General features: G+C 43.1%; 5 protein-coding genes across 6 annotated transcripts in view; 2 read left to right on the plus strand and 3 right to left on the minus strand.

Annotated features, from left to right (window-relative positions):
* Positions 1-427: 427 nt before the first annotated feature.
* Positions 428-15,023, minus strand: sh3bgrl (SH3 domain binding glutamate-rich protein like). The gene is made up of 4 exons (XM_039813559.1): positions 14,763-15,023; positions 6,815-7,000; positions 1,703-1,783; positions 428-1,308 (listed from the first exon to the last, which is right to left on the minus strand). Exons 1-4 carry the CDS (start codon positions 14,805-14,807, stop codon positions 1,273-1,275), a joined length of 348 nt encoding a protein of 115 aa, XP_039669493.1. The 5' UTR covers positions 14,808-15,023; the 3' UTR covers positions 428-1,272.
* Positions 15,024-15,937: 914 nt separating this feature from the next.
* Positions 15,938-19,359, plus strand: LOC120566884 (non-histone chromosomal protein HMG-14A-like). The gene is made up of 6 exons (XM_039813560.1): positions 15,938-16,094; positions 17,053-17,088; positions 17,261-17,290; positions 18,106-18,153; positions 18,254-18,373; positions 18,478-19,359. Exons 1-6 carry the CDS (start codon positions 16,080-16,082, stop codon positions 18,523-18,525), a joined length of 297 nt encoding a protein of 98 aa, XP_039669494.1. The 5' UTR covers positions 15,938-16,079; the 3' UTR covers positions 18,526-19,359.
* A 20,883-nt stretch (positions 19,360-40,242) lies between these two features.
* Positions 40,243-47,849, minus strand: LOC120567016 (nascent polypeptide-associated complex subunit alpha, muscle-specific form). Of its 2 annotated transcripts, none has more exons than XM_039813790.1 (3): positions 47,513-47,849; positions 44,502-44,816; positions 40,243-44,101 (listed from the first exon to the last, which is right to left on the minus strand). In XM_039813790.1, exons 1-3 carry the CDS (start codon positions 47,525-47,527, stop codon positions 40,673-40,675), a joined length of 3,759 nt encoding a protein of 1,252 aa, XP_039669724.1. In that variant the 5' UTR covers positions 47,528-47,849; the 3' UTR covers positions 40,243-40,672. The 2 variants fall into 2 exon arrangements, with proteins under 2 accessions (XP_039669724.1, XP_039669725.1); XM_039813791.1 differs by lacking the exon at positions 47,513-47,849 and adding an exon at positions 46,204-46,395.
* Positions 47,850-49,562: 1,713 nt separating this feature from the next.
* Positions 49,563-55,316, plus strand: LOC120567018 (charged multivesicular body protein 1b-like). Its single transcript, XM_039813792.1, has 8 exons — positions 49,563-49,717; positions 50,056-50,153; positions 50,608-50,754; positions 52,049-52,117; positions 52,206-52,313; positions 52,437-52,480; positions 53,293-53,365; positions 54,564-55,316. Exons 1-8 carry the CDS (start codon positions 49,702-49,704, stop codon positions 54,609-54,611), a joined length of 603 nt encoding a protein of 200 aa, XP_039669726.1. The 5' UTR covers positions 49,563-49,701; the 3' UTR covers positions 54,612-55,316.
* Positions 55,317-66,381: 11,065 nt separating this feature from the next.
* Positions 66,382-71,177, minus strand: part of tbx22 (T-box transcription factor 22) — a 7,963-nt gene continuing 3,167 nt past the window's right edge. Inside the window, exons 5-8 of the mRNA XM_039813895.1 lie at positions 69,705-69,869; positions 67,889-67,953; positions 67,517-67,602; positions 66,382-67,411 (exon numbers count right to left, since the gene is read on the minus strand). Of these exons, the coding sequence (XP_039669829.1) occupies positions 66,870-67,411; positions 67,517-67,602; positions 67,889-67,953; positions 69,705-69,869 (858 nt within the window). The 3' untranslated portion in view covers positions 66,382-66,869. The remainder of the gene's footprint in view (positions 67,412-67,516; positions 67,603-67,888; positions 67,954-69,704; positions 69,870-71,177) is intronic.

A 71,177-nucleotide genomic window follows, 5' to 3' on the forward strand; every position in this document is an offset into this window, starting at 1 on the left:
GTTACTACAGCTGTAACATAATGTAGTGAAGTAAAAAGTAAAATATTTGCCTCTGAAACATGGTAGAGTAGAAAAAACAAATGACATAATGTGGAAATACTCAAGAAAAGTACAAAGACCGGAACACACAGAGAAGCACTTTGAGTGGGTGGGTTAAATTCTGTGGAATATCTGCAGAATGTTGCATATCAGTAACTCAATAACCTGATGACGTCTTCAAAACAAATCCTACATACTTTTCCACAACGCTTATACGTTTAAAACAATGAGATCACCCAGTCCAAATGCCTGCTTATCACAGCACACTAAGTCAAGCTAATGATGAGTCATGTTCTGTATACTTAAAATCATTTATCAGACATAAAAAGAAGGCAGAATTCATTTCATGTTTGTTTGACTTTTTGAAATGACAACCACCAAGGAGTACTGAGAGTCAGGCTTGCAGTTTTATTTGCAGTTTTATTTTAATTTTTTGATGTAAGACGGGGATTACCAACATTACATTGTGAAACAGGATGCTTATAGTGAAACCAAACAGCGATCCAACTCCCCTATAAACAAAAACAGCAAATAATTAAAAAAAAAAACACTCAATTTTACGTCCCTCTATGTTTGCAGACTTGTAATTTTGGCATGTGTTATCATTTTTAACATGTATCATCTCGTAGAAAAAAGTTTGTCAAACTACTAACACAGCATTAAGACAATATATAAGAACATGGAGAACAGGATTGTAATGGATTACTTTTAGAGAAGGTGCTGCAGGTTTGGCCATGACGTGATTGGCAGGAGCACAACATGTTTCCAGGATTCAACAGATCTCTTCTAATAAACCTGTCGAGTGAAATGAGTTTCATGAATGATGTTCTGTTGGCCAAACGATTAATCTGTGTTACAATTTTTCAAAGTGCTTACATTTTGTTGGGTCTGATGATGTGTTCTCAATAAAAAAAAAAAGAAAAAAGGAAGCTACACGTTCACGCTAATGGTTGATTGACATGTCATTAAGCCAATAGGCTTAGCAGACTGAGGTTAATGGGAGGAGGCAGAGCGGTTTGTAGATAACCATAATGCTCTGCTTTAGCACCTCCTTTCACTACAGCTGACAAGGCACAGCTGAACATAGAGTAATAGAAAAAAAAACATACTCAAAAACATCCACATATTTAATAGCCAAGTGAAATGTTGCTTTTTTTAATATCCTGGCTTAGTTCCAGGTCTGTCCGGGTCCAGATCTGGATTTAGGTCTCAGGTAGAAACGGTGTTAAGATGCTACTGCTGTGCTTTCTTCGCTAGAGCCTCGGCTTCCTGCAGAGAGACAGAGGGGGAGAAAGGAGGAAGAGAGGGAGAGTGTGTTAAATTAAAATGGAGGATATTGGTTTATATATTCCCTGCCACAGCACAGAGGAAAACCCCTCTGTTTCTATGGTAACTGGCACACCTCCCTGCAGTTCCTGTTGTAGCACAGAGGAGGCGCCAGTGTGCAGGAGGGAGAGGAAGAGGAGGAGAGGCCTGCTCGTGTGTGAGGATAACATGAACAGATGTATTATTATGTAAATGGTGTGTTTTCTGTACGGAAATCACACTGTGAGGAGAAATATATTCTTAGGCACATAAGCCGGTGTTACAGGAAATATGGCCGTAGGAATGCAGTTCAAAGAAAGGACACATGTCCGTGTGTTTTTGTCGTTTGTGTGCTTACCTTTGAGCCCGGGGGAGCAGTCAAACCCAGAAATGCATACACTGCGTTGTCCTCTCTGGCATCGAAGAAGGCCTCATAGTTCTGAGAGAGAGAGAGAGAGAGAGAGAGAGAGAGAGAGAGAGAGAGAGAGAGAGAGAACTTGAGATGCAGATCAATGGGAGGATCAACTCCAAACCTGAGGAATGATGATGTGAAACAGGCTTTGGATCAGTGCCTGAGGGCGACTGAGAAAGAGGAAGACACAGAGAGAACTTTGCTCGATTATGGAGAAAAAAAAAATCATAGACACGATTATTTTGGTCAATACTGAAATCACGATTACTTAACACGATTATTTATTGTCTTTTGAAAAGATGTTGCAATTATTGAACTTAAAAAGCAGTAAAACAGTTAAACACATCCACAGTGAAACTCCTTGAACTGTGAAATTTCCCTTAAAGTGCTCATATTATGCTTTTTGGCTTTTCCCCTTTCCTTTATTGTGTTATGTATCTTTTTTGTGCACGTTATAGGTTTACAAAGTGAAAAAGCCCAAAGTCCCCCCCCAAAGGGACTTACCATCTCCAACAGAAAACCCTGTTCACCAACTGCTCCAAACAGCTCTATTGTAGTCCAGCCTTTACTTCAGAGACAGACGTGGTCACTTTGTAACACACGTTATAATGCTCGCCTAGCTGCTAGCGTGGCACGCCATCATACTCTGCTTCTGACTGGTTAGTAGTCCTTACCTAGGTACTGTCAGGGCACGCCCTCATACTCTGCTTCTGACTGGCTAGTAGTCCTTACCTAGGTACTGTCAGGGCACGCCCTCATACTCTGCTTCTGACTGGCTAGTAGTCCTTACCTAGCTACTGTCAGGGCACGCCCTCATACTCTGCTTCTGACTGGTTAGTAGTCCTTACCTAGGTACTGTCAGGGCACGCCCTCATACTCTGCTTCTGACTGGCTAGTAGTCCTTACCTAGGTACTGTCGGGCACGCCCCCTATACTCTGCTTCTGACTGGCTAGTAGTCCTTACCTAGGTACTGTCAGGGCACGCCCTCATACTCTGCTTCTGACTGGCTAGTAGTCCTTACCTAGGTACTGTCAGGGCACACCCTCATACTCTGCTTCTGACTGGCTAGTAGTCCTTACCTAGCTACTGAGCATGTGCGACTCCCAACAAAGATGGAACAGAAGTGAGATGTCTCACTCTGTAGCTAAAACAGAAAGCTCAACACACAGGGTGAAAAGAGGAGCTGCAGCAACAACAAAAATATGGTGTTTTTTGAAAATTAAACCATATAAACCTATCCTGATATAATCTGTAAATACAATTATGAACCTGAAAATGAGCATAATATGAGCACTTTAATACTTAATACTGTCATTTGAACATTTGTTTTTAAATTCAGTAATAAGAGTTTACTTGCAAAATGTAATGTGAAAAATAATCATTTATTTCCAATCAATCTTAAAAAACAATCGATGAATTGCACAGGCCTAGATGCAGATCGATGGGAGGATCAACTCCAAACCTGAGGAATGATGATGTGAAACTGGCTTTAGATCAGCGCCCGAGGGCGACAGTCATGGTCGGGGTTGTGTTATTTGTCCAAGGAAAGGCCTCGGTAGTTGATCCGATAGGACTCGATTGTCTTTGCGAATGTAACCCACAGCAAACAAGCACACACATTCAGTCACTCATTGACTGTTCAGTCGCCTGCAGTCTCTCTCATTACAGATCCCTCACTTCTTCTCATTCCTTTGTTTTCACTCCTTTTGCTCCCACACACACATACCGCTACGCACACAAACAGATTTTTATAACAGGGGCCGCACAGCTGCAAGTGTACTAGGAAATGCTGTCCTCTTTGTCTGTGACATTCAATACAGCCTGTCCCGCATGTGCAACTTCATGTTCACTGCACAGCAAGACTAAAGGCTTTAGGCCGTGTGTCCATCTAATGGGAGTACACAGGGGCGATTCTAGGACCAGACTTTTAGGGGGGCTTAGCCCCCCCCTAATGAGAATGTGACACGGATACAGTGCCTTGCCTTTAAATTTTCTCTCATTTCATTAATTCCATATCAACTGTTCAGTTCTGTGAATTTTATCTCCACATGTGATGTTTAAAGGAGTTTGACATTTTGAGGAATACACTTATTCCCCTTTTACCAAGAGTGAGATGAGAATATAACTTATATCCGTTAAATATGAAGCCTTAGCAAGGTGACAGTTAACTACTAAATTACCCAGCAGGAAACAGCTAGCCTGGTTCTGTCCACAGTTAAAGCAATCTGCCTATCAGCACCTCTAACCCTCACTAATTAATACTTTATATCATGTATGTTTAATCTGTTCAACAACCAAAGTGAAAAAAACATTGCTGAAGTTTCAGTTTATCGAAGGGTTATGTGCATACAACTTTTGTCGATTTTTTTTAATTCTGAGTTTTTACAGATTTTGTGGGCTTTAGGCAGATTTTGTTAACTTTGAACAGAGCCAAGCTAGCCGTTTCCCTCCGTTTCCAGTCATTATGCTAAGCTAAGCTCACCAGCATTTGGCTCCAGCTTCATATTTAAAAAGGTACTAAGCGATGTCACGCGCTTTTTAGGCTACAACATGTTTTGTCACATACAGCAAACATCTCCTCACTGGTTGAGCCAGCAGCAGCGTTAGCACATAGGCTAATTCCACAATGGGCAGGGTGGGAAATTAACTTTTTTGCCCACTAGCCAAAGTGGCTGGTGGATGCCCAATTTTACCAGCCACTTAAATTTTTTACCAGCCACTTTTTCCGTAATTCAAATTTATAAAAGAAAGTGCACTATTATACTTTTAATTGCTTTATTAAATTACTTATTAATACATATTTTATTAATATAAATGTATTTATTATGTGTCAGTAGCTTGTTGATCTTTACATTGTTAGTTAATTTCCTATCCTGGCCTGAGACACACATTCATACGGTTTGATAAAGGACTTATTGGACTTAAACTTATCATTGATCTTACAATAACAAGTGTAGGTGTCCTCAATTTAGGTCATCCTGTGTATGTGTGTGTGTGTGTGTGTGTGTGTGTGTGTGTGTGTGTGTGTCTCGTCAGTCGCGGGGTAGAACTGAGCAGCAGAGAGCCGACAGGATTAAAACGGCAGCAGCTCCTTAAACATCGTTACATTGACGTTAAAATGTCTACAGGTTGGCAGGACGGTCTGAAATGTTTTGAACGGTCTTTCGCTGTACGTTTGTCAATGCGCCACTTGTTCGAGAAGTACCTCCTCTTTTTCTTTACTTCGCTCTCAACAGTTTGTACAGCCATAGCTACTGCTGACTCCGCGGCGGGCCTCTTAACACCGGGGATATGTCGCCACATTTTTTTAACAGATAATTTTCCTTTCGTCTGTACCTCACGGTGTCACGGACTCACAGACTAGCCATAGAATATACACGGACTAGCGCTGAAAACTAGCTACTCGACTATGCGTGGTCAAAGCCCCGGCTGTGAACGGTTTCATTTCCTGTAAGTTCTTCACAATAAAGGTCCTCCGTTATGTTGGTATTTGAATGTTTTTATTATGAAGCAGCAAAATCTGGACATTTTGGGGATTCATTAGCAGTAACGTAACGCGGCTCCTATAAGCATTGTTCATTGTTACTTAATAACAGCATTCTTTGACAAAAACTGTCCAATCCGTTACAAGGAATGTTTTACAATCCACCTGCCACTGTGGCTGGTAAACAAGGCAAAGTCACTCGCCACTTTGAAAAAATACCCGCCATTGGCGGGTGGCGGGTGCTAATTTCCCACCCTGACAATGGCCGTTCATGACTCAACCAACTCCTTCTTGTCTGTTATTGGCTGGAACACTGTTTGTTATGGTTCGTTGTGCAGGTTGGCCCAGTTTGTTTTTGTTGGCGTTTGTGGAGCCTGGGCTGTCTACAGAGACCGCGTTTTCTTACAGTGTGTTCAGGGGACAGGCAGCTAGCAGATAGTGAGGAGATGTTTGCTGTATGTGACAAAAAATGTTGTAGCCTAAAAAATGCGTGACATCGTTTAAAGAGCACCTTTAATGGACAAATATTAAGAGTGGTACTGATCTTCAAATCTAATTCTCGGCTCCTCATAACTCCCTTATGCCAATAGTTGAACTATTCCTTTAATTGCGGTTATGAAGCCTTCTGCCATGATAAATGTATGGTAGATCAATTCTAAATCTTTAATTTGATTTAATATTATTGCAAATATAAGGAAGACATTTTATGTCCACTTGGGGCAGCAGAACAAGCTAATGTCGACATATTATCTATTATATTTGCTGAGAAGCCCCATGGTGAGGAGCAGAGGGTAACAACGGTGCTTTTCAGGTGTTGCGCTAATCACTCCGCCCAAGTAGCAGAAGTAGCAGTGCTTCGCCTTCTGAGAATATAGTTCCCAGTATGTATACGGTTAGAAGATGGCTGTGTGTCATGTGACCTTGTTATTTGTACACACTGTGACTATACAAATTATAACATGTAAATAGGAACATGTTGGCATTATTTTGTCTTCTTATTGGGAGCAGTAGGCTAGATGGAGCCGGTTACCTCCAGGATCTGTGCTAAGCTAGGCTAGTGGTGGGTGCGTCAGACAGAGTTAGGACACTCACGGAGATGAGAAGGGTATGTATGGACTTATCTAACTCTGGGGGATACGGTGAATAAGACCAAGTCACAATAAGTCGGCATGTTCCTTTAAGCTGCTAAATTCTCCACTCTGTTCACAAAGTCTAGCTAGTCACACACTCTAGCGCCAAGCAGGGAGTGTACCGTGGGTTTATCTAATTTTTTTGGCGAAAACAACACTGATAAAGTAAAGCTGAAGGCCATAAAACCAAAACAACGAGCTGGGTGATAATTCTCGGTGGGGTGACATCTTTCACATTACACATAGTAATTTCATTTACTGTTAATATAAAAATATTGATTAGTACAGCTTTAAACATATTCGGTCTAAAAACATCAGAATCAGCATTCAAACCCCACCATACACGATTTGTGTGTACTGAGGAGATGAGTATGTGACCTATCAGAGTAGTACTGTAATCATGCGCCAATAATTCCGAGCATCTGTGTGCATGTGTGTCTCACCCCGCAATATTTGCTTTCGTTGAATATCTGTGGGGGGAGAGGGTTCCCCGTGGCCGGCCTGGACTCCTCCGGAACATTCTCTCTCATCCACTTCCTGTTATCCTCGTTGGCTGCGATGTCACGCTCCTCATATTCGATCTTATTGGCCGCCAGGAAGCCCATCACATCCTGCTGCTGCTTTTTAATCTGGGGGACATGAGGGAGGATGGCAGAGGGGAAGTTGTCAGTTAGACGTGCGTTAACTTTCAGCCATATGAGGAAACATAAGGGCCTCGGTTCACCATACTGTCATCAGTCTGCTGCAAAAATAAGGACACTTCTTCTCTGAGAAATTACACTACGGAGATGGCCGGCTGCTCTGTTACTAAGAAACCACTCGTTTGCTGACAAGTGAGGAAGTGATATAAGACTACTGAAGAGGGTGAACTTGGGCAAGGCCAAGCAGGGACGGATTGTGTTTTATCTGCATGAAAAACGCCAGATAGTGAGGATGACGGAAACTCCCATCATCATTCTCACTTCATTGTTTAAAAACGGAACCATAGTTGCATATTTTTAATTTGATAAATTGTCAAAGCCTATCATTTTTACAAAATAAAGGAGAGGAAATTGCCCACAAAGAAAGAAAAGGCTGTGCTGTTGCACCATATTTAACACTTGTCTGGTTTGTGACACTTTTAAAACACTCCATCCTGCTCGATGCAAAACCACAAGCTTGTTATCTCTGACAGGATGCAAATAACCAACACTACGACCCAACAGGAAGTACGCAATGTGTCAAGAATGACACGGTGACGGGCCCTCATCTCATTCAAAATGTACTATCAGGTGCGTCCTTTAAGTTGCTCTGCCACAGAGTAACCCAAATACAGTCACACACAGCAAAGTACTTAAGAAGCTATAGAACGGACAGAAACGTGTGCTTGTCTGGATGTGTTGTTCCTGCTTCTGCCTCTATCTATATGGATGTGTGTGTGTGTGTGATTTAGTATATGAAATTGTGGTCCAATGAGGTCTCAGTGGGTGTGTGTGTGAGAGGGAGGATGGCCCTACAAGGCTAGACGGAAACAGGAGCTCCTCTGGGACTCGAGAGGAGGTAACTGGTCAAACACGAGCCAAATAAGGCCTGCTACGAGGAGACGCACACACATACAGCCTCAGCTGCGCACACACACCCACACACACCCACACACACACACACACACACACACACACACACACACACACACACACACACACACACACACACACACACACACACACACACACACACACAATCAAAACAAAGCACAACAAGGTTGTGTGGACGATAATTAATTTATTGTCTTCCTGTGAGCCCAGACACCTACATGAGGGCTCCTCCCAGCTTTATGGCATGCAGAAGAGACAGGTGGATTAGTTATTATGCAGCCATCTGCTGAAACAACAGTGAGCTATGGAAATGAGGGAACTGACAATGCTGGCAGATTAGCCGTGGTGCAGTTTGAAATCATTTAATGGCAGTCGCACTCCAGAGACCAAAGTCCTAAAACCAGCTCTTTGCCCACCTGCTCTGGAAACAGGCAACGGAGTGGAACACCATGAGCTCAGACTCGCTTTAACTCCCTGTCTGTAAACACAGACAATCCTCCCTCTGATGGAAGAATCTGCACAGTCTGCTCTTTCTCCATTTTTGACTTACATAGTACACATTCAGCTGGTACTCGTACCCAAAACAGCAATAACTTTATCCTAAATTGCTAAAATGACAAGTTGAGCACAACGATCCACTTTCTCCTCTTTTCTCCTTTCTTTTGGTGCACTCTGGACTTTACCCAAGTAGCCTGCATTGTACTGTTGCCAAGCAAAATTAATTTGTAGGCCACACTGGCCTCATGCCATCTGCCCCTACCTCTAATTGCACAGTGAGAGTTCCCAGCTCTGCACCCTTTAGCCCTTTGTATTGCTCTCGGGGGTCTTTAGTGGAGCTCCTGGTAATATTAGTATAAAAGAAAACAGGCTGCCTCTGCCTTTGGGTGTGGTGATAAACAACCACTCTTCTCCTGTTGCCCTATATTACTCATTATCTCTGGAACGCTGGAAATGAGTCCTCAGTCATTCTAGGAGATAGTGAGAGAGATGATCCGGCAGGGCCTTTAGGCCTCAGGTCTTGATGTCCTTAATCCAGGCTTTCTCTTACAATACCTAAATAGTTTGCCTTGGTATGCAAATTTAAACTGACATTGAGTATAACAAAATGCAAAAGCAGGAGAGACGTCTCTGTGTTGTTTGTTTTGTCCACGCATGGATCAGGCAGTAACTCTTCTGTGTTTTTAGCCCTGTGGCTCTGTGGATGGCAGTAGCCTACTGGTCCATCAGTCCACCACTTTGGTCCAGACTGAAATATCTTTCAACGACTAGATGGCCATGTCATTTAGAACAGACATGCATGGTCCACAGGTGATGAATGCTACTGGGTTTTGGTGTTTCCCTGGCATTTCCTCTAGCATCATCATGAGGTTGACATTTTTGTTTCTTTAGTGAAATATTAACTATTGGATGGGGATACTATAAGATTGTGTACAGACATTCATTTTCCCCAAAGGAGGAATCTTTGAGATCCCCTGACTGTTTCTATAATGTCACCAGTAGGTCAAAGAGTTGAATTATACTGTGAAATATCTCAACATCTACCGTCCAAGATGGACTTGTGTTAACGTTGGTGAACCCCAGACTACTCTAGCGCCGTCATCAGATCGAATTTGAATGTGTCCAATACTTTGGTTTATGACATTCCCATCAGCCTCGGCTGAACTTTGGGTTGAGAGCTAATAATTAGCAAATGTTAGCATGCTAAAATGCAGAGCTGATCAATCCCTGAAAACAGGTCAGAACTGAGGCATTAACAGCTGCCAGACAAAGCCAGGCCAGGCATTGACTGGATGCACTGTATCCACAACACGGGCTGGGATCAATACGGTGGACACTGATTCAATCAGTTATGTCGACTCGAGGCTGGGGTCAATTCATGTGCAATTTACTCATGTAAAAGAAAAAGACACTGGCATTTTTGTCAAACATTCTGTATAGACTAAATTACCAGTCCAATGGATCGGGAGTCCAACATTTGAATGCAGGAAAATCCAGTCTGGACTAAAGCAAACATGGAATCCACCCCAGCTCTGTTGTGTTTGTTTGGGATAAAGTTTTTGTCTTGATTAGATCAAGTCTGATTTGTTAAACAAACGCTCGGTGGAATTTTAACAGCAACAGTAGCCTCCACCCAGTCTTGAGCTCATTCAGCATTACAACATTGTTACAAAAGAGCCTTACACTGCTGCTCTGGCTGGGTTCCCTCGCTGCTGCTGCCTGAAGGTGAAACAACAGCAAAAGGCCAGAAAATAACCTTTCATAACAAACTGACTGACTGACTGACTGACTGACTGTCCAACTCAAGCCTGACCTACAGGCCCTAATGTCAAACCTACAGTGGAAGAAGAGCAGTAAATCGGAAGCAGAGAGCTGAAGACTTGGACATGAACAACGCTGTACACACCGGAAATACATTCCCAAGTTGTTACTGATTCTTAGTACATTTATAGTGGCAATGAGGAAATTGTACAATAGCGTGGCCACAGTGCATAAAAGGGAAATAGGGCAGTAAATGTGCTGTTGTGCTGGCCAATTTTTTGGGCTCTTACCACAGACGTTTTCCATTTTCAGTTAGTGCTCCACAGTCTAGATGCACTGCTACAGGTGTGTATTTACATGTGTAAATTGTAAAGAAAAGCCTAGTTTGTTATTCAAATTTGGCCTAGAAACAGGTGGTACTCTTCTCTCAAATATACTGCATGTACAAATATGAGAGTGTATTTTTTAGTTTTTAGTTTTGTCACAGCTGAGATTGACATCAGGACATGGGTATGTCGCAGGATGACCTAATCTTTACAAAGCCATTGACGGTAACACAAGAAGTCTCTCTGGAGATTTCACAGCGAGTCACAACACCATTCTTCAGGTGACTCAAACATTCTGCTTCTCATTTCTGAGTAGAACTACGATGATGTCAGCGCACATTCGGTTTGCAGGGACGCCACTCTCTACAAGGAACAAGCACAGGCCAGGGGTCAGGGGAGAACTAAGCTTTGCTCATATCCAATGACCAGGGTCGGACCGGTGTTTAACCCTTCTTTTGTCAATTCAAACTAAGCCAGTCAACATGGGTTGATCCCTCGTTATGACAATTCAGAAATGACCTGGGTAGGGCTTGGCATCGTTTAAAAAATGTCGATACCGGTACAGATACTAATACTGTGACTTTGATACCGGTTCATAAATGCTACTTTTTTTTCAATACCAATTTTATAAATTTCAACAAAAAGAAATTACACCATTATGGCACAAATTATTTTTTGCTGTGTGTAACGTAGAGTTGTTACTGAATCTCTACGACATGTACATTAGACAACCAATCAAAAACATTATTAGATCTTAGTAGAAGCATGCTGCATGGTTATTGGCTCACTGACTCTGATGGGATTTACGCCTTAGGGATTGGAATTGGTTATTGAGTGATGAGGCATTTTCCGATACTCGAACTTTAGAGCCAATTCAGACGGTGCCTAAAAAGTATTGAAATCCTTACCCAGCCCTAGACCTGGGTCACAACCGGGGAGCCAAGCATACCAGTTTTATTTCACGTGCTAGAAATGGGCGGGGCGGTTTACACATCACATTCAGTGAACAGGTAACGTTGTCACATACTCCGGTCCAACTGTACACCAGCAGAACAAGTGTTTTGTACTTGAATACCCCATTGTACAGGTGCTCTCTCTGCGGCTCAAACTCAGGCATACGGAGAGGAGAGAGAGCGGAACAAACTGTGAATAGTAGAAATAAAACATGTTTTCTGATTGTTCCACAGCGATTATGTTCTAAAGCACTAATATATAACCTCCAAACACTCAAAAGATGGAGACAGATGCTCATAATTTAATTCTCCTCTGCATTTCGTTCATTGCAGGTGCAGCAGCACACAAGGCAGTAGGCTACTCTAGTATCGATTTATGACCTTTTTAAAACGAGGGGAGAACGTAAAGTTACTTTGTTAAAAATTCTCATTGAAATGCATTTTGAGAATTAATGAATTTTTTGTGTGTGCGTCGAACCTATGACAACTGTGTGCCCCCATTTCCAACAAATTAAATCATTTTCCCAGCCCGATACTTGTAACCCGCCTCTCGATCTGGGTCGTAAAGCTGAGTCTGTCAACACAAAGTCAACCCGGGTTTAACCCAGGTTGAGCCACCGGTGTGAAAGGGGTACAACTGTGGCATGAAGCAGACCTAAAACAATCCTTTTTTTTTTTTTAAAGCTTATAATGTTGTATTTTTCTGTCAGAAAGTGGTTGATTCCACACAATGATTAAATGCAATACTGTAGTTTGTGGTCTTTTGCTAAATAGCATAATATTATAAAAGGCATTCATGTTATATTTTTCCTCAAACTACAGCAGCAAAACCTTACAAAGATAACATTTATTCCAGGACTATCATATTGGACTGCAGTAAGTACACACGTATGTGGAAGGCAATGGACGCGCACACACACACACACACACACACACACACACACACACACACACACACACACACACACACACACACACACACACACACACACACACACACACACACACACACACACACACACACACATATATACCAAGCTAATCTACTAACCATTCATGCAGATGGGAAATGTTGAGCAATCATGTTGACACAACTAAGTTCTACATTGTCTGTCATTTCCCTACTGTACTTCTCTCTGTCTGGCCTTGAACATTAGTACACATCAGCTGTGGTTATCTTATATTAGAAATAAAGAGTTCAGTCTATTAGACCTTAAAACACATGGTTATGGAGATGTTTACCAGCCTCTGCGCTACATAGAACCATCTCTGACAACTTTTGGTTGTTATATGGATCAGATTCAGCATAAAATCAATACATGAATAGCTATAAATATGAAGTGGGCATGGAACAGAACTTTGTGTTATCTTTAGAAAGTGTACCTGTGTCTGAATACTGCTGACTGTTGCTTGTCAAGCGCTGAATCTGATACATCCCTCTGGCTAATTTTACAACGTCTCTCTCGCTGACCTGCAATAGTTTCCTCAGTGGAGCAAAAGCTTTAAATGTAGGTTTTTTTTCTTTTTTAATACTCCTACTTGTCTCTCTTGTTTTGGCTGTGGCTCATATGCTGAACTAGATTAGAGTGATTCATGTAGCAGCAGACACTGCTGGATAGTGGAATGCAATCACTATTGTTTTGTAGTCACTGATGTAATCGAACTGCAAGCTGAGGGTTTCAACCACAATTTGTCCCTTTTTAGTTAGTCAGAATGTTTTTAATGGAATATATTTGTATTCCATTATGCAGAGAGATATTGTAACATAAAAGCTGTATAAATCAGACATGGACTAATTCCGAAAAACTCTGTAATGTGACAGCATATCCGATATCTAAATAAATCCAAACAAATGAGTTACCATAGCAGAGCGTACCAAGATAAAACAGACATACAGACATTATGGAATTTTACTTCAATGTCAGTAACTCTGTTGTTTTTCTTCCAAAGGAAGATGTAAGATGGAGATGATAATATGAGTAGAAATGTGTCTGTGCAACATTTAAGAGAACATAAGCTTGCCCACTTGTTCTAGTGGAGTCTACTTAAGACAGATCAATGAGAGCTAATGCATGTTTCCCAGACAGGCTGTAGCACAGTGATGGCATCGCTGGCTTTAAACTCGGACCGCTCTGGCTTTACAGGAAGCTCCCGTCCGTTAAGACTGCTGCTGAGCTTTTGCAAATGTCATTTACTTTAAGGGCAATAAAGTTCCTCAGAGCTGTCCAACTGAAAAGAGGCTATGTGCTTGATCTCATCCTCTGTGTGTGAGCTGTAAAGACAAGTTGCTCAATTAGAGTAAATCATCCGAAAGGTGACCTAAACCACATGATGTGACAAGGGACTTTAATTAAAGGCTGGTATATCTGTGCCATTTCCATCACAACCCTTTCAATTTTGCACTATGAAACATTTTAGTAACAATCCTAGACTGTGACAAGCACAATGCGGTTGCTAGTAATATTCCACAACTTGCAGTAGCTGTAAACAAATTATATTTGATTACAAGAATAGCGCGTTATAGACAGAATTCCAGCCTTAGTGCACTTTAAAAGGTAGTAAATGGCATTGTGGCTACAAATCAAGACCTCCAACAAGTCCTAAACAGAGCATGAGTGTTCCTGGGCTGCAGCTGCATGTCTAAAAAGGGGCCCTGGAGAATTGCATCACCATCATTCCTCTCCACCCTGGACGAAACTAGCAAGAATGACGCTGATGGTCCTCTGCATGGGCTGCAGGACGGTGAAGACAACACTCCAGAGAGACTCTGTCCCCCTTATCAAACACGCAGACTGTGAACAGCCCTATCCTGACATCAGGTGATACAACAGGACCTTTTAAGTACATAAATGGATTTTGAATGCATTCCTTTCCTGTCTGTCAGCCTGGTTTCAGCTGCACAAATACTGAACTGTGAATTCAGGAAAGCCTGTGACAAACCACAGCTGAGAGAGAAGCATGCCCTACCTCAAACTTCCTCTGTCTCTTACTCAGAGAGAGAGAGAGAGAGAGAGAGAGAGAGAGAGAGAGAGAGAGAGAGAGAGGACAAGACAATTGACAGACTCCATCTGTGTCCAACTCTTGGGGAGAGGCGAGCAGCATGTTCACTGATGAGTCAGACCACTCCAGACTGAGAGGATGACAGCCGGATGGGCATCAGTTAGTGAGTTCAATAAAAGTTCGGCTGCCTTTTGTATTGTCAAACAAGCGCTGGAGGCTGCAGATCAATCTAAAGCTAAAACGTCATATAACCCACGCTAATAATCTTTTCTCTCTTACCGAAGTGGATCCGGAGGACGATGCTATGTACACTTTGATCACCATGGTTCAATCCCTGGTGCTGCTGCTGACACAAGTCCGGTAAGCAGCGGTTGGTTGCACTGCTCCTTGCAGACACTTTGCAGGCGGATTGCTCGGCAGCGGGACTAAAAAAACAACTAACTTCCCCGGCTCAAATGCTGCGTGTCTGTTGGAGGCAGCGCAGACGATCTGCGCAAATGCTCCGGTTCCCCCAGCACTGGATGGCGCTTTGCATTCCTCCTCCGCCTCTACTCGGCTTCCCCGCCCCTTCTAGTCTCTCTCTCTCTCTCTCTCTCTCTCTCTCTCTCTCTCTGTAGAGCGAGAGCACACACACACTCGGACGGAGACACGTTCACGCGGAGGGGGCAATGGGCCCATCATGATGGCAAGGCAACAACAGGGTTATATTTTGTCTGATCAGTTCAGCATCGAGCCCATTGTCTGCAAGCCAGGTATTGGCTATTGTCCTTTTTTTTAGTGCGCAAATATGCACCGTCTCAGGTGTTCTAGTCAATTCGGTTATGGTAGGTCCCAAAGTGAATGTTAGCTAGGTGAAATAAATAAAAAAAAATCTGCTGTGATTTCGAACACTTTCGGGTAACATCACAGCTTCTTTGAGCGCCGTGTTGTGCGGCCGATCATTACACGGGCTTTGTGGGCCCCCTGCAGGCGTCTGGGGCAGACGACGCAAGGCTTTCCCTCTGAAACGAATTTAGGAAAGCCGACTGACAAACAAAAAAAAAAATGTTTCGGAGAGGAGTGGGCGCCATATTGGACTCAAACACGAAGTGAATTTATGGTGACATTTCTCCTCGCTGGCCGCTGCAGATGTGAGCCCTGGTTTTTAGTCAAGCCAGCGAGGATGCATGGCTTTACACTTGGGCATGTTGCCTGCCGCCGGGGCCTATTTAACGGTGCACACAGGCTCGCCGAGCGGCCCTTTTTCTCACTGTAACTGAACACACTTGCACGAAGGCAACATGTCCTCGAACGCAATCCTTTCATTCGCGCAGGCTTCCTCCCATCTCTCCCTGCAAGAAGCCATTCGCCTCAGAACATCACCGGCTCCAAAATTCCAAGTGTTCTGCAGCCCTGAATGGCGTCACCTGATTGGCTGAGAGCCTATCAATCATGCCTTTAGCCGCACCCCTCCCCCCATTCAACCACTCGCCTCTCCGTTCCAGTGTGTTTACTACACTGCCGAGCAAAAGCGAGACACTCGTCTTCACATGCACTGAACCCACTAAAAAGAACAGTTTTTAGTTGTATTCGTAAGAAAACCTCCAAGAGATCAACATGCCCAAGAGAAAGGTACGTATTCTCAAAATAATTGACATACTTTGAGGGGGATATCCGCTATTAATGCATTGCAAACGATTGTGAAGACATCCCTCTGAGACATTACTTAATTATAACGTAATGTATAGCCGGTATTTTTCGCTGGTAATTTTTGCCTATTTTCTAGATATAATGTACATTTTTTATGCGTTAGAATTAATATTTTCCCGCTCGGATACGGCCTTTAAAACGCGTTTTCTTGCCAGAGCCGCTGTCCTTTAGGGAGTCAGAAGTCTCTTTCGGTCTCCATGCAGTTAAAGCACAAGCAGCAGCCATGCTTTGCAGCTCTTGTCCACCTTCGTCGCCGACCTACCGAGAACAAACGCTTCACTTATCGCGAATTCGCCACCAAACCGGCGAAAAGTGCCACTACAAAATGCTTTAGTGCCTTTACTTTGCATTTTGGCCGCAAAAACAGACACTCGCCGTCGCGTTTCGATAAAATTTAATATTTTCTCTCTTTGTTCATAGTCCCAAATGGCTGCGATGGCGTGGCTCTGCCGCCAGGTGGCGCTCGGGCGCCTGTAGCTGGTCCCTCCCCCTTTGCAAAGACTCCCGCGCCAGCTTTCAAATCTGAGCTTCATGCATTCAATGAGAGAAAGAGATGGGGGAGTGAAAGGGAAAAGCGGGGCCTGAGCCCTCAAAATATGGCTCCAGTGGCCCACATGGCTGAGCTCTCACAGCCTATTACTGAAATCATGCATTACCCCGACATTTCTGGGCTGTAATCCTTTAAAATGAACTGTATTTGACATAAAATGTAGTTTTCTCTTGAAACCAAAAAGTGTTTTCAGCAGGTCTATAATTATTCGTAATATGCACCTGAAGCGTTTAGCAAGTGTTTCTTGTTACTATAAACACCGATTAAACTTTTAATAATGCTATTTTGTTTGATTTTTCAAATTTAAAGTGTTATATTTGTGTTTTTCAGACAGCGGTAACAGAAGGAGGAGACAAGGATGGTGGGGTAAGAGTAACACCTTTATACATGGGGTTACAATTGAATTTTCATCAGTATGTGGGCCATGTGAGGGCATTATCAGGAAGAAAGTACCAGTATTTCATTCACATGTGTGTTTTCTGAATACAGTCCCAATCAAATGAAAAGTCCCTCGATAACGGTCTTTGTTTTGTTTCAGCCCCAGAGGAGATCAGCTCGGTTATCAGCGGTAAGAAGACACACTTACCAACTCAACAAACTTATTTACATGAACAAATGTAGTTAAACGTGTTACTCAATGTTAGAATGCTTAAAAGTAGTTAAACACATTATAACTAATTAGAAAAAACAATGTTTTGCCTTTTTAGAGAAGCAAAACCAGTTTTTCTTTTTTATAAAATACTTCAATTTGATTCTTAGCAATACCAAACTTAAAAACATGTTTTTTTGCATTATTAAGCTTTAGAATGAGTTAAGATTATTTCAGTAGTGAATGAGGTAGTAATAAAGTTTTCCAAAGTACCTTCAAGCTATTAGACATCAAGGAAGAAGCAAAGGCAATCGTCTTTTACGAAAAATATATATAAAAAGCCTTTAATGCATCTGGCACATTCTAAATAGAATAAGATAAAAACCATTTCAACACGTTCGGCGTACCTTCAAGCTAATATAATGCCTTATTAAACAAATAAAGTGTGATTTGGAAAGGGTTTTGCTAGTAAAAGGGCCAGACTGGTAAAATACATACTAAAAACCAATAGTGGGCATAATAGAGTGCCTTAGAATGATTACTTTTAGTATTTTTTCTAAATTTCTTAATAAACCCAGTTAGGAGCAGTCAAATTATTGTTATAAACTCTAAAGACAGTGTCTGTATTCAAATAAGTTACTTGTAGGGAACATTAAGAGTTAAGATTCATCGTCACCCGTTTAAAAAGTGTCTTTATGGGAGCCAAAGTCTTTTAATACCTTCAATGGCGTATCAGCAAAGAAAGCAGCGATGTATGTGTAGCGGTTTCTTGATCTCTTTCCTGTCCGTCACAGAAACCAGCCCCACCCAAGCCGGAACCAAAGGTCAAGAAGGCAGCAAAGGTAAGAGATGCTAGCCCTGATACTGAATGAACCAGACACAGGTAGTGTGTGTGTATGGGAATATCCAGCCTGCTAACAGCGTGTCTTGTGGCCACTGCAGAAAGAAAAGGCTGTGAACGATAAGAAGGAGGACAAGAAGACCAAGAAGGCAAAGGAGAACGCAGAGGCGGAGGCAAACGAGGAAAACCACTCTGAGAACGGCGAGGCCAAGACCAACGAGGTGGGTAGACTGCAACGACGTTTGTCATTTCAGACGTACGCGTGCCGTTATCAACTTAAACCGGCTCAAAGTTTTGATGTCGACCCGTGTGCTCTGTCCCACAGGTGGAGGAAGCCCCCGAGGAGGCCAAGGAGGAGGCCAAGTCTGAGTAGCACCACTGCCCTAGCTTCCTCCTCTTCTTCAGTCCCTGTCCCTCCCCCCAACCCCCCCAGCCAGCCAGCCCCCCCAAGTCTCTCACATGGTTTCCCTCCAAGGCGTATTGTTAACAGAGGAATATTTTTATCAATGATTTTATAAGTATCCGTACAGATTTTTAGCACAAAAAGCAAAGCTGATTATGGAGCGCCTTGCAGATTTGCAGTGGTCATATCAAGTGTCTGCAAGCAAGATGAACACACTAAAATCTTTTTTAAATGGCATTTCATGATTATTGAAGGCTTGTTTGGTGTAGAAAGTGTGTCCCTGCCGGATTGGCTATGTTGTGAGTTGTGTATTCCTGTGTTTTTCCCCTCTGTCCACCTCCTCCTCCTCCTCTCTTCTTCCTCCACAGATTAGACCTTCCTTCCCCTACAGTTCAGCCTTTATCCATGTTTTATTAACGGTTCAGCCATGTTAATGTGGGTGATTCTTTTAGACCTAAATGTGCAGTGAGTTCCCTTTTTGCTTCTGTCTCGTTTTTTTTTTTTTTTTTTTTTCATTGAAATCGTGTTTAAAAAAAAAAAAAAGCGTGTTGTCCATAAGAAAGAGGAAGACGAACATGTGAAACATTCCGGGAACAGCGATTGCCTCCAACCTGTCTCCTAGACGACCCTGCGGGTGAAACAGCTCCTGCTCCATCCACGCTGTCATGTCAGCTTTTCTAAACACTCTGGTTTTTTTAAACGATTGAATTTGGAAACCTTCTCTGACAAATGCAGGTGTCTGGTCCCTCTCTTATGTTCTGAAATTCTCTTAATAAAAACAAGTCCTGGGAATTTTCCTCGATATCGTGTGTCTCGCGTTTGTTTCTTTAAGAGCCATAAAATTATTGAAGTTGGGAGCTTCCACGTGAACACTAATAGTCAATAACTAAAAGTTAAAAAGGAGGGTTTGTTACCTTTTTATAAGCATGCATCTACAACTAAAGTCAGCTTCAGTAATGGCACAGGGTGCCTTTATCTCCAGTGGTTGTTTTTTTTTAAGTGAATGTGACAATGTATATGTTTTAAAATGTTAAAATAAAACTTCAAAGCTATATTGTAGCCTTTAAACCTGTAACCTAGTTCTAATGCAGTCCATTAAGCCCATGTGAGAGCTTTTCAGTGAATATCTGTGTAGGGACATGTAAAATCAGACCGGGTACATTCATTTTCAAACATGCAAGACATAAAACAGGATTCAGACAGCCACAGTGACCTCACACTAAATGGAACGCCTGTAATGTAATTTCACTGTATAAATCCAACCTTTCCTTTGAGGCTTCTGCTGCAAGTTATCGATGCCTAACGGAGGCACTTGCTTTAATTAAACGCTGGAAGTTTGTTGATCCTCCAAACCCACCTTAGGTGGGTGTTAGCAGAGGATTTACCCCAACAGGATAGGTCTGTTGCTACAGATCCACAGGGAGGTCAGGTCAGCAAAAGGTCAGCAGCAGTTGGGACACTATTCCCTGATAAAAAGGGCGTGTCTTACTGGGAGACATTCGCGTCTCCATTCTTCGTCCGTTAAAGAATGATTCACCCTTGTTGTGAATCATTGAAATATTCCAGTAAAGTATTTACTCAGCAACAGAATAAAGGCCCCAGCTGACGCCTGTACTTTTTTATTCCCCCTGACTTGTACCCATCACAAGACAGAGGCAAGTCAGAGTGCAGAGGCCTAACACCCACTGAAGGAGCAGACAGGATCTATCCACCCTGCATCTTTATTCTGCCTTTAGGCATCACACATTCAGATTTCACTCTACATGAACTCAAGCATGAGTGCTGTGACCCACATTTACCCCAACCCGCACACAAAATATCACCGCTTTCTTCAGCAGCATCGCATAAAGAGAGCTCCATATTTCTATCATGCATAGGCTACTAAGCTGCATGCACCAGTTCATATAAGAAGCCTGGCAGCAGCAGGAATAAGAACATGCATGTAGTCTTTTAAGCAAACACAGTATGAATGGGTTTTCTGAGCTTTGATTGTGTGTGTGTGTGTGTGTGTGTGTGTGTGTGTGTGTGTGTGTGTGTGTGTGTGTGTGTGTGTGTGTGTGTGTGTGTGTGTGTGTGTGTGTGTGTGTGTGTGTGTGTGTGTGTGTGTGTGTGAGTGTGTGTGTGTGTGTGTAGGCCTACTTGCTTCCAGCATTGACAGTGTCTGAATGTGGATATGAATGCATGTTCGCTGTGTTCTTTGAAGCCCAAACCTCACTTGATGCTCGTTATGATATGCAAGGCAACATTTGTGTGATTATATGGTGCAAACGATTTGCATTGCCCTCTTTAAAAAAAAAAAAAAATATATATATATATATATATACATATATATTTGCAACTGGCCGCAGCAGGCCTTATGTCTTAAAGACTTGCGCTTGTGAGAGTTCTTATAACTATAATTCACTACCGGCATTTTCCACACCAAACTACGCTATGTTGGATTGCTTCCGCTATTCTGTGCAGCAGTTGCAGCACCTCTGACCTGCATTGTCATGGCCGAGCAGCGGGCTCCATTTTGTCGATATTTCTGTTGGGCGCAGAGCGTTCTTGCGTCGCGCCGCCGCTAGATGGCAGACTTGCCTTATCTTTTACTCCTGCAAACACAGAGGAGCTTTGCTCATGGCAGCCTGGGCGAGCTTTGATTATCCTTCCATTTTATTAACTGATAGCCTACATTAAAACGTGTTATTATTTCTTTTCCCCTGAGGCGTATTACTAGGAATCAATGAATAATAGGAGACAGATCATAGCATTCATCATGAAAAGACACTTCAAAAGTGGATCCTTCCAGGCTTTCAAAAACAAAACAAAATCCCATTTCCTCTTTTCATTCACATGCCCCCTCATACTTTCTTTTAATCCTCCGTCAGCATGCATCTGTTTGATTTAACCTGCATTCAACCAGACGGTTCAATTAAGAGCAAATTCTCATCATCATAAATTCAGCATCCTGTGATGTGAGGTGAAAACTAAAGGTAATGTAGGCTGTTATTGATCAGACAGAAAGTTTCTGATATCAGACACGGTGGTCTGTCTTTTCTTTGTAATTTTTGCCACACCGCCTTCTTTCATCTGTGCAGCCCTTATTCCTCCTCCTATTGATCCGTCCATCCATCATGTCTCCTGTGATCAGCCCCTCTTACTCGATAACGCCTTTGATGCTGAGATGCTGACATACTGTCCTCTCCCCGAGGCATTAGGACACCAAAGAGCTGATTACTCCAGTATTATTTCATCTTTTGTCTGTGCATGTTTGCTGCCTGAACTGAATGTTTGTCTGCCTGCCTAACTGTCTGTCTGACCATCTGCCAGTCTGTCTGCTTGTCTGCACTTCATTGTAATCACAAGGGAGTTGTGCCCCCACCCCAGTGTGCACTCTCATTCTGTCCTCTCTAACTCTATGATGGGTTATGATATGTTGACTAAAATAGCCTCCTTTCCCTTTTTTTTTAAACATGCGCGTACGCTATTCTGTCATCCCACGCATTCCCAGGCAGCCTCCTCCCCACACTCATCCATTCGCATCCACTGTCCACATCCCTCTGGTCAGGGTCTCGCACGCAGGGTGGAGTGAATGAGTGTGTGAGCGACCATGTGTTTAGCACACACCCTCCCATGTGCGTTGGTGGTGTGCAGAAGTCTACCAAGGGGGCCGGGGGTTCTTTGCGGAAAAGATGAGAATGACCTTTTACGAGGAAGTGATTTAAATGATGTCCTGTCGTCACCAGGGATACCAGTGTGTGAATGTGGATGAGCATTTATTGTGGAAACAACGTCACACTTTGGCACATGATTACACACGGACACACACGCACACACACACACACACACACACACACACACACACACACACACACACACACACACACACACACACACACACACACACACACACACACACACACACAGCAATAGCAAGAGAGGACAATATGCACACACACGCGCACAAGTTGCCAACAGGTAGGCCCATATGCTTTGACATTTTGTGTGAAAAAAGCCTGAGTCAAATGTCCTCCCTGTAGACCGGACCTTAGTGATGCTGAAGGAACAGATGTTTAGTGACAAGCTTCTCTAACTCTCTGAGAGGATGTTGCTGTTGTTTGTGTTCGACTGTCTTGTTTATCTGCGAGGCAGGCTGCACCTCTACGGGGGTGGGATGTAGCCTACAAGAGCGAGTGAATGGGAAGAGGCAGGGTGAAAAGGATGGGGAGAAGGAAGAAGAGGAAGGTAGGGAGGGGAGTGGTGGGGGTAGAAAGGGAGAAGAGCTGGATGCAGATGGGGATAGATCTCTCCGTGCACGCAGACAAGATGGAAATGAGTGGGCGTCTGTGACGTCAATCAGCATAGACACACACACACACACACACACACACACACACACACACACACACACACACACACACACACACACACACACACACACACACAGTGAGACACTCCCCTCCTCCTCCAGTCCCATGCTAATACATGCTTCACTGCCACAGCAGCAGTGCCACAGATCACAGGCACCATCAGCACACACAACAAGAAGACATGTAAAGTCATAATTTGTTTTTTTATAAATTAAAGATCGGATAATTGTACTCCTCTGGCCTTCAACAGAGGCTATCTGAGAAGTTTGGAGAGGAAAGCTCTCTTTTTCTGCTAACAACTCATAGATGTAACAAAGAGCCCCAACAGGGACCCAGTCACAAGCCTCACAGTTTAGCAACCATTGGTTTGATCTTCACCAGTGTGTTGTATTTAGCTTACCATTTACCATTTACCATTTACCATTTACCATTTGTTCCACCAACTCCAACCAAGCAGCAACCTCCGGTGCTGAAAAATGAAGCCAACATGTAGGCTAAGTGCTAAGTGCCAAAAACTGCAGTTCATCAAGTGGCCACTCGAGGCTGGCTCCATAAGGGAGTAAATCCCCATAGACCCACATGTTAAACTGCCAAACTTTACAGCAGGATTAAACATGTTTATAGCCTGATAGACACAAAACGGTTTTGGTTTGTCTTTATTGCTAAGTTCATTCATGACAACTGTTTCTACAATTCTTTTATAACTCACCTGTTTAAAGGGGTGATAGAATGCAAAACCGATTTTACCCTGTCATAGTTGAATAATGACAGTTCGGTGGGTAAATAGGACATACATAGAAGCTCAAAGTCCCACTGACATCCCTTTACTATGAAAATTTCATATTTTGAAACTGCCGCTGAAAACGGGCGAATCCCAACAAAGCTGGAAGTTGACGTCAACCTCCCAAAAACCGGAACCTTTGTCAGCCCATGGGTGTATTAAGAGAACGGTCACGCCCCAACATTTACATAGGCTACACAACTGACCTGAGATCAGGTAGTCTTCAGAATCTAGGTCGCGCATATCTCTGCTATTCCATTACAAAATTCACTTCTGAAACTTTTTTATGCGAGAAATCAACTATGTAAGGCTCAAATATGGGCCACTTTACGAAAATGGATGGCTAATTGCAAATTTTGTCCAACTGTGTGTCGGAATTCAGCTGCTGGTGCTGCCTGTGTTGCTGCCTCGCCGCCCGACCTGCCTTCCTTCACACACCCCGGCCTGCTCTGAGGTACTTGGAGCTCCGTCAACGACTGGCAGCCCACAGCACTCCATACCCGCGCAAAGTCACCGGGTTTTGGATAATGGACTACTAAACGCTGGTGCTCTGACAGAGCTCCAGGGCTTGCCCCCCTTCTTCTGCTAGCTAAATGCCGGTGTGTGTGAGTGAGAGCACGGTCAGCGAGCTTGTTACGCCAGCATTCTCTTACCACAGGTTCCAGTTAATCTTTTAATGTGTGTAATTATAATGTGTTGAGTTATTTAAACAAACCATTGGGGAAATAAACGCCGCTTGTCCGCGAGTCTCATTGATAGAGCCTGCGGCTGGATGTAGCTCTATCAATGAGAGCTAGCTAGCCTCCTCTTAGAATTCCTCTGGAATTCACAAATATTCATTATCTTGAAATTGGACACCGTTGTTAGCTTTATAAAACCTTTAGGGAGATGTTGTATAAGTGGCGTGACGAAATTCAAACTGTAAATATACTCAAATTAAGGCGAAAAGGAAGCTAACTATCCGTGATTTGTAGCTAGGAATTTTAGGGACAGTCACAGCTAACGAAACACCTAGTCTTCACAAATATTCATTAACTTGAAATGGGACACCGTTGTTAGCTTTATAAGACATATAGTTAGATTTTGTGTAAGTGGCGTGACGAAATTCAAACTGTAAATATAATCGAATTAAGGCGAAAAGGAAGCTAGCTAGCTAACTATCCGTGGTTTGTAGCTACACATAGCTAGGATTGAAGGGACAGTCGCAGCTAACAAACACCTAGTTTTCACAAATATTCATTAAATTTAAATCGGACACCGTTGTTAGCTTTATAAGACCTTTAATTAGATTTTGTATAAGTGGCGTGACATGTGTGTAACATGTGGTAACAGATTGCTGGTGTAACAAGCTCGCTGATGGCGCTCTCACTCTCACACAACGGGCCATTTAGCTAGCAGGAAGAGGGGAGTTGAAGGCCCTGGAGCTCTGTCAGGGCAGCGGTGTTGGTAGTCCCTGCTGTGGGCTGCAGCCGTGACCGAGCTCCAAGTACCTCATAGCAGACCGGGGTCTGTGAAGGAAGGCAGGCCGGGCGAAAAGGCAGCACCAGCGGCTGAACTCCGACACACAGTCTTACCAAATTTGCAATTAGCCATCAATTTTCGTAAAACGGCCCATATTTGAGCTTTATATAGTTGATTTCTCGCTTAAAAAAGTCTCAGAAGTGAATTTAATAACGAAATAGCCCGATAAACAATGTATAACTTTGCAGTGTCTGAAATATGAGAGTCTCCCATGTGTTTCTATGTAGTTTGCTCAAACCAATCAGCGCGTAGATCATTCTGAATATTCATGAGCATAAGAGCATGAGCACAATTTTCAGCCCAACCAATGTTACATACCCCATTAGGAGACCTTAAGGAACAGTGTAAAATACCCTATATAATCATTCTATCACCCCTTTAAAGTATATTAATGCTTAAAGTTGTGCATACGGGTAATTAAGGGTGTGCCACTTTGAGTGACAGGTGGGCTGCCGTCAAAAGAGTGGGCCAGCATGGACTGTAGGTTTCATCCCGCCTGCCTCAGCTCCATCCACGCTCCACCTCTTTGCCCATTTTTGGATAAGCCCGGAGTTAGGCAACATGTAGTCAGGCTCGTCGCGGTTCATTTACCGGATAGTTCCGGCGCTGCCGTAAGTTCCGCCAAATGTCCCACACCTTACGCTTTCTTTGTGTTTACGTTTAAAATCAGGTCGCGTTGATGAACATCAACCGGAACCTCTGAGCTAGCAAGCTAACGTTACAAGCTTTCGGGGAATGATTGTTAATATTTACAAAAGAATATGTTTAAGGCCTTTTCTGTCTAACTGGGACGTTTTTGGACCTAATGGCGTGGATTTGCTATGGACATGATACACACAGCGATATAGGCCTACTGGTAAGAGTGAATTACGTATATATCCATCTAATTTATATAGCTCACATTACTGTATTGTTTGAACAGTTCACTTCAATTCATATTGTATATGAGGCGTTTTCTTTTGCGGGGTTCCAATGTTCCACCAAAAGAAGTCCCTTCCCGAGACTATTCTGCAGAGCCACCGTCGCTGCGTCCGGAGTTTAGCGCCGCCCAAGACCGTTGTGATTTGTTTAAAGAAATGCAAACAACCCCTGACCATTTTTTCTCCTATCCAGGAGTGTGTGTGTTTGTGTGTGTTTGTGTGTGGAGGACCTTCCTTTGCAGTGCTGTGGAGATAGGTCTGGCAATGTGAGACTGGGCGATATCTGGAGCATCGGGAGCCGCCCACTTTCACCTTCATTTTGGCTCTTCAGAAACCCATGGGTCGTCACGGAGATTACGTCCACATTTTATACAGTCTATGATGCCAAACCTCCAGTTTGTAATGAAGGCTTCTGTCAAAAAATTTGAAGTCTCAAGCCCAAGCTGAGAAAAATCTTAGGTTAGGTAAAATAATTAGTAAACTTCTAAACTTTTGTGCCCCTCACTCTGTTGCAAATCTGCCTTTCTGTCCGCCTGATTGATCACTTGTTATGTAACTTGTGTCTTTGTCACCTGGCTAACATTAGGATCCATTATGCTGCATTTAGTTTGCATAAGTGAGGTCTCAGTGAACCATAAGTCCCTGAAGGGATTTGATACCAAAGAGACAAGCAGACAGGAGGCACAGACACCATTCAGGAAACATACACTATTTTCTACATCACTGCCCAATTAGGATTGATATAAGAGGAGTTAAAGTAATGCTGGCACGATTTGAGCCTGAACATAGCACAGATGGGTTGTGAGTGGAATAACAAAGCTATATGATTGACAGGTTAAATTCCTCAAGGTTTACTGATTCAGGCTCCGTGTGTGGCATGTATTTGGCAAGTTTGCCTTTAAGAAATTATCCATCCATGTCACTACGTCGTGACGACACAGACTTCTATCTAGAGAAATAAAAAAACTATTTTTGAAACACTCCGCACTGCCTTGCAAATCTTGCTGTTAGGGATGATTTAGCGAATAAAGTATCTATTTCAAAGTAAGGCGGTGTGTGTGTATATTTCTGATGAGGAGGGATTGGTGGGTGGCATTAGAACTAAATATGCAGCAGTCACTTGCCTTGCCAATTGTTCTATTCATTTGAGTAAAATGGTTTTCCTGGCTGTTTTTCATCAGGGGTTTTATCCTCTTGTACCCTCAGCTGGGAGAGGACTGAGTCATAGCAGTCAAGGAAGCAGGTGGGTGGGAGGCACACAGTGGGTAGGGGGAGATGAGTAAATTAGAGGACGTGGGTGGTACAGGTTAAGGAGGGTGAATGAAGGAGGTTGTAGTGAATGAAAAAAAAGGATGAATGGTGAATACTATAAATCCATTTATTACCTGCTGTTCACCAGTCACATAAAGAGAAATCCTGTCTGCAACGGAGCATAAAACCCCTTACAAATGATCATGGCTTGCTTCTTTATTTATTTTTCTTTTATTTAACCTTTATTTAACCAGGTAGGCCGTTGAGAATAGGTTCTAATTTGCAACGGCGACCTTACCAAGAAAAGCATAAGCGTGCAGGACAACATACAGTTTCACATTTAATACAATACAGGAATACAGAATACAATAGGCTACATAAAGTGCAGATTAGGTAGGCATTACAAAGCCGGTGCAAAGTGAGGGGTGAGTAAGACGATGGATATGCGAAAGTGATATGGTAATAACACAATATACATGAATAAACAGTCTATAACAGTACTGAGATGTGGTGAAGAGTCAAAAAAAAAAAAAAAAGATCTATTTAGTGATGTTGATCAGTTATAACGCAATATATATGAATGGGCAGTCTATATAAATGCTGAGATGTAGTAAAGAGTCAATATACAGTTGGTGCAAAGTGTGGTTTAGATAATGATGTAGATCAGTAATAACACAGTATACATGAACAGACAGACTATATAAATGCTGAAATGTAGTAAAGAGTCAATATACAGTTAGTGCAGATTGTGGGCCAAAGGAGGTGTGGGCTTTTGGTGTGACCAATTCAATTCAATTCAATTCAATTTTATTTATAGTATCAAATCATAACATAAGTTATCTCGAGACACTTTACAGATAGAGTAGGTCTAGACCACACTCTATATTTTACAAAGACCCAACAATTCCAACAATTCCAGTAATTCCCTCAAGAGCAAGCAGTGCGACAGTGGCGAGGAAAAACTCCCTCTTGGGAAGAAACCTCGGACAGACCGGCTCTTGCTGGTGGTGTGTCTGACGAGCGGTTGGGGGTGTGATGAACAGTGGCGATAGTAGTCACATTAATAATGGAACAGTGACTGGATGTAGCGGGGAAGCTGCAGGGTTCAGCCAGGACGCAGCATGACATTGCAGGGCACGCTGAGCTCAGCAGGGGAGTGCAGCAGGACCGCGGCGACAGCTGCAACCAGGGTCTTGGTGCAAACGTTCTCCAAGGAAATACGCTGGGGGAAAAAGCATAAGGACTCGGGGAGTAAACTCCCCAGAAGCTAGGATTAGTAACAAGCATTTCTGGGACGGGCTGCACACAAATAGTAATAGTAATAGTAACAGTAATAGAAACAGTAATAGAAGGGAGAAGAGAGAGCAGCTCAGTGTGTCAAAGGAAGGAAGTCCCCCGGCAGTCTAGGACTATAACAGCGTAACTATAACAGGTAACTAAGAGAGACAGGTCATAAGGGAGGTAGCTTTTCCGGCTTAGAACTCTCCCCCCCGGATCTGGCTTGGCTGGCCTGCCTCCCTCTACTTTGTTATGTATTATTAATCTAACAATTATGAAGAGAAGCAGTTGGGCCAGTTAGGTGAACACTGCAACTCCTCACTCCCTAACTATAAGCTTTATCAAATAGGAGAGTTTTAAGTTCATTCTTGAATGAGGTGACAGTTTCTGCCCCCCGAACCCAGATCGGAGCTGGTTCCATAGGAGAGGAGCCTGATAACTGAAGGCTCTAGCTCCCATTCTACTTTTAGAGACTCTAGGTACCACCAGTAACTCTGCATTCTGGGGAGACGCAAGTGCTCTAGTAGGACAATGGGTTATTAGGAGCTCTTCTAGATATGATGGTGCTAGACCATTTAGAGCTTTGTAGGTCAAGAGAAGGACTTTAAACTCAATCCTGGATTCAACAGGAAGCCAATGCAGAGAAGCCAATACAGGAGAAATATGATCTCTTTTCTTAGTTCTTGTGAGAACACGCTGCAGCATTCTGGATCAGCTGGAGAGTCTTAAGAGACTTATTTGAGCAACCTGACAGTAGGGAATTACAATAGTCCAGCCTGGAAGTAACAAATGCATGGACTAGTTTTTCAGCGTCGTTTTGAGACAGGATATTCCTAATTTTGGCAATATTACGAAGATGAAAAAAGGCTGTTCTTGAGGTTTGTTTTAGATTGGCATTAAAGGATATATCCTGATCAAAGATAACTCTTAAATTTCTAACAGTGGTGCTGGAGGCCAGGGCAACACCATCCAGAGTAGCTATATCTCTAGATAATGAAGTTCCGAGGTGTTTAGGGCCCAGCACAATAACTTCAGTTTTGTTAGGGTTTAACATCAGAAAATTATAGGTCATCCAGGATTTTATATCCTTAATGCACTCTTGAAATTTTGCTAGCTGACTGGTTTCGTCTGGTTTGATTGACAAGTATAATTGGGTGTCATCCGCGCAACAGTGAAAGTTAATTGAGTGTTTTCTAATAATATTGCCTAGAGGAAGCATATATAAGGAGAATAGAATTGTTCGCCAAGCACTGAGCCTTGAGGAACCCCATGGCTAACTTTAAGCGTACTTGGAGGATTTATCATTAACATTCACAAATTGAGATCGATCAGAGAAATAGGACCTAAACCAACTCAGAGCAATTCCTTTAATGCCAACCAAGTGTTCCAATCTCTGTAACAGGATTGAATGGTCAATTGTGTCAAATGCAGCACTAAGATCTAGTAAAACAAGAATGGAGACAAGACCTTTGTCTTCAGCAGTTAAAAGGTCGTTAGTAATTTTCACCAGTGCCGTCTCTGTGCTATGATTCTTTCTAAATCCTGATTGAAAGTCATCAAATAAACTGTTGCTATGTAGAAAATCACATAACTGATTAGCAACCACCTTCTCAAGGATCTTGGATAGAAAAGGAAGGTTAGATATAGGTCTATAGTTTGCTAAGACCTCAGGATCCAGGGGTGGGTTTTTTCAGAAGAGGATTTATCACAGCTACTTTAAATGACTGTGGTACATAACCTGTTAATAGAGACATATTGATCATATCTAGTAATGAGGTGTTAACCACAGGTAATGCTTCTTTGAGTAGTCTCGTTGGGATGGGGTCCAAGAGACAGGTAGATAGCTTAGCTGAGGATATCTTTAACAATAATTGTTGAAGATCTATAGGATAAAAGCAGTCTAAGTATATGTCGAGACTAGTCTTTATTTCCTACGACTCGCGGTTTAAAGGTGAACCGTTAGAAGTTGAGTGTAAAAGGTGATGAATTTTATCTCTAATTGTTGTAATTTTATCATTGAAGAAGCTCATGAAGTCATCACTACTCAGAGCTAGAGGAATAGATGGCTCAGTAGAGCTGTGGCTATCTGTCAGCCTGGCGACAGTGCTGAAAAGAAACCTGGGTTGTTCTTGTTTTCTTCTATTAGTGATGAGTAATAGTCTGATCTGGCCTTTCTTAGGGCCTTCCTATAGGTTTTGAGACTTTCTTGCCAATCCAAACGAGAATTCTTCCACCTTGGTGGAACGCCACTTACATTCGAGGTTTCGCGAAATTTGTTTTAATTTGCGAGTTTGGGAGTTATACCAAGGTGCTAGTTTCCTTTGCTTCATCATCTTCTTTTTCAGGGGAGCGACGGAGTCTAAGGTCGTCCGTAAGGCATGTCGTAACACGGTCTACAAATGCATCAATTTGAGAGGGACTGAGGTTAACATACAGGTCCTCTGTTATGTTAAGGCATGACATATAGTCGAATGCTGTTGGAATATCTTCTTTAAATTTAGCTATAGCACTGTCAGATAAGCATCTGGTGTAGGAGCTTTTATCTAATTTAATATAATCAGGTAGTAAGAATTCGAAAGTGATTAAAGAATGATCTGATAATACCGAATTCTGCGGAAAATATTATTAAATCCTCAATTTCAATACCATATGCCAGCACAAGGTCGAGGGTGTGGTTAAAACAGTGCGCGCCTTGTGGACACTCTGACTGAAACTGATTGAATCCAGTAATGAGTTGAAAGCAGTACTAAGGCTGTCATTGTCAACGTCCACATGGATATTAAAATCACCTACAAGAAGTACTTGGTCTGATTTAAGGACTAAACATGATAAAAACTCTGGAATTCAGATAAAAATTCAGAATACGGACCTGGAGCCCTGTAAATAACAACGAATATAATTGGCTGTAATTTTTTCCATTTTGGATGTTGAAGATTAAGAACAAGACTTTCAAATGAGTTATAATGTAATTTAGGTTTAGGAGTAATTAGCAGGCTTGCATCAAAGATGGCTGCAACTCCCCCCTCCTCGGCCGAGCCTCTAGGAATTTGAGTATTAATATGGCTGGGAGGTGGGGCTTCATTTAGACTAACATAGTCTTCATGGCCCAGCCAGGTTTCAGTAAGACAAAATAAATCAATTTTATTGTCTGATATCAACTCCGTTTACCAGTACTTGCTTTAGAAGACAGAGATCTAATATTTAATAGTCCACATCTAATTTTCCTATTTTGTTCTATTGCAGTAGTTTTAATTCCAATTAGGTTGTTAAGTATAGCGCATCTTTTGTTTACCTTTGATTTAACCGATCTGAGCCGGGGACAGACACCGTGCTTATTAGACTATGAGTGGGGCGACTGCTCCAACGCAAGAACAACAGAGTGCGGGCGTAGCACTGCACCTCTGATTACTAATATCAAACTTGGGTTGTCATGGTTTATGTCTGATAAATTCGTTCAGATTTTTTGATATGAGAGGCCGGCACCGTCCCAGGTGGGATGAATGCCGTCTCTCTCAATCAGACCAGGCTTTCCCCAGAACGCCCTCCAGTTATTCACATAGCCCACATCATTAGCTGGGCACCACCCCGACAACCAGCGGTGGAAGGATGACGTCGGCTGTACATTTCATCATTGGTCAGGTTTGGCAGGGGTCCAGAGAAAACTACTGAGTCCGACATTGTCTTTGCGTATGCACAAAGTGACTCAACATTCATTTTAGTGATCTCCGATTTCGACCATTACCACCTACGTGAAGTATGATCTTACTGTATTTACGGTTCTTTTTGCCAGCAGCTTTAGATGGGTTTCTATATCGCCGCTCCAGCCCCCGCCGGGCACATATGACCGTAGGTAGGCCTACTGTAGCCGCCGGGGCCGCTGGCTTCACATATCGCAGTATAGAGCTCCCAATAACCAGAACTGGCTTCTCGCGGGTGTATCGCTGAGTAGGGAGAACCTGTTAGAGAGGCAAAGACGCTCCGGTTTAGAGCGACCTTCATCATGTGCACTCCCTGGTCTAGATCTAACGCTACGCTTCCCTCGGACAGTCACCCACTCGCCCGGCTGCTCTGGGTCTGCCGGGGGACAGCTAGCAGAAGCTACAGAAGCTACAGTATGTTGGCCCGCATTAACTACATGGTGCTGGCTAGCTACGGAAGCATACGATTCTGATCTGACCAAGGAGATGTAACTGCTAGAGCGCAGGTTGCGGGTGGGTAAAGCTATGGTGACCAGTGAGCGTAGGTACAGCGGGGCTTTGCCTAGCAAGGATTTGTAAATGAGTTGGTACCAGTGAGTTAAGCGACGAGTGTGTAACGAGGGCCAGCCAACTAATGCATAGAGGTTGCAGTGGTGAGTGTTAAAGGGGGCTTTGGTCACAAAACGTATCGCACTATGGTAGACAACATCTAGTTTTATCAGGAGAGAGTTTGAGCCAAATGACATCACTAAAATTGAGAATTGGTAAAATTGTCACTTTCACCAAGGCGAGAATCGAACCTTGTGGCACCCCCATAGAGACATCCATAGGTTCAGACAACAGGCCCTCAGATTTAACGCGCTGGACCCTATCAGAAAAATAGTTATTGAACCACGCTAGGCAGTCATGAGAGAACCCAAGGTTGTTGAGTCTGTTGATAAGAATACGATGGTTAACAGAGTCAAAGGCCTTGGACAGATCAATGTAGACGGCTGCACAGTAATGCTTTTTGTCAATGGCGGCTGTGATGTCGTTTATGACCTTGAGGGTAGCTATGGAACAGCCATGACCGGCACGGAAGCCAGATTGCTTAGCGGACATAATACGGTGGGATTCGAGATTGTTGGTAATCTGTTTAGTGACCAAGCTTTTGAGGACTTTCGAAAGACAGGGTAAGATAGATATGGGTCTATAGCAGTTTGGGTCAAGGGTTTCTCCCCCTTTAAAGAGAGGGATGACTCTGGCGGATTTCCAGCTCCGGGAATTTATGAAGATGCGAGAGACAGGTTAAACAGGTTGGTAATGGGGGAAGCGATAATATTTGCAGATCATTTTAGGAAATTGGGGTCCAGGTTGATTTGTAAGGGTCCAGATTTTGCAACTCCCTCAACAGAGAGTAGTGGGTGTAGTGGGGGGTGTGGTTGTGTAGCTGCGGGGGTTGTAGAGCAGTTTGCTGGGGGGCCGGCCGCCAGATGGAAAGCATGACCGGCTTCAGCAAAATGCTTATTGAAGTTCTCTATTATCATAAACTTGTTTGTGGTGATATTATTACCTAATTTCAGAGACATGGGCAGCTGGGAGGAGGTGTTCTTGTTCTCCATCGTTTTTACAGTGTCCCAGAAGTTTTTTGAATTGGCACTGCAAGAAGCAAATTTCAGTTTGAAGTAGCGAGCCTTAGCTACTCGGACTGCCTGAGTGTACCAGTTCGGAAAATGGTGTCCAGGGCACTGCTTGGGGCTGAGGGGGGTCTGTAACAAGCAGCAACGGTAATAGCCTTATTTCTAGAGAGCTGGATTTTTAAAAATAGAAGCTCAAATTGTTTGGGTACGGACCTTGATAGGATGACAGAGCTCTGTAAGCTCTCTCTACAATACATTGCAACCCCTCTCTCTTTGGCGGTTCTATCTTGACGGAAAATGTTATAATTAGGGATTTCTATTTCGGCGTTATTGGCGGATTTATAAGTGCGTTATAATAACAGGTTCAGCTGTGTCTATCTTGGCAATGGTATTCAATAAACATTGCTCTTATGTACATTAGACTTTATAGGGGTGATAGAATGATTATATAGGGTATTTTACACTGTTCCTTAAGGTCTCCTAATAGGGTATGTAACATTGGTTGGGCTGAAAATTGCCCGAATGCTATTTTATTAGGCCCTTAACTACACTGTGAATATGGCTCTATTTGGAACAAGAGCTTTTCTTCCAAATATGGTATGCTCATTAATATTCAGAATGAGCTATGCACTGATTGGTTTGAGCAAACTACATAGAAACACATGAGAGACTCGGCAGCAGGCCTCATATTTCAGACACTGCAAAGTTATACAATGTTTGTTGGGCTATTTCGTTATTAAATTCACTTCTGAGACTTTTTTAAGCGAGAAATCAACTATATAAAGCTCAAATATGGGCCGTTTTACGAAAATTGAAGGCTAATTGCAAATTTGGTAAGACTGTGTGTCGGAGTTCAGCCGCTGGTGCTGCCTCGCCGCCGGCCGGTGCTGCCTCGCCACCCGGCCTGCCTCGCCACCCGGCCTGCCTTCCTTCACAGACCACGGCCTGCTATGAGGTACTTGGAGCTCCATCACGGCTGGCAGCCCACAGCAGCTGCCCTGACAGAGCTCCAGGGCCTTCAACTCCCCTCTTCCTGCTAGCTAAATGGCCCGTTGTGTGAGAGTGAGAGCGCGGTCAGCGAGCTTGTTACACCAGCAATCTCTTACCACATGTTACACACATGTCACGCCACTTATACAAAATCTAACTAAAGGTCTTATAAAGCTAACAAAGGTGTCCGATTTCAAGTTAATTAATATTTGTGAAGACAAAGTGTTTCGTTAGCTGCGACTGTCCCTTCAATCCTAGCTACAAATCACGGATAGTTAGCTTCATTTTCGCCTTAATTCGAGTATATTTACAGTTTGAATATCGTCACGCCACTTACACAACATCTAACTAAATGTTTTATAAACCTAACAACGGTGTCCGATTTCAAGTTAATTAATATTTGTGAAGACTAGCTAGGTGTTTCGTTAGCTGTGACTGTCCCTTCAATCCTAGCTACAAATCACGGATAGTTAGCTTCCTTTTCGCCTTAATTCGAGTATATTTACAGTTTGAATTTCCTCACGCCACGTATACAACATCTAACTAAATGTCTTATAAAGCTAACAACTGTGTCAGATTTCAAGTTAATGAATTTTTATGAATTCCAGAGGAATTCTAAGAGGAGGCTAGCTAGCTCTCATTGATAGAGCTCCATCCAGCCGCAGGCTCTATCAATGAGACTCACGGACAAGCTGAGTTTATTTCCCCAATCGTTTGTTTAAATAACTCAACACCAGAGGTGTATAGTCCAGGTGCCAGAAAGTAAAAATCCTGCCATGTTTTTGGATCTGCCTCTACATCTAGAACAGGTGTTTTCACTAACGAGCTCATCTACCTGGTAGAGGAGCTGGTTTAGTGATGGTTGGGACAGCTGCTGGACAGGATTTCTACTTTCTGGCACGTGGACAATACACCTCTGCTCAACACATTATAATTACACACATTAAAAGATTAACTGGAACCTGTGGTAACAGATTGCTGGCGTAACAAGCTCGCTGACCGCGCTTTCACTCACATACACCGGGCATTTAGCGAGCAGGAAGAGGGGAGTTGGAGGCCCTGGAGCTCTGTTAGAGCAGCGGCGTTTCGTAGTCCATTAGCCCAAAACGGTGTCTTTATGGAGTGCTGTGGGTTGGCAGCCGTGACTGAGCTCCATCTATCTCACAGCAGGCCGGGGTCTGTGAAGGAAGGCAGGCCAGGCGGCGAGGTAGCTACACAGGCAGCACCAGCCTCTGAACACCGACACACAGACACACAATTAGACATCAATTTTCGTAAAACGGCCCATATTTGACCTCTACATAGTTGATTTCTCGCATAAAAAAGTCTCAGAAGTGAATTTAATGGTAAAATAGCATATGAACAATGTATACAATTTCTGAGATCTGCACGACCTAGATTCAGAAGACTAACTGATCTCAGGTCAGTTGTGTAGCCTATGCAAATGTTGGGGCGTGACAAAGAGAAAGACTAGAGCCAAATGAGGAGGAGCCGCAATAGTTGATGTCAACTATGGGGCTCGTTGAGATTCGCCCGTTTTCAGAGGCAGTTTCAAATAGTGAGATTTGCAGAGAAAAGAGGTGTCAATGGGATTTAGAGGTTCTATGTATGTCCTAGTTACCCACTAAACTGTCATTATTCAACTATGACAAGGTAAAATCAGTTTTGCATTCTATCACCCCTTTAAAGGTCCAATGTGTGGGAATTTCTCCCATCTAGCGTTGAGATCATATATCGCAATCAACTCTCTCGTGCCACGCAGTTCAAAGTACGTATTACAGCTACGGTAGCCTTCACGCTTCAAAAAGCCGGTCTCTCGCTCTTTTCAATGTACTTTTTCTTTTTCTAGGCGAAGAAGAAGACTCCTGTTCCTGAAATTTGGATTTTGAATATGTGTCCTCCACGTTTCCTTTTTCAAACTTGCCGGGGCCGTATAGTATGGAGCAGTATATCCTGCGTGTCCCATACCGGCTAACGTATTTCAAGATGGCGCATAAATATGGAGCGTCTACCATAAATGTAAATATTCAATAAAAAGGACAAGTTTGTGAATGGGCAACACAGATTTTGATAATGAACAACTAAACACATTACACACTGGACCTTTAAAGAGGCTGGTAATGGATGGAAAGTTACAGAGGAATTAATTTGGACAAAAAGTTGAAGGGAGATTGGCCACCAGCCATAATTATCTCCTCTCACATTTTCGATAGAGGATCGTGTTTCGTGCTTCAGGCTTCTGCTAACTCAAACCTGCTTTTGTTTTCATTTATACTGCAGAGGCTGTGTGTGCCCACAATCCATTCCTATTTTAACTCTGAGGTATGAAAAGATTTGGAAATCTGAACAGATAAAAAAATGCCATTTTCTTGTTTGTTAAGCCTGTCGGAAATGATTGTGAGAAGATAGTCAAATCAAATGTGTTGGTCAGAGCATGTGAGAGACAGGGAGAAGGACAGCTGTGTGGGTGATGTTCTCTTTTTGTCTCCGTGAGACTGAAACTGTTTGTTGAGGATGGACGGGTGAGCAGGCCATTAGGAAAATTGATGTGCATACAGCTGTGTACACGCACACGCTCATGCATGTGTGCGTATGCTTGTGCTCTCATACTGCTGCCGTCACTGCAGCCACCTCACTGTGATTCCCCTGTGACTGAAGGCCTGACAACCTCCCACGCGCTCCCCATGCACCCCCCCTTCTCCTCTCGCCTCATCCCCCTCGCTCTCTGTCCTTTGCATTTCGGTCTCCACCTCAACTCAATTTTCCCATCCATCCATCTCTCTCTCTCTCTCTCTCTCTCTCTCTCTGTCCCTATCTCCACTTTCTTTCTTTCATTTCATCCACCAGCTTGTTTTTCTCTCTCATTCGCTGTGTGGGTCTTCCCTGTCTTTCGTCATGCTATCTGTGCCCACCTTGCTGCCCGTCTCTGTCTCTATGGAAACCCCAAGTTGACAAGAGTGGCTCAGAGGTCTGTGAGACGCTGATACAGACCCTATTAGATCACGCTCTCTTTTTCTCCCAGAGAGCCACATGCTTCCAACCTTGCGCACACAAGTGCAAGTCTTTAGTGTGCGTAAAAAGATGATGTGTGTGCCACTACCTGCTATCACACATGAGTCCCCCCCTCCCTCCCATTGTGCCTATGACTTATCAGTGGTGTGAAGTAGGAGGAAAGGATGGAGACAATGTGGGAGTAAGGAGGGAGCACTATTGTTTCATTATACTAGGTCTCTTCAATTACTCAGTGGACCCCCTGATGCTGCCTCTGCACGTACATTCCCATCACACAAACACACGCACATGTATACGCACACTCTCAGGCTCCCTCCTCCCCTGTCTCCCCTTTCACTCTCACACCTCACAAACTCTTATCCTCCTCACATTCACACTTTGTTGAAGCTGCTGTGTTGCGTAGACCGTGCGTCATTCGGGTCCAAACACATCTGAAGGACAGGTGATTTGTGATAAGAGGCCTCAAACAGACACATTTTCACAGCTTTGGGTCGCTCTCCTGGACACCATCATGATTTGACGGTCACGCTTAAGTGGATCATTGCAGAGCGCAATCATGGGTAGGATACATAAGCTGTACGGCATGTCGTTTAGGGGGAAAAATGGAAATGAGAATGGAGCAAATAGAAACAAAGAAAGTCTCTTTTGAGAAAGAATTCTGAAGGTTTTTTGAGTTTCCCCTTTATTTTATCAAAATGTACATGAATGAACTACAACAAAGGACTACATTAAAGACATCAAAACGGGCAGCAGAAACTGGGGTCAACAATTGAACACACAGACCCAACCCAGCCCAAGGCCCACCCCATTACACCCCCAGTGCAGTGAGATAAAGACATGCCAATGATGTCTCACATTTAGGCACTTGATTTCCCTACCGAACCATCTTTGGTCATAGTTGCTGTAGCACAGCTTTGAACTTAGATTCAAACAGGTTTGAGGTGGATTTGGAACTTTGTTTCGTGTTGATTCTGACCTGAATTAGAGGATGCTGATTCATGCTGAGAGGAGTCACACAAGTTTAAAATGTAATTCCTTCAGTTTAGACAGATCTGCATCTGCTATGTTTAGAGATGACCCAAAGATGGTTATAACCTGACCACCTCCACAGAGTAAACTTTAGCATTAAACAAATCAACACTACAGTACTTCACATGATTACAGAAAGGACTCTACGAGGGAAAGGAATCAAGCACGACATCTTAGCACAATTTACCTGAAAACAATGCAGTGTATCTGCATACAATATACTGTGATCAATACGCTGTACAGTCTACTGCAAAGGCATTGTTGTTGGTATTTTTCTGTAGGATTTAACCAGTCTGTTTAGCACTGAGTATTATCTTCTGCAAAAATAGATCCATTTTTATTAAATTAAAAGCCTTTGCTTAGACTTCAGGATGTTATCTATATATCATCTACTCATGCATTGTCCAACTCTGTGTGCATACAGTAGGTTTGTTTGCGTGTAAGTATGTGTGTGTTTTTGTGTGTGTTGTACATGCATGTGTGTGTACTGACATAAGTACTAACACAAACGGACATTTGGAAAAACAGAAAAATGGGTTCAAATATCCAATTTTTCATTTTTTTCCACCTTGACAAATTAAAAAATACCATTGAGAGAATACCATTGCAGTATTATGAATAATTGGAGCCCAGACGCAATTTTGTAATTTTCTAAATTTCTGATCCTCTGAATAAAAACTGAAAATTGGAAAAACCGTTTAAAGATCCAATTTTTTAATTTATCAAGGCGGAAAAAAATGAAAAATTGGATATTTGAACCCATTTTTCTGTTTTCCAAATGTCCGTTTATGCTTAGAAAATTGAACTGATAAGCGTTACACTGACCCTGTCCCTCAGTATTTCTTTTTTCAGAATACACCCCTTCAGTAAAGGATTAACAAAGTTACATTAAACTGTTTAAGAAGCATAGTAGTCACACAGTATTTGGCAGTGAGAGAACAGTCCTAATTTATCCATGCACAATATCAATATCAACCACAGGCAAGGTCCACATTCTGAACAAACCCATTAAGAACGACACAGTAAGAACATGAAAAGATTACAAGAATTCAAGACCCTGGAAGTGTGAGTTTTGTGTGTGTCTGTGTGTGCGTGCGTGTGTGTGGGAGTGTGTCTGTACATGTGTGTGTGTGTGTGTGTGTGTGTGGGGTGTGTCTGTACGTGTGTGTGTGTGTGTGTGTGTGTGGGAGTGTGTCTGTACATGTGTGTGTGTGTGTGCGTGCGTGTGTGTGGGAGTGTGTCTGTACATGTGTGTGTGTGTGTGTGTGTGTGTGTGTGTGTGTGTGTGTGTGTGTGTGTGTGTGTGTGTGTGGGAGTGTGTCCGTGCATGTGTGTGAATGTCAACAGCACAGTTGGTTTCCCAGGGAGACCAAAGGGCTATGACTCATGCAGTGCATAAAGCATTTTCTGGAATTTTAACAATATCGGAAGAATTATTATTTTCCCACAAAGCCCAGATAATTACATATAATCATATTAGAACCTTACAGAGTACTCAGGGAGTTTACTGTAAAAACCCACTCAATCCCACCCCCATAGGTCTATTATAGACCAAACAGTTTATCCCTGGATTATATTTCCATTCTCCAGCTCTTTCCTCGTGGAAAGCACCTTCCCCTTGCTCGATTGTGTGTTTTGTGTAATCACGTGTGTTTGTGTGTGTGTTTTAGACTAGTCCAGTCTGTGTGTGCAGGTGCAAGGGGTACGGTTGGTAAAGCAGAGTTGATCCCCCTTGGGGTATGTAGTAGCTGCAGTAGCTGGGTTCTGCTAAATAGGGGGCACTGTGATCAGCCATGTACGGAGCGGGCTGGTAGAAGCACGTTACATGGTCTGTGTTAGGGATAATGTTCTGCTCGCCGAGAACCTTCAGTGCCAGCACCGTGATCATGTTCAGCGTCTGACGCCTCTCATGGCCCATCAGACACACTGTGCTGTCGTCGACCACACGACGCAGCGTCATCAGGTACTGGTACTTGCTTCTCTCCTCGCCGATAAAGTGGTTCTTCAAGTAGGACAGGATCTTCCTCTGTTGCTCCTGCACGTCAGGGAAGTCGATAAAAAAGCGTGAGCACATGTAGCGCTCCAGTGTCTTTATCTGAGTCTCGCTGGCCGGTCGGTAGTCTCTGACCAACAGGTTGCTGTATTTTAGCAAGCCGCCACCTCGGATCTCCTCAGGATTCCTGGTAGCGATTAGGCGGTAGCGCAGGTGGTCCATGGCCGCCTCAAAGTCACCATACATGCTCTCTGCCAGGACCTCGACAGCAGGGACCGAGCAAGATGTTTGAGGCGCACTGCTCTGTTCAGGCACGACTGCGGGTACCTTAGGGGCCTCTTTTCTCCCAGGCACAGGGCTCGGTGCCTCGTCGGCTTTTGGAGGGCCGGATTCCCCTGGGCCTTCAGACGGAGAGAGAGGCAGCACATGTGAGTTGGAGCTCGGGATAGTGATTGGAAAAGAGACAGGCTCTGCAACCCGAGGCAACGATGAGATATAATCTTTTTCCTTTATATCCTCCAACTGTAGGAGAGGAATTCCTGGCTGGGGAGAGGACTCTTTAATCTGTTCCTCGCTGTCTGTGTTCGCTATCAAAGGCTCCGTGTCTGAAGATACCTGAGGTACAAGGTCCTCTGACTCCACCGGCGGAGTGAGGCAGAGGAGAGGAGGGCTGAGGCAGAGAGAAGGGGGGCTAAGACAGAGTGGAGGAGGGCTGGGGCTAAGCATTGGAGGGGTGAGGTAAGGAGGTGAGCTGAGGCAGGATGAGGTAGGGCTCAAGCTCAGGGGTGGAGAGCTGAAGCTTGTGGCAGGGCTGACGGTGTTCAGTGGCAGAGATGCGAGGCAGTGAGAGGGAGGGGTCAGACATGGGGGAGGGCTGAGGCTGGGGGGCGAGGGAGTGAAGCAGGGAGGGGAAAGACTGAGTACAGGAGGTGTGAGACAGCAAACGGGAGGGGTGACACATTGGGAAGAGGAGGGAGAACTGTGTGTGGTCTCTTGTTGGCAGCCGTTTGGCTGACTCAAGTCCATCTTTTTGGTTTGTGGTTCTCTGATTTCATCTTCATCACTGAGCTCAACTTCTGAGGTATGTACAGGATCTGGGGTGTTTGAGCGGGACGTATCAGTGTGTGAAACTAACGTGTCCACTGAGTCAAGAGGCTCTGATTGTTTGGGTGCACAGGCGGTTTCACTAGGGGAGGGCTGGCTTTGCTCATCACAAGCCACATGTGTAGATGGGGACTCTTTCACGCTCTGAATACTTGTCTCACATGATCTCTCTGTGATTAGCTGAGGCGGTGGGGGCTCTTGAGGTAAAGCAGACATGGGATCCACAGCAGAGGTGAAGATTATATCAGGGGCTGGATCAGGGGCTAAGGTAAGGTCTAGGTTGGAAGCTAGGTTACTGGAAGGGGTTGGTTCAGGCCCAGGGTTTGTTTCAGTAGAAAAACTGGTTGGTTCTGAACTGGGAGCTGTTGGCTCTGGATCAAAGGCTACCTCATGTTCAGGTTCAGATTCAGGTTCCGGTTCAGGGCTAGGGCAGGGGTTTGGAACCAGACAGGGCTCTATGACAAGTTCGCTTTCAGAGACTGGACTGGGGTACGGATTGGGGGTTACCTTCCTACACATCCTGCGAGGGGGTTTGGGAGAAGAGTGTTTAAGCACCACCATGTGAGAAAGTCTCTCTGAGGCCTTACAAGAGGGAGAAGAGGAGGTCTTTTTGTCAGAAACAAGGCTGGCTGGTGCAGGTAAATTATCCTGAGTATCTGGAGGGCTGACGGCATCAAGTGTGTTAGGTGTTTTATCTGATTTATCTGTGTGTAGTGTGCCATGGATCTCCGGTGTATCATGTGTGCCAGCAGGCTCTGTGTTGTAAAGTGTGAGGGATATGCAAGATGTGGAGCAGGAACAATCAATACTCTGTGTGTCTTCTACGTTTTTAGCTTCTGATGCTAAAATCTCTTCTGTCATTTCACTTATTTCTGTCTCCTTTTTTCTCTGTCCTTGCTCACCAGTCTCTGTTTCGACTTTTCTTTCACCTGCTAACTGTGTCTCCGTCTCTGCATGCGAAGATGTGCTGGAGTCTGGAGCCGTTGCATGTTGTGTTTTGTCTTTCTCATCGCTCCTCTGATCCTCACTGAAACACTCAGGGAAGTCTTCGCTGTGACGTTCTTCTGCCAGGTTTGGAGACTCTGTCTGGGTTCTGTTTGAGCTCTTCGGCGGCTCGGACTGTCCCGTTTGCTCTGTAAGTGCATTCCATTCATCAGGGGGGTTTGTGTGGTTGGATTGTTCATTGTGGGCAGAGAGTTCCTTGTGATTTGAATGTGCTGGTTGTTGGCCATCACATGTCTTGGTTTGCTCTGACTGTTCTATCTCTGTCAAACATTTGGACATGTCAGAGAGCTCTGGCTCGTGTCTGAGTTCAATCTGAGCTGGTGGTTCAGCTTTCTCAGAAGTTTGTTTCTTTTCTGACAAAAGGTTTGGAGACGTCTGGTCCGAGGAGTCCGTCTCATTGAAGGTATCTCTGTGTCCTGACACTTCTTTCAGCTCCACGGCTGTTTTCTCTTTGTTGTGTTTTTCAACTGTGCAGTCTTTTGTCTGGTTTGAATGTTCAGTGTGTTGTGAGAGTTCTGTCTGGGACTCCTTTTCATGCACCTCATCTCTCTGTTGTGTCTGGCTGATATGTGACCCCTCTTTGCTGGATGAGTCTCTACCAGAGGTCTTCTCTGTTTCCGGAGCAGTGGCCTGTTGGAGCAAAGAGGGAGAGTCTTTATTCTGATGGGCTGCAGGCGGGCCCATTAGATCAACGGTATTGTTCTTATGGGGAGACTCCTGCTGCATGTAGGACTCCAGGAGACGATCCAGGATGATCTGGAAGGAATCAACGCTGAACTCAAACTGCCGCCTCAGCACGCTCACAAATTTGAGCTCCAGGTTTTTGCCACTGTTGTTTGAGAGCGAGATGAGGCTCCAGCGGTCGTGCTCAGTGAAGACCTTGACCATTTTCTGGACGTAGGCCTCCTTCATTGTGGCGCTGCTGATCCGCTCCCTGTTGACCCCAGCAGGTAGGCAGTCCAGCAAGCAGCCCAGCACTGACTCCTTGATCACCTGCGAAGACAAAAGGTCAACAACATGACAGCTGCAACTAACGACAATGCAATCCGAACGCAATTTTGCTTTTTAACATTTAATTGAATTTGTGATGCTCTTGTGGTTTAGTTTTCTGCATAATGCAGTTACAGTTATTAAAGCCAGTAATATTGATCCACACTAATGGTAAAATGTTCCACGATTAAATTAGGGTGTGGCTTGCAATAACATCATAATCAATACAGCACCATAAAAAATCAATATTGCAACTCCATAGAGATAGTAGAGATCCAGTGTCATCCTCAAGGATATTACAGCAGAATAAAAGCAGGTTCATGCAGGGGATTGAACCCTAATGCTTCACTCTTATTACATTAACCTGCTTCCTTTTCCTAACCAAGCAGCACAGTAATCATACCTGGAACTCCTCCTGACTGGGCAACTCCACTCCAAAGATGATGTCCAGGTCCTTGTAGCTGGTTCCGTTGTCTCGGACGAGGACGTGGCTGGCCGTGGAGCCGTTCAGGCGAACATCTCTGACTGTGATTCCCAGCTTCTGCAGCCGGGCCCGCACGGCTATGATGATGTCTCGGGGACGCAACTCCAACGTGGGGAAGTTCCCGCGGCCGTGGATTGGAACCACCTCTGACAAAACCTGATGGAGAACCTCGACCTGCTCAGTGTTGAGGCTGTGGAACCGCTGACTGGATTTAGTTTCAGACATGCTGCTGCCCTGAAATGAGGGAAGGAGGACGACAGTGAGAGTTTATTACAACTCACCCATACAAATTGTGTTATGTGTTTAACTCTCTCGCTCTCTCTGCTTCACACACACACACACACACACACAAAAGAAAAAAAAAAAAAAAAAAAAAAAAAAAAAAAAAACCCGCCAGTCTGCTGTCTGCAAGTCACAGCTTGGCTGACAGCTTTTCCACAATGCTAATGTGACTGCTGTGTTGACAGGCTGACACATGGAGTGATCCACATACTAGATGTGCTTTGAATACATTTTTTCCACTGCTCAACCAGATCACCACAAATTAAGAGAAAGTGTTTGACTGGAATCACAGAATCAGAAACATATTGCGTTGTTCACTACCCGAGACTTAAATCACACCAATTAGTCCCTTTATTTGCACTCCATCTCAGATAGATACAATATCTGGATCAGTTCAAAACATTACATTGTATAACAATAAAACCAATGTTTAATATAGCCTATACTATACTAAATTGTTGTATAAGATAATCATAACAATAATAATAATAATAATAATAAGTATTTAAATACCAAGTTAATGATAAATCTTTGTTTATTGATTGTTTCCACCAGAGGAGCAAGGGTTAAGCCGAATGAGTCATCACCAGCAGACTGCATTAATCACACCAACGTCACTAATTAAAGACACACATCTGTCGTTTTTGTGTCAGTGTGTGCAGCACGATGATTTGTGTGCCTTACAAACAATGACTGACACACATTCGCGTGAGTGCACACAAGCTTTCATATAAGACCTTTGTAAAGTGGAATGCGAATTGGAACAAAGTGGGATTTAATATCAGCCAATTATGTCTGTTTGGCTTCCACATGTGTAATCCTCCTGGCAGTTACGCACAAAGCCTCTGCATCCATACTCCCATCAATCAATCTCTACAAACTAGACACCGTTTTCAATAGACCAAACAACATTTGCCTAACCAAGTCAGTCAGAATAGTCTGTTATGTGATTGAGTGTGTGTTTGCGGGCGCATGTAAAAGTGCTTCAGGGAGTGAGTGTTGTGTTTGAGTGCGCATCTGTGGTTCATAGCAGCCCATTATGATCCTTTGTTGGCTTTAATCAATAGCCGTCAGTCAGTGCTGCAGCTGAATGCTGATTGCTGTGATTTGTCGATACCAGCAGGGCAAACATTGGAGTACTAATGAGCAGTAATGGGATGCTTTCTGGTAGCAGTTTGTCAGACATCAGAGAGCTATACTCTGTAAAACCACAAACAATGTATTATAGGGAGCGTTTATAAATATTCTAATCCATGTTGCACACATTTCAGCAAAAACTAAATAACAGCACTTTACTCCATAGCATCTGTTACGCTTAAAAAGAACCGAGTATGCTTACCAGAAGACAAAGAAGTTGAGTCTGAAAGCCCAAAGCTCCTAAAAAATCTGTCGTGGATGAGACATTTCTCTGTGCCACACTTTAACGAGGTGGACTTGTAATCACACATCCAGAGGCAATAAATATAGTCCCAGGTGTTGACACTGGTCATATATATAATGAAACAATGTGTTGAGGAGGCAGAGAGACACTGCGGGACTGTTTTCCAGCTAGCCCCTGTATCTCCCCCCCTCCCCTTTCGCAACTCTTCTGCAAACTTGCAGCCTGAGTGACTCATCCAGGCGTATCGGCTCAGCTCGCACATAATCTATGGCTACTGAAAACCCAACACACACGGAGGGTCTCTCACAGGCACCGGACAAAATCGAAAACAAACACAAAGAAGCGCTGTAAACTTATAGGTTGCTGTCTCTGGTATACAATCTATGAAGCACAATACATGAAAACAAAGAATTCTGTCCTGTGTATGAACTAACTAAGGACAGCCAGAATAGCTCTGTGTCCCTGAATTGTTTTACAATTATACAGTGATATTGTAACTAGGCTATATAAATTTCCTTTTATTCACATCCATTCACTTAAACCGTTATGATCTCATTAACTACGGTAAATGCTGAAATAGAAGTTAACAACTCAGTATTTGTCGTGTTACACTACAAAAAAATGTAATCACATTGTCTGCTGACCAGAAGTATGTATGTATAGGATCTTCGAAGTTATACTGCTAAACTAATACTTCTGTAAACAATAACGGGAATTGTTTCCCTATTAAATAACCACCAACAGGAGTCTTATTTGTATATTGTATTTGTGTATATTATGTGCCTATATATGTTGCTGTCTCTATTTTACAGTATGTGTCTATATTACTATTTGTCTACTGAATGTTTACTACTACATGTCTATTTGTTGAATGTATAGAGAGTTAACACCTACCGAAGTCAATGTGTATGTACAGTAAGTAGGCTGTACTTGGCCAATAAAACGGATTCTGATTTTGATTCTGATCTATCTAGTTTTGTACATTCTGGTTCACAGTCCACCACTGCCACACATTTACTGGAAGTGATGCTGAGCCCTGCTGAACATCACTCTGCCCTGCTTGTCTTCGCTTTAATCACCTAATCACTCCTGAGATACCAGGTGAGGCCAGTTAACCGTAATTAAGTGCCTGGCAGGATAAAGGGCAGATGTAGCCTACTTCTGCATGAGGACCGGGATTAAAAGCACATTAAATACCGGCATGGAAGCTCCCGTGCAGCCACACAAAAGTCAATTATCCAACTTCACAGAGCTGGGGGTTTCTTACCTGTTGCTGTGGCATTTGAGGGAGCGACTGGCTCCTAGCTTGGCAGTAGAACGAAACCTGGACCTGGTCCACCGAGCTTCAGTACCGGAGAGTCTGTGTCTCTTGTACGTGGGGTCGTTTTGCTTTTAAAGTGCCTACCACCCACTCCGGTTAGGCTTGGTGCTGATGCGGCTCTATCTCTTATAAGGCATATGAGGATAAAATCTGTGCGCGAGTTCATCCGGGCGCTGTCCAGGAGCTCGCGTGGTGCTGAAATGAAGACTGAAATGACTCCTCGCGCTCTTGTTTTCTCCTCCGGCCGCCCGGAGCGTAACGCAGTTTCCATAGCGACCTGCCGTCATTCAGTTATGACTGGGGTGTGTGTATGTGTGTGTGTGTGTGTGTGTGTGTGTGTGTGTGTGTGTGTGTGTGTGTGTACAGAAGTACAAAAATTATGGGGAAGTTGTGTGGCGCGTGGGGCGTTGCAAGTGTAATCTAATTCGAATATGTGTGCCAGCTCCATATTACAAATACAAGTTTAAAATAGGTCTACGAGGTAAATTTAGAACCGAGATGAAACTTTTAAATGGAAATGGAAATGGACTGTATTTATATAGCGCTTTTCTAGTCTTAACGAGAACTCAAAGCGCTTTTACATAGGCTACAGGAACCATTCACACATATTCATACCTTATATACTGTCTATGATTCATACACTGTGGCCGAGGCTGCCGTACAAGGTGCCACCTGCTCATCAGATAAGCTCAAGCTTGACTGTAGCCGTAGCCTACAGGCTGAATGGAGAAGCGCTTTGTTGCGTGTCTAAAATGGACAGTGTCACCTCAAACGTTAGGACGTGGCTGTGCTGGGGTTGAGGCCAGGACTATATGTTTGTTTTATGCAGCTAACTGAAAGGGAGACAACCTTTGGACAACGTTGGGGAACGTTTCTGAAACACTTCTCAGTCACTTCTTCACTCTCCATTACGCACGCATCATTGTTCAGTGCTGTGTCCATACAGAGTATCAGCAGCACATAGGCTACAGTATGAGTCATCCATGCTGCATCCCCCCCCTCCGACCTAGCCGTTAATCCCCCCCAGCCCCCTTCGGCGGGCCGGTGCACGCACACACCGAACCTTTTTCTCTCTGGACAACCGATTATATATTTTCCCCTCATGCTGCATTTTCTTGCTGTCTGTTCCATCTCTTTAACAACAACTAGCCTAAATCCCTTAAAGTACTCACAGGTCAGTACAGAATAGCCTACCATTCTCTCCATGCAGAACTCTACAAAAACGGTTAGCCTGCCCTACATGTTACATACTCGTCGTCAATGCATCAGAAGTAGCCTAATAAAGGAAAAGAAACGGGATTAAAAGTAAACAGTGAGTGGTTTTGGTAGAAAAAGGTCAATTTATCCATCACAAAAAAAAACACACACACACAAATGACGTCACTAGACGTGTACTACAGCCTACCGATACCGGGTACAAACTATTTTTAGCCTGGGTGGAACTTGTCTGCTTTGGACACGCATGCCCGTCCACCTCTCAAACGGTCGTGACGTAGGAGGCGCGAGCTCGCTATGCAAAATCGTGACAGTGTGACGACGGTGAAAGCGATTGGATTCAAAGATGAACATGAATCAAGATGGTTCCCGTGTCGTGGTCTAGCCACAATGTCTACGGGTTTAGCCGTCGGTCTTACAAATCGATGCAATTGTCCAGCAGTACGGACGACAGATCATATCACACATGGACCCATGTGTCTAATATTACGCTATTTATTTATAATTAGGCTAGAAGTATAACTCAAAACAGGTAAAATCCGAAGAAAAATCGCAAACTGCTTCAACGTCACTCTGCTGCGCATGCGTCACATGACACGGCCGCATTGACAACGTTTCTTAAACGGTTTACAAAGTAAGCTCTTACTTGAATAAATTACCAAACTCTTCCGAAGGAAAACTATGTGTCAACAATTATAAGATAGTCGTTTTGACTGCCGTTCTACCTAACTGATTTCAAGCAAATGCGGAAGTACGCACAAGTGAAGCCTCTTGTCTCGCTAGAGTTGCGAAGATACGCTATCTTAAAAAAAAAAAAAAATCAAAACAAACAACTCTGGGAAATAAGTGAGTGGCTGGATGCCACTTTATATCTGTACATAACCAGTCCAGAGTGTTTGTCTCAGATAGAGACCTTCATCATGTCGAATATGGAGAGTATCCTTTCCTGTGTAGTCTAACATGCATAACGGTAGATGCAGTTACCTAGCAGTAGCAGTCAGAGACGTTAGCTAGAGGGGTTTGGTAGCTAACGTTAATCTTGTTATGCAATAGCTTGCAACTTCTGCCCAGTCATTCAGTGATGAAGGAAAAGTGGGCTTGCTTAACTAATTTGATGACTCTTTGATTACATTTTCAACGTTTGTCTCGCCTGCACTGCCTTGGCTTGAATTAGCTCGATGTCTTTATGTGCTTCAGATTATATTCAGTAGTATAACTCCTATGTATTACCATTAACGTTACTAAGATAAACCTTCCCTTGACTAGCCGTACAGAACACTTGTTTAACCTCAAGTTTGCTACCAAGGAGCTACAACGCAACTCCAAGAAATGTGACAAAGAGGAAAAGACAGAGAAGGCTAAAGTGAAGCAGGTTGACTTGTTCAGTTGTATATTTGTTATTGGAGACCAACATCCAGGGACAAGCTGGGCTACAGTGCAGCTATACTCAGTGGTGTAGTCTAATGTATTGTAGTGGGTGTACTGTATGTGTATGGGCCAGTATGGGGGGGGGTGAGGTCTGGGTGTCCGCCCCTAGGGAAATTTTGAGCATTAAAGACTTAATTTCCTGCATTTTGATACACTTTTATGCACCAATTCACAGCTGACATATTTTTAATTAGCCTATGCAAAGAAAACACACACATGACAATTCAAAATATGTCAAAAATATGATGGAAAGTATGTTGTTGTATGTCATTGCACATTTTATATATCGGAAATGAAGGAGCTTTCTTTATACTGCGTATACCTGCGTATCCCGTAGACTACACCACTGGCTATACTCTTATGTGTGTGTATGCACTTCTCTTTCCTTTGTTTCTCAGGCTATCCAGAAGGGTAATATGGAGACAGCCAAGATCCATGCAGAGAATGCCATCCGTCATAAGCATCAGTCCATTAACTTCTTGAGGATGAGCGCACGTGTGGATGCTGTGTCTTCAAGGGTCCAGACTGCTGTCACTATGAACCAGGTCAGCCTTGCTTTCTGATGTTACGTAAAGCAGGTAAATGATTACCAATGAAAAACACATACCCAACCTATTGACTGCAGTCACACATCCATTTTTCAAGATAACCTCTTATTCAGAGTGTTGGCAGATCATTTCAATTAGAGAAAATGAGCATACGTTTGTACTGTTTGCTGTAGTGAAAAATTAACTCTACCACAAATGATAATTCCACCATGTTTCCTACATTTAGCTGGTTGTATACATTCACTTACCTGGTTAACATTGTTAACTTCTTTTCTTTATGATTATTTTTGTGTTCATTTTCTGCCTTTATTGGATTGCAATCATAGAAAGAGATGAATGAAATGGTCAGCATCTTAACCCCTAAGCCACAGGGCCAACCCAACCGACATTGTAGCTTCTGAAAACAGCAGACCCAGTAGCCATCCACTTTAACTGTCTCCTGCCTCCTTGCTAATCACTGGCAAAGATGTAGAAATCACATGACTTTTACCTGATACCGCTGTAGTAGACATAGATATTCACATTCACCAGATATTTCACTGTGCATGTAGTTTTTAAAGTGTATATTTTGAAAACTGCATCTAATTTCAGAAGGTAAAGAGCCGCAGAGTGTGAAATGACTTCAGGTTACAAAAGTTCAAAGTAGTCCTCCACTCAGTCAAAAGTCCTACACAAAGGAGACAGGCGGAGGGAGAGTGAGCAAAAAAAGGCAAGCAGACATGCAAACAAAAAGCCACCAATTACATAATGTCATTAGGCTATTAGCTAGTTGCTCTTATGAGAGTGACAGCCTCTTTAAATGGCTTTAATTCCGGTTCACTATAGAACAGGCATCATTCCATAGATTATAACTTAATAGCGTCTATAGAAATGGAAGCACCCACAGTGTGAGATGGCATAGCTGAAAAACACCTTTTTACGTTGTTGTACTACTGCTGCCTGTCTCAAAAACATGAACACAATATGATAATAAACCCCTCTACTATAATTTGATCAACTACTGGTAAATTGGTTTTACAAGATTAAACCTTAATCAGAGTCATTTTTGGAATATTAGGGATGCTTTTCAGATGAGAGGTAGTCATGACAAAGTATCTGTTTACAAAGCTAAAAGCGACACCTAGTGGAAAAACAAGGGAACAGCACTTCAAGCGTTGCCATGTTCACAGCCATCTGCCTGTCTGACTTCACATGCCCTGATTCCGTTTTTGAATCCAAAACCAATAAGACGAGTAAAAAGAGAGAAGACTACAGAGGCTTCAACACTTTATTTGATGTGTCTTTTGCCCAGGTATCTAAATCCATGTCTGGAGTGGTCAAGTCCATGGATGCCACACTGAAGAGTATGAACTTAGAGAAGGTAAAAAGTTACCTCATATGCACGCAGACAGACACGTACGCATGTTGATTGAGATTTTCGTAATGTTTTTCTTATTTTTTCTATACAGATCTCTGCATTGATGGAGAAGTTTGAAACCCAATTTGAAACTCTGGACGTGCAGACAGCTCAGATGGAAGACACAATGGGCAACACCACCACTCTGACCACACCTCAGGTAATAAGCACTGTCCTCTTACAAGTAGGTAATACTATGCTTATGTGGCTACTTATAAAGGCAGACTTAACCCCAGTACGACATATTTGTTAAAAAATTTTGTTTTTCTTGGCTGGTCCCTAGAATGAAGTGGACACGCTGTTGCATGAAATGGCTGATGAAGCAGGGTGAGTATGGCCCATATCCCCAACATAAATAACAGCTAAAAACACTGATAGAGGAGACACATAATACAGGGAATTAAAACAACAAAACAGGTGGCCAGGATAGCTCACTTGGTAGAGCAGGCGCACATATATAGAGGTTTATGCCTCGACACAGAAGGTACATGGTTCGAGTCCGACCTGTGATGGTTTTCTTTTTATTTTATTGTTTTTTTTCGATAGGGACCATGCATACATTTTTGTATAAAAAAACACCATGTGCCAGAATTAGTAAAAATAACTACTTTTCATCTGCAGTCCCTAGGCAGGTGAAAGTGTATGGATGATGAAATGTGTGACAGTTAGAAGTGAGAGCATCTCTGGTTTTCTAGGAGCCAGGAGACAGACAGACAGACAGACAGACAGACAGACAGACAGACACAGTTTTAAGTGAGTTTTAAAGGTATTGAATGTAGAACCCTCTCTTATTGGGAGGGGCAAGCTATTCCACAGTTTACCTCCCTATTAATGACAATACGTTTTGTCCAGAAGGGGTGCATCTAAATGGTCTCATACAGTCCCCTTTTACAGAGGCCCGTGTACCACCTCCGCTTTCAAGTCTTTGAGAAAGCCAAGGGGAGCGTAAATGCCCCCCCAAAAAATCTTTAAAAAAAAGACACTGAATGAATTGTACTAAAAGCTTTATTTAAATGACTTTCCCATAAAAAACACAGGAACGTACCTTATTCACTGTTTACTGTAACCCAAAGGAGCTAAGCAGCCACGCAGAAATTATGGTAAAAAGGGTTCTCTTTTCTTATTTCTATATTTTCTAGGTTGGATCTCAACCTGGAGCTTCCTTCAGGCCAGATCTCCTCACTGGCTTCATCTGTAGCATCAACAGAGCAGGTAACACATCCACTCTTATCCTTATGCTATTTGGTGTTTTATATACCAGAATAGAATGTATACATTATCTTTATGGTCTTTGGCAGTCTTACACAAATTAGTGTCACCCAAATTTCAAGTTATACTCCAAGGAAAACTCGACTCCTGCACGATTGAAAGTTTTTCGGAACAGTGTCTGTTTCTGGAATTATGCATAGTATGTAGGCTCTAATGAGGACACATTTTCACAATAAACAAAAATATGAAAAGATCCACTGACACATCTCAAAACACTCCTGCAGTTCAATACACGTCTCCACTGTTGATCTGTATGATCAACATGTTCAAAACAATAACCGTTTTCACCAAAACAGAGCTTTGGAACTCAATGGAGTAATAGTGGGACACAGAATCAGCCTTTTTCACCTGAACAATGACTGTTTGGATCATCGTGGTCATACCAGTCAACAGCTGAAAGGTGGAATATGTGGCAGGAAGTGTTTGAGTTGTTTCCTAAACATGTTTTGATACGTTTTCCATTATGCCGAGCCGCCATTGGAATCCATTGTTACCAAGCGGACCACAGCCGCTGTTTGTCTCTCATTTTATTTGTTAGGGACAATGTACAATTTGATGCATTGTACCAGAGTTAGCCTTAGGTTAATTTACATCTGCAGTCCCCAGGCAGGGCACAGTTTAAATCCAACAGTAAAACCATGACAACATCTAACAAAAAACAAGGCAGATCACAAATCCTGCATCAATATAATGCACATTGTGACACACACACACACACACACACACACACACACACACACACACACACACACACACACACACACACACACACACACACACACCTGTTCAGCACCATGTTGAAAAACAAAAAAATAATAGTAAAAAAAAGCAGGATGTTAGTGGTTGCAGAGTTGATTGGTTTTTAAATAATGTTTTAAATGAAATTTGAAGCTGCTGATGGAACTACAGGTCTTTATGTTGTCTGGAATAGCATTCTATTGAGTAATGGCTTTAACCGAAATAAACATAACTCCACACCTTACACCACACCCTTTCAAGCCTACAAAGGGTTAAGTGACACTCTGAGATGTATCGCTTTCAGTGCAGTTTCTAAAGCTGCCCCATTGACAAATCTATTGATTTATTTTTCAGACTTAAGGCCCCAGCCCTCACTGTGTTACCTGTTTTGTGTTGTTATCAGGATGAGCTCTCCCAGAGGCTGTCCAGACTGCGAGACCAGGTGTCATAATGATGTCGAAAATAACAAGACCGGGAAGAGAGAGAAGAGCAGGAGGAGCAAGAAGAGACAGGGAGTCAAAAAAGAAAGTAGAATGCAGAATAAAGCAAAAAAGGTGCTACGTGCCTGAAAGTTGTGTGTTGTAGGTTTGTTCTGTCGTGAGAAGTAAAAGAGCTGTCTAACAGCAGAAAAGGATTGAGAGGAAAACATTTACAGTCCTGACATTAAGTGCATCACATGCAGTTCTTCCATATTAATCTTCATCGGCGCACTCATATTTAAAAGGTTTTGTGATTATTTATTAGCCCATCAATAGGACACTGCTGTGCTGGCATGTTCTTTATTTTTAGGTGGTACACCTTAGACATATTTCTGAATGGGAATTTATTGCACAAAAAAAACCAATTGTGTACTACTTAATAGCCAATACCTCATTCCAAAGTTGTTATACACTATGTATAAAGTTCAAAGAGCAATATTTATTATTTATTTGTGTATTTATTAATTGCCAGCGTTACTGACTGAGTGTTAAGAGCATGCTTGTAATTTATATTTTATATATATTGTATGGTAGGGCTTATTGTAAATGGTTGCCTCGAACATGCTTTGAAGAAAGCTGGAATATCGTTGATTTTCTGCATGTAGCGGTAACAACTCTAGTGGCTTGCCGTGCACATGTATGCAAAGACAGAGTCATTAAAAGAGTTTTCAGCATGTTTTACTTGTCATGTTTTTTTTTGTCAGTTTATAGCTGTGTTTTGGCCAAAGTATGCATCCCAGCATGCCTCTCTGTTTCCATCTTACCCCTCCTCTTTCTCTCCTCCAACAGGGAACAGATGAGAGGTCAGAGGTGTCACCTGTAGAGGAAGCGGCCCTCTGCCGCTCGCATGCCAGTGCCTCATTACACACACACACACACACATACATAGTTCACCATCCCAGGGGGGGAGGCGAGACTCAGCTGGGAGCCATTACAGGTGCTGCCCAAGCGCGCACACACACACACACACACACACACACACACAGATATCTATACATGAACAGCCCCGTAGATGATGGGAGTCCTCTGGAGTGACACTCAGCCACCTCTGACCCTTTTTGTGTCCTTCCTAATCATCATCAGCGCACACTTAACTACATTCACAATCATCATCAGCGCCCCCCCAGACTTACACAAGTCTCTATTTGGCCTATTACGCACATACTTCTTCAAGTCCTCTCCAAGTCTTTGGAGTTATCCGCAAAACACTGACCCCGGTGATCCAACAGCTGTCAGTCATTTCTGCCAGGGGTTGGATCACCTACAATTTAAATTCTCTCTGTCCCTCTGCTGTCACAGTCACAAAATCTATTTGGTAAGTTTTATTTTAAATCTATTTTTAACCTTCAGTGGCCTACTATTTAAGTATGATAAAACACAGACAGTCTATCATGGCCTATTTTTCTCTCAACATGTGTGCAGGGATGCTTCCTACAGATGTGCTGGAGATGGTTCCTGTACGAGCACTGCTCTGGGGGGAGCCTGTGTTTGTATATCTGCGTGTGTCTCAGGTGTTGCGGGTGGCTTTCCTCCAGTGCCGTCAACACCTCCGTGTCTTGGTTCCTAGAGGAATGGTACTTGCTGACAGGCAGGGATCCGGTGGGCCGGTGGTCCTGTCCCCGTGGCCGACCTGCCTGCTTCTGCACAGGGGGGTGTGGGGAGCTCTGCTCAGAGCCACACACACACACACACGGTGAAAAAACTGTAATTGCAACAGACTACTACATGATTCACACACAGGAAATGATACATCCAGACAGTTGATGATGAAAAAGATACATGTTGCCAAAGCCCAGATCTTTATCTTGAGAATAAAGTTGAATATCTGTTTTAAAGGGCTGTCGTTGCTGAATAATTCCCAACAGGTTTTAGAAACAACTATGTGATGTGATGCTTAAAGGAAAATAGGGAAGTTTCACCAGGAACACTTCGCAACACTACGCCATCGTTTATTTTAAATTAATTGATGTCAGCCTTTAGTCAGCCGGACATGCAAAAATGTGAAATTTGTCTGCAAACAGCCACATAATTAAACATACAGTCTATAATAAGAATAAAGTTTCTATAAATAAATGAACAATGAATGACTATTCACTTGCGTTATGAGCAATTTTTTAAGCTGTTCCTGTTTCTCAGATGAGATGATTTGCTGCTTTTATTAGGCGTGTCATTGTAAACTGAATATCTTCGCTGTAATCTAAAAAATGATTGCACATTTATCGATGAAGGAAAGTGAATCGTTAGTTGCGGCCCTGCTTGCGTTTAAATGTAGCAGGTCTTTGTAGAAAATACAATTTTCCCTGTAAGTGGTACCAAATTACATAGTTATTTCTATGAAACTTCCCAAGAAATGTCTTTTAAAAATGACTGACCTACAAAATATACCAGATGTCCTTATGTGTACTTAAAGAAAAAAAAAACTTTATGGTGCATATTTACAGTATATATTACCACTTTGTGTTACAGTGTATCATCAGTGGTAAGTGTGTAGACAGTAAAGAGACTGATCATCTGTTTAAGGTGACGTTAGAGAGTTTCATACAATTAGGTAGCACAGGCTCTTTTCCTCTCCTTGCCTCCTTTCTCCCTCTTAGACTCCGTGAAGGGTCAGGTCAAACACAGGAAGCCGAGCTGATTGGTTCTACTCAGATATCGATGGGCATGTGTGACCAATCGCTGCTGCCCAGGGCTTTCCCCAGTCTCCATCTGCTGCTGCTGCTGATAAGTGTGTGTCTAATCGTTCCAGCCCATGGCTTTCCCCAGTTTCCACTTACCTCTTGACCATTGCTTCCTGTCAGATGTGTTAACGCTGCTTTTAATCAGTTTTACTGTCTCATGCGCACACAAACACACACACACACACACACACCGACACAGCTGGCCCTTTCCATCCCTGCTCTCCAGAGCACGCTTCATTAAGGTTGAACCTATCCCCTGCTCACACCATCACAACCTCTGTCACACACAAACACACACCTGATCCTGCCACCCCTCCACTTGACCCTCTCCTCACCCCATCACCCACCCTGGTATCTCTTACAGTCAAACAAGCCGTGAACATGGACATGTAGCCTTGTCTGTGGCTCTTTATTGAGGCTGTCTGCCAGTCTTTGTGCCTACACAAATGAATGCAGTGTGGTGGAATGTGTGCAACGCTTCATTATTACATTATAGTTCATCACCTTACATTGGCAACTGTTGCCTCAGGCTAAATCAAAGGAATAAGAGTTCTCATTTACCCCATGTGCTTCAAAACTGTAAAAACACTTAATGTCTTTTCTTCTTTTTGTGGTTTGGCTCTCTGGGGTGCTCTTTTTAGCCAAGCTAGCGGTGCAGCTAAAAATTGTTGTCTGACAACTATTGTCACACAATTTGGTTCAGACATTCATGTGTCCAGGATGAACTGTAATAGCTTTGGTTATCCTTTAATATTTCATCTAGTGCCATTATATTAGGTCAACATTTTAATGTATTCACTAGTTTGGGTTATGACTAAATACCCATAAAACTAATGATATTCCCATCAGCCTTTTGTGTTTGGTGCAGATTAGCAAATGTCAGCATGCTAACACCATAGAATTAGAATTAGAGTAGAACGGACATTCCCATTCAAATCAACATAGCACAGGGGTGTCAAACTCAATTTCACAAAGGGCCACACTGGAAAATGGAGAATCGCACCAGACATGTAGAGTTTATTGACATGCTTTTATTTCATCGAAAAAGTAAAATATCTTTGACTCAATTATTGCATGTATCATATAGTCTTCTCACTTACAGTTTATTCCACATAAAGCCCTGAAAAAGAGCAAAAAGTTCCAAAGCCATCCTAGAATTTAGCAAATCGAGCAAAACAATGACTACACTTTCTAAGTAGGCTACCACCCAGCTGACTCACAACAAGCTCTTTCACAGCCTGAATATGCAAACTCTCTGCTTCTGGGGGAATTTCTGAGTCTCAAAGTCGGCAAATTTGCCAAATTCTGCTTTGAGTGTCGCGTAATTGCAAGTTGAAAAACGGTTTCCCGTGTTTTTTGGTTTGGCGCACAACTAGGTGTGCCAAAATTTATTGTGAACCTAAATTGATATGCGGGCCGGATCAGAATGTGCGAGGGTCCGGATTTGTCCCACGAGCCTTGAGTTTGACACGTGACGTAGCAGGATAGTCGGAGCGACGGCCATTTCATGTGTACCATTGCCTTTGCAAAGAAATGAGACTGGCCTGGCAGGCTTACTTCCGCAAAAACTTTCTTAAAAACCGACTTGTGGTAAGATGCGGACTCACTGAGGTGAGGTTTTGCGACAAACAAGCAGTAGCTACAAGGCATGGAGAGGCATCTTTTGTGCACGCCTGTTGCCTTGCTGCTAGAGAGGAAATGAGGATTGCTGGATTAAATTGCCTAAATTGCCTTAACAAGAGACAGACAAAAGTAAAACACCTGCTAAGTGTGGACGGCAGGCCACAACAGAGTTTTCAAACCAGTGAGTCTGAATTACAAACAGTTCAATGACTGCTCTAGTTCAGATTGCTAGTATGGTTGTTATGAGTATGTTAGCATGTAGCTCAAAGCACCACTGTGCCTGAGCACAGCCTCACAGACCTGCTAGCATGGGACGAGACTCTTAGTCTTATTTTTATAACTTGCATGTTTCTGCATATTTTTATGATTATTGTGTGCTACTTCACAACAATAAAGCATTTAATATAAATGTAATCTTTAAAGTGCTCATATTATGCTTTTTGGCTTTTCCCCTTTCCTTTACTGTGTTATATATCTTTTTTTGTGCACGTTATAGGTTTACAAAGTGAAAAAGTCCAAAGTCCCCCCCAAAGGGACTTCCCATCTCCAACAGAAAACACTGTTCACCAACTGCTCCAAACAGCTCTATTGTAGTCCAGCCTTTACTTCAGAGACAAACGTGGTCACTTTGTAACACGTTATAATGCTCGCCTAGCTGCTAGCGTGGCACGCCCTCATACTCAGCTTCTGACTGGCTAGTAGTCCTTACCTAGGTACTGTCAGGGCACGCCCTCATACTCTGCTTCTGACTGGCTAGTAGTCCTTACCTAGGTACTGTCAGGGCACGCCCACATACTCTGCTCCTGAATGGCTAGTAGTCCTTACCTAGGTACTGTCAGGGCACACCCTCATACTCTGCTCCTGACTGGCTAGTAGTCCTTACCTAGATACTGTCAGGGCACGCCCTTATACTCTGCTCCTGACTGGCTAGTAGTCCTTACCTAGATACTGTCAGGGCACGCCCTCATACTCTGCTTCTGACTGGCTAGTAGTCCTTACCTAGGTACTGTCAGGGCACGCCCTCATACTCTGCTCCTGACTGGCTAGTAGTCCTTACCTAGATACTGTCAGGGCACGCCCTCATACTCTGCTCCTGACTGGCTAGTAGTCCTTACCTAGATACTGTCAGGGCACGCCCTTATACTCTGCTCCTGACTGGCTAGTAGTCCTTACCTAGGTACTGTCAGGGCACGCCCACATACTCTGCTTCTGACTGGCTAGTAGTCCTTACCTAGCTACTGAGCATGTGCGACGCCCAACAAAGAGAACAGAAGTGAGAGGTCTCACTTTGTAGCTAAAACAGAGAGCTCAACACACAGGGTGAAAAGAGGAGCTGCAGCAATGTGCAGTACAACAAAAATATGGTGTTTTTTATCTATTCTGATATAACCTCTAAATACAATTATGAACCTGAAAATGAGCATAATATGAGCACTTTAACATGTGATATCTTGTTTTAGTTTCCTTGAAAAAGAGTACACACAACTCAGATGACAACAAATAGGCCTAGTTAAATCATTCATGGTTGTATTTACTCTTTTGTTATTACCTACAAACTTTCACCTAGTTATTTCAGATGAACATGCTGTAACTACAGTGCGTCTCACTTGGTTGTTGATTGTGGGCAGTGAAGCTGAAGGGATAATAAGGTGTTACTCTGTAGCTGTTGACAAGATGACCTCTCCTGATAATGAGAGAAACAGGAAGAAAGGAGGTCTATTAATAGGATTTATACCTCTGGAATTACATTATTATTATTATACCAGTGGATATGACAGAGTGATGTGTGTGTGTGTGTGTGTGTGTGTGTGTGTGTGTGTGTGTGTGTGTGTGTGTGAAATGATCTGTTAGGAGTGTGTGTGTGTAGTGCATATGGTAAAACACTCTGCAGGTCTGCTGTTAGTCACACTCCCGCGTCTCAAATTGAATTAGCGCTGACAGCACACAGCGCCAGCCGCGTGTATGTGTGTGTGTACTGGGGGCACTAGCTGTTGGCAAGCTATCTTTATGTGTGTGTGTGTGTGTGTGTGTGAGTGAGTGAGTGAAACAGAAGAGAAAGAGGGCCTTCCCCCTGAAATCAATTAAGCGAGTATAGTTCTGTAGTTGTGGGGGTGAGGGGGGCACATCCTGTAGAGGGCAGCTCAGACAGACAGCACCATCTGGGGCAGCAGGCAGGTCGACCCTGGGTTGAGACATGAAAGAAGCAGGGCAGGGATAAGAGGAGAGGAGAGTACAGGCCAGCGTTAAATCACTCTTTTCTCTCCACCCCGTACCCTCACCCCAGCCCCTTATCTGCCATCCGATACATCAGCCACGGAGCATCATTCTCACTCAATCACTCTCCATCATTTTCCTTATTTTCCCCTCTCTCTATATCTGTCCCAGGAGGGATAACCTGTCATACACAGGAAGCAAAAAGAGGTAAGAACAATCTATCCCTCTGTCAGAGATTGGGGCAAAGAGAAAAAGAATATCTCACATCTCTTGTTCCAAAAGAGTTGATTTATAGGTCCATATTTAATTAAAAACAATGCCAGAGAGTGCCACGCACATGCACACACACACACACACACACACACACACACACACACACACACACACACACACACACACACACACACACACACACACACACACACACACACAAACCAAATGCACCTGTAGAATCCCCCTCCGGTCCATCAGACTGGAAGGAATTAGCACACACACTCTCTCTTTTAGGGGGGAGGGATGGCCCTGTGTGATGGACAGCCGGGGTCAGAGTGTGCGCTGTGTTTGTTGGTCATGAGCTGAGTGCTGACAGCCCTCTTCCAGCCACCCTGCACTCACACACACAGGTCCATTTATGACAATTAACAATCATCTGAACAGAAAAGGTTAAAGAAACTGAATTACATTAAGAGGCTGTGGTAAGACGTGATGATTCATGTGACTGTGGCTGTTATAAAGTTAAACTTATGGTGGGTTTAGCATACATAAATGCAGCACTAAATGCTCAAGTTAATATGGCAGTGATGGAAGAAGTAACTAGATCCATTAGTCAAGTAATAGTAGCAATACCACAATCTAAAATACTCCATTTTGAGCAAGAGTGTATCAGTATTATCAGCAAAAAGTTATCCATAAAAACTAAAACTATGCAGGCAATATGGCCTGTCACTGTAATATTAGTTTAAATCACATCATCAGATTATTACTACGGATGTATCGACATGTAAATAGTATTTTAATCTTGTAGCTGCTTGAAGTGAAGCTAATTTTAAATATTTTATCTACCAAACACTGTTTGTTATTTGTATTTACTGTATAATAATGCATCAGGTTGTATATAGTATAAACATTATATGTTTTAAAATCTTAATCTGCAAAGTACCAAGTAACCATAGCTGCATTTATGGGATTTAAGGAAAACTGAATAGGTGTTCATTTATGGAATAAAACAATTCTTCTTCTTCTTCTTAAGTTAAATGCACTATTTAAAAACCCATTGGGATATCTATGAATTTAAATTTTTCATTGCCCTAAACTGATGTTTACAGAATGTACTTATGATCCAGAATTCCCCTTGTCGGTGTTATATTATTATAATATTGGATCATTATTATTGATGCATGAACATCCAACTATGCAGTACTTTAATCTTGTAGTTGTTTGAAGGGGATCTTATTTTAAATGCTTTATAAACTTTTGGTTGGTTTAATCTTAAACCAGTGCATTTTATCTTACAAACCAATCATATGTTTTGTAAGTTAAACCTAAATGTTACTATAGCTGTGAAATAAATGGAGTAAAAAGTGCAATATTTCCCTCTAAAATATAGTGAAGTATAAAGTATCAAAGCATTAAAAAACAACCTTCATAGTACAAGTACAGCAGTGCTTTGTTTTGAATCTGTTATCCAAATCAGAGACAGGCCCGAAATGAATGCACATGGAGCCTCGTCGAGTGTTCACTTCACAGAAACGAGTGAGGAAAGGTGAAATTAGAGAGGTGAGGTGTGAGAGAAACAAGAGCTGTTTGGGTCATTAACACTTTCTCTGATGAATGGCACGAGTGTAAGGCCCAGATGGAGCGCTGCGAGGAAACCCCCAAAACACACACGCAAACACACAAAACATGCAGGCCAGGTGCCAGGCCACATGTTAAAGCAGTTTGTCCTCCACTCATCTAACCTCTGCTCCTGTAAGACAGGGGCCTGTCAGGGAGCACATGCCTATGCAGTGCCCCAGTGACCCCTGTCTGCACACACTGCTGGCCATACTGCGAGCCAGTATACATGCAAATCCACGGAGGCTCCTGGTTCTGTCCGCACTCCTGTGATCTAATGCTGCGAGACTTCTAATCTCAACCGAGGAGCTCACAGTCTTGGCTCATATTAAAAAACTTGTTGATTTTTCCAGCAACAGAGGATGTGTTCGAGATAAAAAGGGAAACAGTGATGGGACGAGAGGAGAGGAATTTCCCCATCCTAGGAGGCAAAGTTTGACTGAGCAGCGTATGCCTGCTTGATAAGCGCAGTAGAAGAGCGCTTAATCACTGTTAAACTGCCCTTGCTTTTCACATTACTCACTCTGTGTAATTCAATTTCAGCCACAGCTGGTTTCACTTTCAACTTTACAGCTGAGCTCAGTCACGTCCCATAATCTGACCTGATAAATAACTAGCTTTTATTGAGTTTGCAGAGAAAATAGAGTCCAGTATAAACCTTCGCAAGAGACTCGCTGAGCCAAATATGAGGAGCGAGGCTGGAGGGCATGAAGCTGAACGGGCAAACGACACGTGTGTGTATGTGTGTATGTGGGGGTGTGTTTGTGTGTGTGTGTGTGTGTGTGGTGTGTGTGTGTGTGTGTGTGTGTGTGACCAGGCAAAGGGAGTCTTTTTTTGTCATAAATCCAAATTAACAACATCTGAGTGCTTGTGAGCGAGTGTATGGCAACTATTATTAGGAGATAACTGACATGTGTGTGTGTGTGTGTGTGTGTGTGTGTGTGTGTGTGTGTGTGTGTGTGTGTGTGTGTGTGTGTGTGTGTGTGCCGTGTATGTTAATCTAATGAAGGCAGAGTATATTTACACGTCCTGACTCTCTGCCGAGCTTCTCTCCTTTCAGGATGCCATTTCACATGATTGGAAACAAATGACTTCAGGGTCAAATTTCTCTCCCTTTACTGCCTGTCAATCACCGTGGAGCGGTCCAGAGACGTCCCTCCTTGTGTTATTAGAAAGTCGAATCCGCACAGTTTCCATGTTATTTCTGCCACCACCTTCAAGAGGATTATGTTGACACATTATCAAAGCATTTACAGTGTAAGGGGGATGGACAGCTCGGTTAATCATCAACAGGCTGATGAAAGGTTCTCAAACAAAGGTGAAGTTTGATAAGACAAGAAAGACCAGTATGAAAATACACTCATAATATAACAAATGTATCTAAAATTTACAATCTTAATTTTAAAACACAAAATACAACTCATTTAAAGGAATAGTTAGTGAAATACGCTAATTCGCTTTCTCGACGAAAGTTGGGTGAGAAGATTGATGCTCTTATACTTGATTTTTGTGTTAAATATACTGTAGTCTATATCCACGACGTTCCACTTACAGGATTGCTAGAGTGCCTTCGGAAATTTCGCTCGACTCGTCTCGACTCTACTCGCCTTTTTTGGTTTTCCATTATGAAAAAAAGTCCCTGGTACCTGCTAACAGGTACTTTATTTAGTATCACCTCCATCGAGGTTCCAAGAGAGCTGAGGCGATACCAAAAGGTGGTGTGAAAACCTGCAGACTACTGATTGGTCGGAGAGAATCGTCACTGATCACTGCTTCATCTTTGCTAGCGACAGACGGGGGTGTCCTGAACAAACCCGCCATTTTTAAAGAAAAGCCAATAAACCAGAGCACGTTTTTCTCTCATCCCGGAATGCTGTGTAGACTCGCCAGACCCTCCTCTGCAGCAATGTGAAGGAAGGTCTGGCAAAGCGAGACTATGTTAAATATGAAGCCAGCAGCTGGTTAGCTTAGCCTAGCATAACAATTGGAAACAAGGGCGAAACAGTTAGCCTGGTTCTGTCCAACAAAACCACAAACCTCCCAACAGAGCCAGGCTAGTTTCCCCGTCTCCAGTCTTTATGCTATATGCTAAGCTAACTCGCTGCTGGCTGTAGCTTTATATTTAGAAAGTGGTATCGACGTTCCATCCAAATCAGCAAGAAAGCAACAAAAGATATTTCAGGTATGTCAAACTATGTCTTTTACTAAAAAGGTGGTTGTAAGGTCAGTGCCTCATACATTGATACTATGTCAAACTGTTGCAAAATATCTGCATGTGCTAATCTTCCAAACTTTATGTTATTCACTGCTTGCAATCATAGTAGTATTTACACACTATTAATGACAGGTGCTCACGTCCTATTCTATGTAATGTGTCTTTCTGTGCTAACTCTTTTGGAGAGCGGCAGGTGCAGAGTTCAGCTCTCCTGGTATGAAAGCAATTAGTCTAATTGAAAGATCAGGAATTAGTCTGGAGTTTAAAATGATTGTCCCACACAGCCAAACATGGAAATGACAGACAGTATCAAATAACCAGCACAGATTATGGTCTGTCTGCAGACAAAGGCCAGGCTGTTTGATAGCAGCGCAACCTTCGATAAAAGAAACATCTGAACTACTGAGTTCCTCAATTAACTCCTTCCTCTCTTCAGCCTGGCCAATCACTCATCCGTCCGTATTAATCATGCGTTTTATAACCGATTCCAATTGCTTAATCCGATTTGCTAATCCGGTTCCATTGCCCACTATCCCAAGCTCGGTTCCAAACACACAGCATTATGTTGGCCCACAGTAGGTTTTCATTCTCTGTTCCTCATGGCACACTAGAATTCACTGAGGCCTCCACATGTCTGCTCACAGCAGTATTGATTTACTGTTGATCCTGGAACAATGTTACAACCATGATTACAATAATGATGACAAGGAGCATTCTTCCAATCTTGTTATAGACTGTGCCTTTAATAAAGGCCTCTATAGAATAACCCTTTCACCTCCATGCGTCTCTGATTAGTTCTGTTATTGGTAATAAAGTACAGGAATGGAAACTGGCCGCCTGAAACCTGGCAGCTGTTGTTCTTCCCTTAAAATCACAGAGAGACCTGATGAGCTCATGTTATTAGTCAGGGGTGGCCAATCCTGACTTTGAGATCGAGCTGAGTTTACAGCTCGAAAGACACAAAACACGCTTTGTTTTCATAATGTGTGTCGCGGGCATGCTGAAGCACCTTATGGGGGATTTTTGCATCATTTCTGATTCAAAACTTCCTATTGCACGATAGCATGCATTTCTGTTTTAAGTTTGTGTATATGCATGCCATTACAACTGGAAGACATTGAAAATGTTTCCTCTTTCATTTTGTTCAAACATACGGCAAAATAACATTTTGAATGCTGGTGTGTGAACAAAAAATATGAAAAATACTTTAATAGGCACTTATGGTCAGTATAACAGTCATTCATTAATATTTATATTACATACCTCAGGTCCTATTGCTGATGCTTTTTGGAAACACCATTACAGCGTGTGAAGTTGTTAAGGCAGAAGAGAGGTTCTGCCCTGTGGTAAAGAAACTGATTTCTGTCCCAAATAAAAATCTACATCCTGTCTACATTTCTGTTGACTCCAATGTTGGGCTTTTATGGCAGTTGTGTGTGCACAGTGAAGAGGAGCAGCTCATTGACTGCTTCAGGATGAGTTTTTGTGCTGGTAGATCCAACACAGCGTACAAAACAGTTTTTAAATACAAAGAAAACGTCAAACTGCCACAGTTTATTGCTCCTTTGAGTCTTGCTCAAATAGAGAAGCGGCCCTCTCTGTTTTGTTGCAATAAGCTTTGGCTCGTTACACTCAATGGGCCGGAGCCTGAAAGTGCGGTCCAGCTGTCAGAGGCAGTGGTTGGTGGTCGGGTGCCACGGAGACTGGCGCAGCAGACAGTCTGTGGTGTCTTCGGCTAGTTTGGCGTGCCGGGAAATAGCTGTGAGCTGGGGGTTCAGGGGGAAGCTGTAGCGGTAAAGACAGTAGGGGCCTGCAGTGTCAGAGAGGTGAGGGAGGAGAGAAGGCCCCTGAGGGCTGAGGGGGCTGTGGAGGGGGAAGAGGCAGGGGGAGCCCCCCGGAGCCCCGTGAAGACATGGGTCCCTACAGTGGGGAAGTTTCTTTGCCTGCAGCGCGGAGAGGAGTGGGAGGTCTGCTAGCGGTGCCAGCGGGGGCAGGCCCCTCAGTCTGTCCGCTCCCAGGGAGGAGAAGGCCCTGCTGGGCAGCGGGGATGGGGAGGGGGCGGAGGAAGTCTTGCCGTAGAAAGGAAAAGCGAGGGTGTGGAGAGCGGCATCGTGGCAGGAGAGCGTGGAGATGGAGAATGGGGTTGAAGAAGAAGAAGAAGAGAGGGGGAGAAGAGTCTTCACACTGCTGGTCGGCGACCCCGAGTTCCCTGTCGATAAAAAAAAAAAAAAAAAAAAAAAAAAAAGAGGTCAGAAACTTGAATCACAAAGACAAAAATTGGAGCAGGGAAGTAATAAGAGCTGCAGCACAGTACCTTGGAGCTGTATGGTGAATGGCTTGAAGTCTAAGCTGAGAGGGCCTCTCCACGGATACGATTCCAGCAAGCCATCCAACACTCCCCTACACACACACACACACACACACACACACACACACACACACACACACACACACACACACACACACAGACACACATATACTGTAAAAGCACTGAAAAATGTCATTGCAGGTATTTAAATATTGATTCTGAGAGGTGTGAAATTCTGCACAACACATTTCAACTTGACTTGAAGGTTTTATGTGGTGTCAAATGTCGGTGGTTGAAGCTGAAATCCCTGTTGGGTCCTTTAGTGGAGCACTTTCCTGAGCTAAACCAAGTGTGGATGTTTGGGGAGGTTTGCCGTACCTATTCCTTCCTGGATCTCTGAAGCCCTTGGCAAACGGGTTCCTGTCGATCTTTAGTTTTGTGATCTGGCCCAGGAGAGAGGATACGGACATGGGTTAGAGTAGACGTGTCAAGCGCTGATGTGTTAAGCTAACAATGAGCTCAGCTGTACAGCGGCATGGAGAGTGGCAGAGCTCTCCCTCGGGGACTGCATCTCCCAGCAGCACCCAGGGCGATCAGCCATGTCAAACAGGGTTCTTGGAGGTCGTACGGTTTTATTTGGTGCTTTAACGGGCTGCGGACTCCAGCAGTCGGCCCGGTCACAGCTCGTTATTGAGTTTCTGTAATAATACGTTGGCTGATCGTAAAATGAGCCCTGATGAAAAGATCTGGCAGTCCCCACGGACACCTCTGTTACTGGAGGAGCTGCAGCCAACAGTGGGGTCAGCTGTACAGCCACACGCGCACACACACACACACACACACACACACACACACACACACACACACACACACACACACACACACACACACACGCTCTGAGCAGCTGAAAATCAGGACACTGCAATTTAGGATTTTGCTGAGACCACAGAGAAGTGGACCTCGTCACCTTCATGATGTTCTGAGTGAAGCATTTTGAATTGTTGATTGTCTCAGTGAGCAATTTTTTTGATTATTTTTTGGGGCATTTTAGGCCTTTATTTCCATAGGACAGATGAAGACATGAAAGGGGAGAGAGAGGGGAGAATGACATGCAGCAAAGGGCCGCAGGTCGGAGTCGAACCCACGGCCACTGAGGAGTAAACCTCTATATATGTGCGCCTGCTCTACCAACTAAGCTAACTCGGCCGCACACAGCCTGTACTAAGCTAAAAACTAAAGGTGACTTCTCGACTATGGAACGCATTGCCTCGTGTTTTAAGAGAGGCAGCCTCTGCTGACATCTTTAAAAAAGCAGCTAAAGACACATCTTTTTAGTCAAGTTCATTTAACCACATTGTTGACTGTGTAATGCTTTTGTGTTTCACTATGATTTATTGTGCTTTTTATGATTATCGATTTGTTATAATGCATTTATTCATTTGGCCTGTGAAGCACTCACTGTGACTCTGTCTGTGATAAGTGCTATATAAATAATCGTTACTTACTGACTTACTTACAATATGTTTGTTTTGTGTTGGACCCCAGGAAGAACAATCTTCACTACGGTGATGACTAATGGGGATCCTTAAGAAACAATAGACAATAAACTGTGTGCATGGCCATTGAAAAGACTTGCTTTCTTAATATACTGAACAAAATTATAAACGCAACACTTTTGTTTTTGCCCCCATTTTTCATGAGCTGAACTCAAAGATCTAAGACTTTTTCTATGTACACAAAAGGCCTATTTCTCTCAAATATTGTTCACAAATCTGTCTAAATCTGTGTTAGTGAGCACTTCTCCTTTGCCGAGATATCCATCCACCTCACAGGTGTGGCATATCAAGATGCTGATTAGACAACATGATTATTGTATTATTGGGGGGGGGTCCCGAAAACCGGTCACTATCTGGTGTTAGGGTTAGGGTTCACTAACACAGATTTAGACACATTTGTGAACAATATTTAAGAGAAATATTTTTGTGTACATAGAAAAAGTCTTAGATCTTTGAGTTCAGCTCATGAAAAATGGGGGCAAAAACAAATGTGTTGCATTTATAATTTTGTTCGCATTTGTTGCGCATAAAGGATGTAGAATATAAATATGTAACATCAGATAGGGTATATAGCGGATTTTTCTACAGCATTTTTAGAAATAAAACTGCAGCAAATCAGCCCGTTTGTGTGGCGTTACCTGTTGGTTCTGATAGGCTGTGACGGTGGTGAACTCCGTTTCTGGGAAGGAGAAGCTGTGGACTCCTTCAGCAGGCAGCGACTGGATCTGGGACAGGTCCATGCAATGGTCGTGCCGGATGACGTGCACACGTGGCTTGTATTTATGCATCGACTGGAGAATAATCTGCACGAAGAGATGAAGAGGATACCTTATATTTGACAACAACCAAGGGCTGCACATTATTTTTCAAATAAGTGAGTAACAGGTTGGTATATTTAATGTAGACAATATCCATCACAATTTCCCTCAACTCAAGCTGATGTCATCAAATTGCTTCCTTTGACCAAAACCCCAAAAGAGAAGCAAGTAATCGTCATAGCTGAGAGGGTTGAATCAGACATTTTTGCTTAAAAAAATGTATCATATTTAACTCTAAAAAAGTGAAATTATCCGAATGGTTGCTGTTTATTTTTCTTGTCAATTAAATAATTGTTTAATTGACTAATTATGTAAATTTAAAAACTGTGGGAAATTAGAAAACCATTTCAGTTACACAAATGAACTGCAATAGGTGAAATATGAAATATTTGTAATATGTAATATGATACTAGAACGAAATATAATTTAGGACACAGTGCAAAATAGTGTGGAATCGGCTGTTATGTCTAGCAAAACTAAACATGCTACTCAACAAATAACACTCGCAAAACATCAAATATCTTATTTCATTAGTGCATCCAATCAATATAAATTCACCAAGCATTGCATGGAAATCGACATGATTTTTATTTGACATCTCTAAAAACACTAATGTCCAATCTGATTAAGATCTATTTCCCAAACTTTAATTTTGCAGTTCATAGTGTTGCTTTTGTTGTGTCTTATTATTCTCATTTTGCACACTGGGTAAAGCATGGTTTTAAATAAACAGCCAAATTACAAGTCTACAAATGTATATATATATATATATATATATATATATATATATATATATATATATATATACATTTGTATATAGGCCATATAAAGAGGTAAACTGACCACAGCAACATCAGGATTATGAGGCTGTTTCTACACAGTTTCTACTTTCCTCCATCGTATACTACCATAATGAATCCCCCAAATGCAGCACTTTCAGGATGGTTTTATAAACAGAAGGATCACGTGAAAAGCCCCCTACAGCCTCCCCAGTCACCACATCTGTCACATCTGCATATTACCGAACCTTTACAGGAAGTTAACGGATTTCCACTTCCAGTATTAGAGAGAAAAGCTTCAGTGTGTGTGAGACAGCAATCCAAGCGGGAGTGACGCTCCCAAAGCGGTTACAGACTGGAAAACGGCCCTGCTGCTCCGTCACCATACAGCAGTAGGCCTACCATCAGCTGATGTTAACTTTCAGAGTTATACTAAGAAATGTACAGAAATAATCTGGCGGTTTTACGTCAGTTGGACGGAGAGAAAGAGGAAGCACGCGCATGGGTTACCTAC

The sequence above is a fragment of the Perca fluviatilis genome, chromosome 10 (genome assembly GCF_010015445.1).
Source record: "Perca fluviatilis chromosome 10, GENO_Pfluv_1.0, whole genome shotgun sequence".
Taxonomy (NCBI): domain Eukaryota; kingdom Metazoa; phylum Chordata; class Actinopteri; order Perciformes; family Percidae; genus Perca; species Perca fluviatilis.

Coding starts and splice junctions, on each gene's coding strand:
- sh3bgrl (XM_039813559.1), bottom strand. CDS start 14,807: ATGGTGATCAAAGTGTACATAGCATCGTCCTCCGGATCCACTTCG. Junction 1,784..6,814: donor ACGAAAGCAAATATTGCGGG/GTGAGACACACA, acceptor TCTCTCTCTCAG/AACTATGAGGCCTTCTTCGA. Junction 1,309..1,702: donor CTGCTCCCCCGGGCTCAAAG/GTAAGCACACAA, acceptor GTCTCTCTGCAG/GAAGCCGAGGCTCTAGCGAA.
- LOC120566884 (XM_039813560.1), top strand. Junction 17,291..18,105: donor GATCAGCTCGGTTATCAGCG/GTAAGAAGACAC, acceptor TGTCCGTCACAG/AAACCAGCCCCACCCAAGCC. Junction 18,374..18,477: donor GCGAGGCCAAGACCAACGAG/GTGGGTAGACTG, acceptor TCTGTCCCACAG/GTGGAGGAAGCCCCCGAGGA.
- LOC120567016 (XM_039813790.1), bottom strand. Junction 44,102..44,501: donor CCAGTCAGGAGGAGTTCCAG/GTATGATTACTG, acceptor TTGTCTTCGCAG/GTGATCAAGGAGTCAGTGCT.
- LOC120567018 (XM_039813792.1), top strand. Junction 52,118..52,205: donor AGAGTATGAACTTAGAGAAG/GTAAAAAGTTAC, acceptor TTTTCTATACAG/ATCTCTGCATTGATGGAGAA. Junction 52,481..53,292: donor GAAATGGCTGATGAAGCAGG/GTGAGTATGGCC, acceptor TATATTTTCTAG/GTTGGATCTCAACCTGGAGC.